This window comes from Triticum aestivum, chromosome 2A, assembly GCF_018294505.1.
Source record: "Triticum aestivum cultivar Chinese Spring chromosome 2A, IWGSC CS RefSeq v2.1, whole genome shotgun sequence".
Taxonomy (NCBI): Eukaryota; Viridiplantae; Streptophyta; class Magnoliopsida; order Poales; family Poaceae; genus Triticum; species Triticum aestivum.
This window is the reverse complement of record NC_057797.1, coordinates 635642902-635714990: the sequence shown is the minus strand read 5'-3', so window position 1 is coordinate 635714990 and position 72089 is coordinate 635642902. Positions and strand designations below refer to the sequence as shown.

Genomic DNA, 72089 nt, shown 5'->3' with positions numbered 1-72089 from the left:
AAGGTGTGGAAGTCCGGCCTTTGAGGAATGACGGAGGACATGGCTTTGTGGTAGGGCATCATTGCCTTGAGGAATTTGTGCTTGATCCAATTGTCATCCGTGTCCTTGCTTCCATGATCTCGGAGCGAGACCGCGAGTTTGGTTACCCTCCGATAGAGCTCACGAGGTTCTTCATCTTCTTTCATTGCAAACTCATCGGCTTCATCTTGCACCACTTCATAGTTGGAGTGTTGAATGGTTGCGCTTCCCCGGTAGAGGGAAACCACTTGGCGCCAAGCATCTTTGGCCAAGAAGTAAGGCCGGAGATGAGGAAGGTCTTCGGGTGGGATAGCTTCTTGAATGATGAAGAGAGCATTCTCATTGAATTGATTATCCACGACTTCTCTAGGAGTGAAGTTGCTTCGGTCATGCGGATAGAAACCTTCTTCAATGATTCTCCAAAGGTTAGTGTTCACATAATTTAAATGACGCTTAAAACGATAGACCCAGGAGTCAAATTCAACATCTTCTCAATCTTAGGGGCCACCCCGGCATGATTCAAATGAGTGGAAGGGAGAGGTCCACCATAGACAAGTGGAGGTTCCACATGGGCAAAGATGTCGGTGCCACTCTTACCACTAGTAGGAAGGGCTTTCTCGCTAGTAGCTTCCCCCTTGTCGGAGGTAGCATCCGTCACCTTGTTGGCGGGATCACCCACTTTCAACGGTGCGGTGGAAAGTTTAAGCTCTTCCAAGAAATCTTTAAACATGCTTTTGACCTCGGTCGTCATGGAGGTTTTCAATGTGTCCAACGCCACATTGAACTCCTCACGAGAGACCGCGGTTCCCCCATCACCCGTAGAAGATACCGGATTTGCACCGGAATGCCCCTCCTCGCCTTCTACGACGTTAACCATACTCTTCGGGCGGTAAAGTCCTTAATAAAGAGATAAGGCTCTAATACCAATTTAAAGGATCGATATAGTTGACTAGAGGGGGGATGAATAGGCAAATAACAATTTTTAGATTTTCTTTAAAAATTTAAACTTTGCATCAAAGTAGGTTGTCTAGAGATGCAACTAAGTGAGAAACCTATATGATGCAAAAAAGATAAGTACACAAGAAAGCAAGAGATATATCACAAATAAGCTTGCACAAGTAAAGGCAAGAGATAACCAAGAGTGGAGCCGGTGGAGACGAGGATGTGTTGCCGAAGTTCCTTCCCTTTGAGGGGAAGTACGTCTCCGTTGGAGCGGTGTGGAGGCACAATGCTCCCCAAGAAGCCACTAGGGCCACCGTATTCTCCTCACGCCCTCACACAATGCGAGATGTCGTGATTCCACTATTGGTGCCCTTGGAGGCGGCGACCGAACCTTTACAAACAAGGTTGGGGCAATCTCCACAACTCAATTGGAGGCTCCCAACGACACCACGAAGCTTCACCACAATGGACTATGGCTCCGCGGTGACATCAACCGTCTAAGGTGCTCAAACACCCAAGAGTAACAAGATCCGCAAGGGATTAGTGGGAGGAATCAAATTTCTCTTGGTGGAAGTGTAGATCGGGGCCTTCTCAACCACTCCCGAGCAAATCAACAAGTTTGATTGGCTAGGGAGTGAGATCAGGCGAAAATGGAGCTTGGAGCAACAATGGAGCTTAGGGTTGGAAGAGGCAGTCAACTAGAGGAAGAAGCCACCCCTTTTATAGCTGAGGACAAAAATCCAACCATTACCCACCTACCAGCCCGCGACCAGCGGTACTACCACCCAGACCAGCGGTACTACCACAAGGCCATGCGGTACTACCGTGAGCAACCACGGTACTACCGCAGCAGCAGCAGTAGCTAGGGCAGAGCTATAGAACAAGGGCTGAGGGTGGTACTGCCGCAGGCGTGGTACTACCGCTCCCCCTTGCGGTACTACCGCAAGGCAGGAAACCCCTAGACTAGGAAGAGCTCGGATGAAAAAAAATACATCCATGCCTACTTCTGCTGGAAAACGGACGAAGCAAAAACCCGACATAGTACTACCGCAGAGGAGCGGTACTACCGCCTGGTAGCTGAGCCAGGCCGCGCACGGTACTACCGCGCAAGGGATGCGGTACTACCGCGGTGGCACGGATGTAAAAAATTACATCCGCCCCTACTACCATGAAGGAGCGGTACTTGGCCCGGGGGCCATGGTACTACGACTCCATAGGAGCGGTACTACCGTGGGCACTTGTGGTACTACCGCGCCGTAGTATGGTACTACCGCGGGTTCCTACGGTACTACCGCTCCAGGGAGCGGTACTACTGCAAGCCCATCAACAACAGCCAAGACAAGGCAAAGAGGATAAACGGAGGATGCTCCAAAGTGCAGGGGAAAGGAGGAGACAAGGAATAAAACGTGTACGTGATGATTCCACCCTAACCTCTCCAACGCGGACCCCCTCTTAATAGTACGGCTTTCCTACGACGCAAATCCACCAAAAAGAAACGTAGAAAAACGCCATCTTCAATAGTCTTCGAGGGGCACCAAACCGTCTTGTGCCTAGCGATGAAACGTCTGGGAAACTCAAGGCACACGATTAGTCCGCAAAAGCATTGTCATCAATCACCAAAACACCTTAGGGATAAAAATGCCCTTACAAAGTGCTTCATTCTTTTTTCTTTCCATGTTGTTTCACATGATTCACTGTGTTGATCTAACTGTTTGGGTATGTCTTCTTGTTTGCAAACAGAGAATTCCTAGAGCAACGAGGGAGTCGTTCAACAATCCGGGCGACCGCAGCCAAGTTTCTCTTACCATGCGCAGCCTTGGTGTGAATGAACCTGCTCAATATACCGTAAGTACAAAGGATGGTCGCATGATGATTGATGATAAAGGATGGTCAAGGTTCAAATCTAAATCATATCTTGCGGTAGGGGATGATGTCAAAATCGAACTTTCTTGGCAAGGAGAGCTGGTCCAAATCAACTTTGAAATTCTTCAGTAGCAGCACGCAACTGCCGAACTGATCTATCCTCCGAGAGATTTTGATGTAATAATCTGGCATGGTGAAACAAGTGTCCTATGTGTATAAGTAGTACGACAGTATTATTTATCACATGGTATATCGTTGATAGAATTGCAACTCTGATTGCTGGTTAGGAACTGTCGTTCGCTTTCATTCCAACAGCTGTCGTGCTTTATTCAATTTTGTTTATTCGCCTTGCGACAACATCTAAAACCAGTGCCGTACCGATCGCTTGCAATATGAAAAGCGCTGAGGTAGAACACATGGGCCCCCAAACATGCAGGGTCGGCCTGCGGCCCAAAGTCTAGAACCGTGAGCCTATCTGACTATTATATTCTCAGTTGAACCCCCATAAAAAAGCTGGACCGCCATAATGCCCGTACGTTGCAGAGGGAGTATATTTCTCGGCAAGGTGAGCCTTTGATATAAAAGATTTGTATATTTCTTTACAAAGGGAGTATCTCTCTGTCAAAAAATATATTTATGTGTAACTAGTTACTCCTGTCTTTCTACTTCCTTTCGCTGATATGTGGGGCAACCGGCAACAGGGTCCACATGCCATATGCACAAATTAGAGTGCACAACTTCATGGTAGACACACCCCGGTCGTAGCGCTGTAGTAATGCCCAATGAGCCATCAAATCATAACCTCCCCTTTCCAGCTTTAGCAGTAAGCTAGACGGACGAAGCGGCAATATTTCACTAGGCCTGAATCCCCTTCTCCCTCGTCTGCTTGTTTAGAGAAAACCCCCTCTCGGCGATTGCATAGGGTTTTCTCATGGAGAACTAGGTACGAATTCTTCATCCATCCCTGATAAATCCAAGTCCCTTGGTAGGTAATCCTAGGATGGCAGCCGCCGCCGTTGATGCATATTTCTTCCTACTGAATCTAGTGTGTTTCATTTACAGTGCCCAAAGTGCGAGTACCCTACAGGTTTCTGCGCCCTCGGCGAGATGCCACACTTGTTCCTTCTCATCCTAACACAGCATTTGGAACGCGCACAGTATGTTCCTAGAATCCTCTTTTCTATCCGGGAGGGTGGTTTTTTTTAACATGCTGTGTTCTCATATTATTTTTCCTGCAGTGTATTATTTGCTCTGCCAGAACACATGTACTCAAGATGCTCGGCCTTGCCATAACTGAATACACTAGTTTAATGGTCACAGTGAAGACAAGCCATGGATATAAGTTCCGAGTTGGGTTCATGAACCAAGAAGATCGCTGCTTTTTTTATGGCCGAACTTGAATAAACTTTCTCAAGTGTTACGGACTGAAAATTGGCGCACGAATGTTGATGGAAATAGTAGAACCTGGTCTCATCTTCACTGCGATCTTCCACCCCGACGTCGTTCCAATTGTTCATCCATGTTAGTTTTGTATCTGGTTCTTGCTTTTTGCCTCGATTACTTCTTAATCCACCTATTATGTCCAAGTAATCACAACTTAACTTTAGAAGTAGCAACGAATCTCTCACGAAGATGCTACTTCTAACTAATATTTTCTTATAATTGGTGGCACGTGTAGGTTTTTTCAGAGCTAAGCAGTCTGCTCGTTTGTTACTCTGTAATAACTCGGCTATTACTAATGGCACTGAAGTTGACTGGATCGACATCCAGAAGTTCCTACACTTTATTGATCGTCTTGAGGTCCTTGTGGGGCGTTTCAATGGTGGAAGGCCACGTGGGATATGTGTGCCACTGTTGCACTCATTGAACATGTCCAACTGTGTCGAGAAACTTATGGTATGAGCTGTTTTCTGTTATATATGTTGTTCATAAACTATTGCTTATACACAGTTTTACAGTTGTGATCTTCTTGAAACAGGAACTGCCGAGTTCTATTGTTCCTATACAGATGCCTGACCATGGTCGGGTCAGACTTGCGCTTGGTCACAACATGATGTTTATGTCGACCTACTCAATTCCCCTTGGAGGTGAAAAGATACTTATTCATGGGTGGTCTCAAATAATGAAGGCCCGTCCATCTTGGAGAATAGGACAGAAGATTATGTTCATGCTTTTCCATGGCTCTAAAGCGAATATCCTATTTATTGACCACGTTGCGAGATGAAGCCGCTTTCAGAAGGTTGTGGATGCGCGGGGTGGCGCCTGGGCCTTGTCCTGGGGCTTGGCGGCCTCACCCTTGGTTAACTATAGGCAAAGTAGCACTGTTCGAGGTGTGCTTTGTACGGTTGAACCTGTATAAGTACTCATACTGCTTTCAGCTTTGGTTGTTAAGTGCCCCTGCTGGTTTCAGTTAAGGTTGTTAAGTACTCCTGCTGCTTTTACAGTCTGTCGTGTTTCTTCAGTCCTGTCTTCCTCCAGCCGCCAAAACCAAACCAGCGCCGGCGGGGCCGCCTGCTTCCGCCTCCCACGGCTGGCTGCGCCTCAGCGCACGCATCACCGCCCCACCGTCTCCTAAATCGTTAACACCGACGTCCTCCGCGCGCTTTGGTGTGCTCGCCGCGGCGCCGCCCTCTCGCGTTGTCAACATGGTCAACAAACAATAGGAATCGACAGAAGTACGTGGAGAGGATGACAGTAGGGGCCCACCACGTTAGCGTATGGAAAAATAAAATGCTTCCTCCTAGTGTTTTCCTGACATCTGGGACCCACGACATTGTGAGCGTATATAGTTAATTGACAAGAGAACAGCACAAGATCGGCTGACACCTGGGACGTAGCTACTCAAGCAGTATTTGTTTTTGTTTGGTATTGTTGAGACGGAGCAGGGTTTGAACTGGGCTGTGGCCCGTCTAGCCCAGGCTTATATTTTATGTTCACCATGTGACCAGCCCAGCTATTTTTTCTTTGTGAAAATGAGCCCAGTTTATTTTTCTGAAGAATACCCAATCCAGGCCTACTTATTTTTCTATGCCCTGATGGGCTGCAACTCTTTCAAGACGCCTGCAAATCTTGAAAGTAATATGAAATGGGATGTAAATATAAAAAACAGATGACAAATTGTCAATTACTTTATAATTTCAGAATTTTTTCATATTTTCAGATTCCTATTTCACTGGGCATTAACAATTTAAATATATCTTCAAAGTACTTTAAATCTGGCTCGACATTTCGGTATTAAAAATAGTTTGGAACCCACAGAAATATGCGAAATTGGCCCTGGCCAACCAAAAAACGACTGCAATAAATTGCATAAGAAGTTGCCATGAGCTATATATAAATTATTAAAAAAAGAGGGAGTGGTCTGGCTTGTGGGCTGCAACCTCTTGAGCACTGCGTTGGATTTCCCCGAAGAGGAGAGGATGATGCAGCAAAGTAGCGTAAGTATTTCCCTCAGTTTTTGAGAACCAAGGTATCAATCCAGTAGGAGGCTACACGCGAGTCCCTCGTACCTACACAAAAACAATAGCTCAACGCAACCAACACGATTAGGGGATGTCAATCCCTTCACGGTCACTTACGAGAGTGAGATCTGATAGATGATAGATAATATTTTTGGTATTTTTGGTATAGAGATGCAACGTGAAAAGTAAAAGGCAAAGTAAAAAAGCAAAGCAATAATAAAGTGATGGAGATTGATATGATGAGAATAGACCCGGGGGCCATAGGTTTCACTAGTAGCTTCTCTCAAGAGCATAAGTATTCTACGGTGGGTGAACAAATTACTGTTGAGCAATTGACAGAATTGAGCATAGTTATGAGAATATCTAGGTATGATCATGTATATAGGCATCACGTCTGAGACAAGTAGACCGACTCCTGCCTGCATCTACAACTATTACTCCACTCATCAACCGCTATCCAGCATGCATCTAGAGTATTAAGTTAAAACAGAGTAACGCCTTAAGCAAGATGACATGATGTAGATGGATAGTTTCATGCAATATGATAAAAACCCCATCTTGTTATCCTCGATGGCAACAATACAATACGTGCCTTGCTGCCCCTTCTGTCACTGGGAAAGGACACCACAAGATTGAACCCAAAGCTAACACTTCTCCCATTGCGAGAAAAACCAATCTAGTAGGCCAAACCAAACTGATAATTCGAAGAGACTTGCAAAGATAACCAATCATACATAAAAGAATTCGGAGAAGATTCAAATATTATTCATAGATAGACTTGATCATAAACCCACAATTCATCGGTCTCAACAAACACACCGCAAAAAGAAGAGTACATCAAATAGATCTCCACGAGAGAGGGGGAGATCATTGTATTGAGATCCAAAAAGAGAGAAGAAGCCATCTAGCTACTAACTATGGACCCGAAGGTCTAAGGTAAACTACTCACACTTCATCGGAGAGGCTTTGATGATGATGTAGAAGCCCTCCGTGATCGATTCCCCTTCCGACGGAGATCCGGAACAGGCCCCAAGATGGGATCTCGTGGATACAGAAAGTTGCGGCGGTGGAATTAGGTTTTTGGCTCCGTCTCTGATCGTTTGGGGTACGTAGGTATATATAGTAGGAAGGAGTACGTCGGTGGAGCTTCGAGGGGCCCACGAGGCAGGGGGCGCGCCCTCCACCCTCCTGACCGCCTCGTGGCTTTCTTGATGGAGGGTCCAAGTCTCATGGGTCTTATCTGATGATAAAATCACGTTCCCGAAGGTTTCATTCCGTTTGGACTCCGTTTGATATTCCGTTTCTTTGAAACACTGAAATAGGCAAAAACATCAATTCTGGGCTAGGCCTCCGGTTAATAGGTTAGTCCGAAAATAATATAAAAGTGGAAAATAAATCCCAATATAGTCCAAAACAGTAGATAATATAGCATGGAGCAATAAAAAATTATAGATACGTTGGAGACATATCAGGCATCCCCAAGCTTAATTCCTGCTCGTCCTCGAGTAGGTAAATGATAAAAACAAATTTTTTGATGCGGAGTGCTACTTGGCATAATTTTAATGTAATTCTTCTTAATTGTGGTATGAATATTCAGATCCGAAAGATTCAAGACAAAAGTTCATATTGACATAAAAATGATAATACTTCAAGCATACTAACTAAGCAATTGTGTCTTCTCAAAATAACATGACCAAAGAAAGTTCATCCCTACAAAATCATATGGTTTAGTCATGTTTCGTTTTTGTCACACAAGAATGCTCTCATCATGCACAACCCCGATGACAAGCCAAGCAATTGTTTCATACTTTAGTAATCTCAGACCTATAAACTTTCACGCAATATATGAGCGCAAGCCATGGACATAGCACTATGGGTGGAATAGAATATAATGAGGGGGGTTATGTGGAGAAGACAAAAAAGGAGAAAGTCTCACATCAACGAGGCTAATCAATGGGCTATGGAGATGCACATCGATTGATGTTAATGCAAGGAGTAGGGATTGCCATGCAACGGATGCACTAGAGCTATAAATGTATGAAAGCTCAACAAAAGAAACTAGTGGGTGTGCATCCAACTTGCTTGCTCACGAAGACCTAGGGCACTTGAGGAGGCCCATTGTTGGAATATACAAGCCAAGTTCTCTAATGAAAAATTCCCATTAGTATATGAAAGTGATAACATGAGGGACTCTCTACTATGAAGATCATGGAGCTACTTTGAAGCACAAGTGTGCTAAAAGGATAGTAACATTGTCCCTTCTCTCTTTTTCTCTCATTTTTTGGGGCCTTTTCTCTTCTTTTTTATGGCCTTTCTCTTTTTTTGGGCCTTCTCTTTTTTATGGCCTTTCTCCTTTTTTTATTTATTCCTCACTTGGGACAATGCTCTAATAATGATGATCATCACACTTCTATTTATTTACAACTCAATGATTACAACTCGATACTAGAACAAAGATGACTCTATATGAATGCCTCCGGCGGTGTACCGGGATATGCAATGAACCAAGAGTGACATGTATGAAAGAATTATGAACGGTGGCTTTGCCACAAATACTATGTCAACTACATGATCATGCTAAGCAATATGACAATGATGAATGTGTCATGATGAATGGAATGACGGAAAGTTGCATGGCAATATATCTCGGAATGGCTATGGAAATGCTATAATAGGTAGGTATGGTGGCTGTTTTGAGGAAGATATAAGGAGGTTTATGTGTGAAAGAGCGTATCATATCACGGGGTTTGGATGCACCGGCAAAGTTTGCGCCAACTCTCAATGTGAGAAAGGGCAATGCACGGTACCGCAGAGGCTAGCAAGGATGGAAGGGTGAGAGTGCGCATAATCCATGGACTCAACATTAGTCATAAAGAACTCACATACTTATTTAAAAAATCTACAAGTCATCAAAAACCTCATTACTACGCGCATGCTCCTAGGGGGATAGATTGGTAGGAAAAGACCATCGCTCGTCCCCGACCGCCACTCATAAGGAAGATAATCAAATAACACCTCATGTTTCAAATTTGTTGCATAACGTTTACCATGCGTGCATGCTACGAGACTTGCAAACTTCAACACAAGTATTTCTCAATTTCACAACTACTCAACTAGCACGACTTTGATATTATTACCTCCATATCTCAAAACAATCATCCAGCATCAAACTTCTCTTAGTATTCAAAACACTCTAAAGAAATTTTTACTAATCTTGAATCCCTAGCATATTAGGATTTTAAGAAAATTACCATGCTATTAAGACTCTCAAAATAATCTAAGTGAAGCATGAGAGATCAATAGTTTCTATAAAACAAATCCACCACCGTGCTCTAAAAGATATAAGTGAAGCACTAGAGCAAAACTATAAAGCTCAAAAGATATAAGTGAAGCACATAGAGCAAAACTATAGAGCTCAAAAGATATAAGTGAAGCACATAGAGTATTCTATCAAATTCCAAATTATGTATGGCTCTCTCAAAAGGTGTGTACAGCAAGGATGATTGTGGCACACTAACAAACAAAGACACAAATAACACAAGACGCTCCAAGCAAAACACATATCATGTGGTGAATAAAAATATAGATCCAAGTAAAATTACCGATGGAAGTAGACGAAAGAGGGGATGCCTTCAGGGGCATCCCCAAGCTTTGGATTTTAGGTGTCCTTAGATTATCTTGGGGGTGACATGGGCATCCCCAATCTTAGGCTCTTACCACTCCTTGTTCCATAATCCATCAAATCTTTACCCAAAACTTGAAAACTTCACAACACAAAACTTAAAGTAGAAAATCTCGTGAGCTCCGTTAGCGAAAGAAAATAAAAGACCACTTAAAGCTACTGTAATTAACTCATTCTTTATTTATATGGGTGTTATACCTACTGTATTCCAACTTCTCTATGGTTTATAAACTATTTTACTAGCCATAGATTCATCAAAATAAGCAAACAACACACGAAAAACAGAATCTATCAAAAACAGAACAGTCTGTAGTAATCTGTAGCTAGCGCAAGATCTGGAATCCCAAAAATTCTAAAATAAATTTATGGACGTGAGGAATTTATCTATTAATCATCTGAAAAAAGAATTAACTAAATATCACTTTCCAAATAAAAATGACAGCAGTTCTCGTGAGCGCTAAAGTTTCTGTTTTTTACAGCAAGTTCAACAAGACTTTCCCCAAGTCTTCCCAACGGTTCTACTTGGCACAAACACTAATTAAACACAAAAAACACAACCAAAACAGAGTATAGATAAATTATTTATTACTAACCATGAGCAAAAATCAAGGAATAAAATTAAAATTGGGTTGCCTCCCAACAAGCGCTATCGTTTAACGCCCCTAGCTAGGCATAACAAGCAAGAATAGATCTAGGTATTGCCATCTTTGGTAGGTAATCCATAAGTGGCTCTCATTATAGATTCATATGGTAATTTTATTTTCTTTCTAGGGAAGTGTTCCATGCCATTTTTAATGGAAATTGAAATCTTATATTCCCTTCCTTCATATCACTGACTGCACCAACCGTTCTAAAGAAAGGTCTACCGAGAATAATAGGGCAAGAAGGATTGCAATCTATATCAAGAACGATAAAATCTACAGGCACATAATTCCTATTTGCAACAATAAGAACATCATTAATTCTTCCCATAGGTTTCTTAATAGTGGAATCCGCAAGATGCAAGTTTAGAGAGCAATCGTCAAAATCACGGAAATCTAGCAAATCACACAAAGTTTTGGGAATAGTAGAGACACTAGCACCCAAATCGCACAAAGCATAAAACTCATAATCTTTAATTTTAATTTTAATAGTAGGTTCCCACTCATCATAAAGTTTTCTAGGGATAGAAACTTTCAACTCAAGTTTTTCTTCATAAGATTGCATCAAGGCATCAACGATATGTTCGGTAAAGGCTTTATTTTGACTATAAGCATGAGGAGAATTTAGCACGGATTGCAACAAGGAAATACAATCAGTTAAAGAGAAACTTTCATAATTAAATTCCTTGAAATCCAATATAGTGGGTTTAGCAACATCTAGGGTTTTAATTTCTTCAACCCCACTTTTATCAAATTTAGCATCAAGATCAACAAATTCTGAATTCTTGGAACGCCTTCTAGGTAAAGGTGGATCATATTCAGTCCCATCATTATCAAGATTAATATTGCAAAACAAAGATTTAATAGGGGACACATCAATAACTTTTAGATCTTCATCTTTATTTTCATAGGAATTGGAAGAACACGCTTTAATAAAGGCATCTTTCATAGCACGCGTCCTAGCGGTTCTTTCCTTGCACTCATCAATGGAAATTATCATGGCTTTGAGAGACTCATTGATATCATGCTTAGGAGGAATAGATCTAAGCTTTAAAGAATCAACCTCAAGAGAAATTCTATCAATGTTCCTAGCCAAATCATCAACTTTAAGCAATTTCTCTTCAAGCAAAGTATTAAAATTATTTTGTGAATTCATAAACTCTTTAATACTACTCTCAAATTCAGAGGGCATCTTATTAAAATTTCCATCAGAGTTGTTGTAGGAATTTCCATAATTATTAGAAGGATTACTAGGATAAGGCCTAGGATTAAAATTCCCTCTATACGCGTTGTTACCAAAATTATTCCTACCAACAAAATTCACATCCATAGATTCATTATTATTCTCAATCAAAGTAGACAAAGGCATATCATTAGGATCAGAAGAAACACTCTTAGTAGCAAATAATTTCATAAGTTCATCCATCTTTCCACTCAAAACATTAATTTCTTCTATCGCATGCACTTTTTTATTAGTGGATCTTTCAGTGTGCCATTGAGAATAATTAACCATAATATTATCTAGGACTTTAGTAGCATCTCCTAAAGTGATTTCCATAAAAGTGCCTCCCGCGGCCGAATCTAAAAGATTTCTAGAAGCAAAATTCAATCTGGCATAAAATTTTTGTATAATCATCCACAAATTCAAACCATGAGTAGGGCAATTATGTATCATTAATTTCATTCTCTCCCAAGCTTGTGCAACATGTTCATGATCAAGTTGCTTAAAATTCATAATATTGTTTCTAAGAGAGATGATCTTAGCGGGAGGAAAATACTTAGAGATAAAAGCATCTTTGCACTTGTTCCAATAATCAATACTATTTGTAGGCAAAGATGAAAACCAAGCTTTAGCACGATCTCTAAGCGAACAAGGAAATAGCTTCAATTTAACAATATAATTATCAACATCTTTCTTCTTTTGCATATCACATAAATCAACGAAGCTATTCAGATGAGTAGCGGCATCTTCACTAGGAAGGCCGGCAAATTGATCTTTCATAACAAGATTCAACAAAGCAGTATTGATTTCATAAGATTCAGTATTGGTAAGAGGAGCAATCGGAGTGCTAAGGAAATCATTATTGTTGGTATTGGTGAAGTCACACAATTTGGTATTATCTTGAGCCATCGCGACAAACAAGCAATCCAACACATGAGCAAACAAAAGGCAAATGGGCAAAAAGAGGCAAATCGAGAAAGAGAGGGAGGATAGAGAGAGAGGGGGTGAATAAAACGGCAAGGGTGAAGTGGGGGAGAGGAAAACGAGAGGCAAATGGCAAATAATGTAATGCGAGAGATAGGGATTGTGATGGGTACTTGGTATGTTGACTTTTGCGCAGACTCCCCAGCAACGGCGCCAGAAATTCTTCTTTCTACCTCTTGAGCACTGCGTTGGATTTCCCCGAAGAAGAGAGGATGATGCAGCAAAGTAGCGTAAGTATTTCCCTCAGTTTTTGAGAACCAGGGTATCAATCCAGTAGGAGGCTACGCGCGAGTCCCTCGTACCTACACAAAAACAATAGCTCAACCCAACCAACGCGATTAGGGGTTGTCAATCCCTTCACGGTCACTTACGAGAGTGAGATATGATAGATGATAGATAATATTTTTGGTATTTTTGGTATAGAGATGCAAAGTGAAAAGTAAAAGGAAAAGTAAAAAAATCAAAGCAATAATAAAGTGATGGAGATTGATATGATGAGAATAGACCCGGGGGCCATAGGTTTCACTAGTGGCTTCTCTCAAGAGCATAAGTATTCTAAAGTGGGTGAACAAATTACTGTTGAGCAATTGGCAGAATTGAGCATAGTTATGAGAATATCTAGGTATGATCATGTATATAGGCACCACGTCCGAGACAAGTAGACCGACTTCTGCCTGCATCTACTACTATTACTCCACTCATCGACCGCTATCCAGCATGCATCTAGAGTATTAAGTTAAAATAGAGTAACGCCTTAAGCAAGATGACATGATGTAGAGGGATAGTTTCATGCAATATGATAAAAAAAACCATCTTGTTATCCTTGATGGCAACAATACAATACGTGCCTTGCTGCCCCTTCTGTCACTGGGAAAGGACACCGCAAGATTGAACCCAAAGCTAACACTTCTCCCATTGCGAGAAAAACCAATCTAGTAGGCCAAACCAAACTGATAATTCGAAGAGACTTGCAAAGATAACCAATCATACATAAAAGAACTCAGGGAAGATTCAAATATTATTCATAGATAGACTTGATCATAAACCCACAATTCATCGGTCTCAACAAACACACCGCAAAAAGAAGATTACATCGAATATATCTCCACGAGAGAGGGGGAGATCATTGTATTGAGATCCAAAAAGAGAGAAGAAGCCATCTAGCTACTAACTATGGACCCGAAGGTCTAAGGTAAACTACTCACACTTCATCAAAGAGGCTTTGATGATGATGTAGAAGCCCTTCGTGATCGATTCCCCTTCCGGTGGAGCTCCGGAACAGGCCCCAAGATGGGATCTCGTGGATACAGAAAGTTGCGGTGGTGGAATTAGGTTTTTGGCTCCGTCTCTGATCGTTTGGGGGTACGTAGGTATATATAGGAGGAAGGAGTACGTCGGTGGAGCTTCGAGGGGCCCATGAGGCAAGGGGCGCACCCTCCACCCTCGTGACCGCCTTGTGGCTTTCTTGACGGAGGGTCCAAGTCTCCTAGGTCTTATCTGATGAGAAAATCACGTTCCCGAAGGTTTCATTCTGTTTGGACTCCGTTTGATATTCTGTTTCTCCGAAACACTGAAATAGGCAAAAAAAACAGGAATTCTGGGTTGGGCCTCCGGTTAATAGGTTAGTCCCAAAAATAATATAAAATTGGAAAATAAAGCCCAATATAGTCCAAAACAGTAGATAATATAGCATGGAGCAATCAAAAATTATAGATACGTTGAAGACGTATCATGGGCCTGTTTAGTTGATGCGTATACAAGATTTTTTTTATTTATTATATACGTCAACAAATGATTCTAGCAGACGTAACCGTTGGATGTCAATCCAGCGGCCGTCGTGTTTCTTCAATCTCTGATCTTCTTGCTCCAGCCGCCAAAGCAGCGCCGGCCGGACCGCCTACTCCCGCCTCCCGTGGCCGGCTGTGCTGCCGCATAGGCCTCAGCGCCCCCTACTACTCCCACCGCTGGCCAGGGCATCCCTCTACTCACCCACACCCCCTGTTATTCTGTGGCGAAGGCAGCCTCACACCGCAGCCGAACCGGTGAACCCTCGTACTCCTCTCCGCGCGGGCTTCCAGTGCCGTGTCTCCCCCGGCTCCGTGTCGTCCCCTTCCTAGGCCTCGCCATCGTCCACCTCCGTGGTGCTCTTGGAGCGGCGTGGTCAATGTGGTCAACGACCGACTTCCATTGGAAGAGTACCGTACGTGCAGAGGCTGACATCTGGGTCCACGGCAGCCGCAAGGAAGTGCCTCCTTATTATGCGTAAAATAATTATTCCTCCACCTGACAACAGGGACCCACCGGACGGGCCACCAGTATTTCGCGAAAAAAACGTTTCCCCCTGACTGCTGGGACCCACAGGACGGGCCACTGTATTTCGCGAAAAAAATGTTCCCCCCGCTGTCAGCTCAGACCCACCGGAAGTGCCTCCTTATTACGCACAAAAAAATGAATACCCCGCTGCTAGCTGGGACCCACCTTGGTGGGAGGCTGACTTGTGGGCCTACTAAGTTGACTGGGACGGAGACCTTTGTCAACTTTAGTCAATATATGAACGATTCTAGCTCCAGTGACCGTATGATGTCCATCCAATGGCCGTAGTGCTTCTTCAACCTCTGGTCTTCTTGCTCTAGCCGCCCAAAGCAGCGCCGGTCGTGCTGCCTGCTCCTGCCGCCCGTGGCCGGCTGTGATGCCGCGGAGGCCTCACCGCCCCCTACTACTCCCACCGCTGGCCAGGCCATCCCTCTACGCACCCATACCCCCTGTTATTCTGCGGTGACGGCAGCCTCACACCGCAGCCGAACGAGTGAACCCTCATACTCCTCTACGCGTGGGCATCCACTACCGCGTCTTCCCCGGCTCCGCGTTGTCCCCTTCCTAGGCCTCGTCGTCGTCCACCACCCTGGTGCTCTCGGCGCGGCGTGGTCAACATGGTCAAGGAATGGCTTCCATCGAACGTGGACTGTATGTGGAGAGGCTGACAGCTGGGTCCACGTCCGCAGCAAGGAAGTGCCTCCTTATTACGCGCAAATAATTATTCCTCCACCTCACAGCGGGGACCCACCGGACGTGCCACCGTATTTCGCGAAAAAAATGTTTCCCCTGACTGTTGGGACCCACCAGTTACATCTTCGCATGCAAGGAAGTGCGTCCGAAAAAAAACGATTCGCCCACCTGACTGCTAGGACCCACCAGCTACATCTTCGCACGCAAGGAAGTGCGTCCGAAAAAAACGATTCGCCCCCCTGACTATTGGGACCCACCAGCTACATCTTCGCACGCAAGGAAGTGCGTCCGGGCAAAAAAAACAAAACAATCCCCCCTGACTGCTGGGACCCAGCAACTACACCTTCACACGCAAGGAAGTACGTCCGGGTAAAACAAAAACAAAACGATTCGCCTCCCCTGACTGTTGGGACCCACCAGCTACATCTTCGCAGGCAAGGAAGTGCCTGGTAGTCGGGACCCACCTGGTCGAAGCGTATGTAGCGTTGCCATTCTGGTCGCGAACGTGTACGTACATATATACTGGTCGATGTAGAGGCGCGCACGTGTCGTAGTAGAGGCGCGCACGTAGCATGTACATGTACATACAGCGGACAGGGTGCAAGAAAGAAAATACAGCCACATACGTACATACGGGCAGGGTCTCGAACGCGTACTCGCGCATACGTACGGCCAGGGCTCGTGTACATGGCTGGGTCGGAACGGAGAAACAACGTCGTCGCCGTGTTCATGGGGAGGCAACGGAATGTGTCGTGTTCAGGGGGAGGCAACGGAATGCGTTGTGTTCATCGAGAGGCAACGGAACGCGTGGGAGCCAACCGGCTGGGTCGGAACGGAATGCGTGGTCGTGTTCATCGGGAGGGCTTGGACGGAACAGGCGATGGAAACGAGGCCTGGCGTACCGCAAAACAGAGGAACCGGCCTTGTGTTCGACCGGCCACGTTCGAAACGGGATCCTGTTCATCGGGAGGGGTCTGGCGTACCGCAAAACGGAGGAAACGGGCCTCCTACGGTCGAAATGGGGGTCCTGTTGATCAGGAGGGGTGTGGCGTACCGCAAAACGGGACTCCACGGGATACTGTTCATCTCCACTGTCGACCTCCTCCAGCCTCCACGGGCTACCGTCGACCTCCTCCAGCCTCCACGGGCTCCTATTCATCCAGCCTCCACCGTGCGCTACTCCACCGGCTACTATTCAACCACCCCTCCACGGGCACCCCTCCACCGTCTACTGTTCTTCCAGCCCTCCACACCACAGGGTCCTGTTCAACCACCCCTTCATGGGCACCCCTCCACCGTCTACTGTTCATCTAGCCCTCCACACCACGGGGTCCTGTTCATCTAGAGGCAACGCCACCGCTCACTGTCCATCCAAACCCCCCCGCAATGCTCACTGTTCATCCAATCGATCGGCTTCAGTTAGCAGCAGTAGCGAAGGAATCGCTCGATCGGGTTCAGTTAACAGCCATCGATCGATCGCTCGGGTTCAGTAACGCGTAGCCTGCAGTGCAATAGCTTGGGTTCAGTTAGAGCCCAACGCATCGCTCGGGTTCAGTTAGAGCCAATGCCTCGCACACACGCGCGTACGTGTATGAGAGAAACGTGCATCACTTGGCCCCCGACCTCCCACTGTAACCGGGAACTCCCCAAAATTTTCCTCGCCCTCGCTTCTACCACGGTTTTTTCCGTCATGGATGGCCCAAAGAATGTCATGCAGCTGCGTCTCCGGCCCGCCCAGGACAAAAAGCCCATTTTCTGTCATGATTTTTTGTCATAGAAGTAGGAGCCCACCACATCTATGATGGTACCAGGTTTTGTCACAATTATCGTCATAGAAGTGTCATATGTATGATAGAATTTTTTTTCGTTTGGCCCAAAATGTAACGGATGTGTCTTTTTTTTGTAGTGAGGGGGAAGGGGGGATCCTATTCCTTTTTTCCTTTCCTCCTTCCCCTTTTCTACTCCAATTTGGCCAACCCATATGGGGGGCACACCAGCCCCTTTGTGGCTGGTGTGTTTCCCCTCTTGGCCCATAAGGCCCATATCTTTTGCCGGGGGTGCCCTAAACCCCTTCCAGTGACCCGATAAGTACCCGGTGCATCCCGAAAAATTTCCGGTGTCCGAATACCATCGTCCTATATATCAAATATTTACCTCTCGACCAAGATTATTCGTCATTTATGTGATCTCATCCGGGACTCCAAACAACATTCGGTCACCAAATCACATAACTCATATAATACAAAATCGTCATCGAACGTGAAGCGTGCGGACCCTGCGGGTTCGAGAACTATGTAGACATGACCGAGACACCTCTCCGGTCAAGAACCAATAGCGGAACCTGGATGCTCATATTGGTTCATACATATTCTACGAAGATATTTAGAGGTCGAACCGTTATGACAACATACGTTATTCCCTTTGTCATCGGTATGTTACTTGCCAGAGATTCGATAGTCCGTATCTTCATACCTAGTTCAATCTCGTTACCGGCAAGTCACTTTACTCATTCCGTAATACATCATCCTGCAACTAACTCATTAGTCACATTGCTTGCAAGGCTTATTATGATGTGCATTACCGAGAGGGCCCAGAGATACCTCTCCAATACTCGGAGTGACAAATCCTAATATCAATCTATGGCAACCCAACAAACACCTTCAGAGATACCTAGAGAGCATCTTTATAATCACCCGGTTACATTGTGACGTTTGATAGCACACAAGGTATTCCTCCGGTATCCGTGAGTTGCATAATCTCATAGTCGAAGGAATATGTATTTTACATGAAGAAAGAAATAGCAATAAAACTGAATGATTAATATGCTAAGCTAACGGATGGGTCTTGTCCATCACATCATTCTCCTAATGATGTGATCCCATTCATCAAATGACAACACATGTCTATGGTTAGGAAACTTAACCATCTTTGATTAACGAGCTAGTCTAGTAGAGGCTTACTAGGGACACTGTGTTTTGTCTATGTATCCACACATGTATCAAGTTTCTGGTTAATACAATTCTAGCATGAATAATAAACAATTATCATGATATAAGGAAACATAAATAACAACTTTATTATTGCCTCTAGGGCATATTTCCTTCAGATCGAACTCCATGAAAAATCTTCCAAATAAAAAAACACGAAACAGGGCCGACCCTATAGCTAGTTCGCAGAGTAGGCGCCAAAGTCAGCTCCGGCAAGTCGGTTTTTTCGGCACAAGCTCATCCCGAATGGCTCTCTCGATAGGTGCAAGGCTCGTTGGGTCCTTCGAGGATTTGCACAACATGCCGATGTTGACTTCTTGGAGACTTTCTCTCTCGTTATCAAACCCTCCACGATCTGTGTCGTCTTACAGCTTTCCGTCTCTCGCCAATGGCCCGTACATCAGCTTGAGGATTTGCACAACATGCCGATGTTGACTTCTTGGAGACTTTCTCTCTCGTTATCAAACCCGCCACGATCTGTGTCGTCTTACAGCTTTCCGTCTCTCGCCAATGGCCCGTACATCAGCTTGACATCAACAATGCTTTCCTGTACAGTCATCTCTAGGAGCGTGTTCTTTGCCAGCATCCGATTGGTTTCCTTGACCCTCAACGTTCGGATGACGTCTGCCTACTATCACATCCTTGTATGGCCTGAAGCAGGCTCCTCACGCGTGCTATCAACGCATTGCATCGTTCCTTGCTGCTCTCGGATTTTGTAGCACTATCTCTGACACGTCTTTATTTGTGCTCCATAGAGCTGATCATGTCGCCATGCTCCTTCTGTATGTTGATGATATTATCATCACTGCATCCAGAGAGGACCGACATCATTAGTCGTATTGGCTCTGAGTTTCGGTTGAAGGACCTAGGCGCATTGCACTTCTTCCTCGGCATTAATGTGCGACGCGATGCCTTTGGGTTTTTCCTCCATCATGGGCATTATGCTCTTGACCTGTTGGACCGTGCTGGCATGACCGACTGCAAGACGGTTGCCACACCTGCGGAGGCCAAGCCAAAACTTTCTGCTATAGCTGGACAGCTGCCACCGACGCTGCTCTCTACTGCAGTTTAGTTGGTGCACTTTAGTACCTTACGCTCACTAGATCAGACATTCAGTTTGCGGTACAGCAAGTTTTCTTGCACGTGCACTCACCTCGTGATGTTCACTGGTCTCTGGTCAAGAGCATCCTACGGTACATTCACGGCACGCCAACTATGGTCTCTGTCTTCGTGCGTCCGCCTCCATCGAGCTTCTCACCTACACGGATGTTGGATTGGGATGGTTGTCCTGACACCCGACGATCCACGTCGGGATACTGTGTCTTCTTCGGCGACTCGCTTGTCTTGTGGTCCTCTAAGCGGTAGCCCACCATCTCCCGCTCGAGTGCCAAGGCCGAGTACCGCGATGTCGCCAACGCAGTCGCTGAGACCTCTTGGCTGTGTCACCTTCTTGGTGAACTTCGGGTCTCTATCCCGAGGGCTACGGTGATTTTTGTTGACAATGTTTCGGACACCTATCTGGCGGCAAATCCGATGGAACATAAACACACCAAACATATTGAACTCGATGTTCAATTCATCCATGAGAAGGTTCAGTTGGGCCAGCTTCATGTTCTTCACGTCCCGACTACCCAATAGTTTGCCAACATTATGGCTAAGGGGTTGCCAACCACCACATTCCAAGAGTTCTGATCCAGTCTTTGCATCGCCAACGTTGACGCTTCAACTGCGCGGGGGGGGGGGGGGGGGGGGGTTGAACGTGATTATTCCCAATTGATATTCCTATGATCTCTATCCTTGTATAGATTGACTTCTAGAGATATGGTAGGGTTAGCTGACTTGTCACACAAGACATCTCTTGTATATATTGTAACAGACTTCAATGGATACAATTGTTGAAAGGATCGATATGGTTGACAAGAGGGGGGGGGGTGAATAGACAACTAACAATTTTTAGCTTTTCTTGACCAAATTAAACTTAGCATCAAAATAGGTTGTCTAGATGTGCAACTAGGTGAGCAACCTATATGATACAACAACAACAAGCACACAAGCAAGCAAGGGATACAACACAATAAAAGCTTGCACAAGTAAAGGTAAGAGATAACCAAGAGTGGAGCCGGTGGAGACGAGGATGTGTTACCGAAGTTCCTTCCCTTTGAGAGGAAGTACGTCTCCATTGGAGCGGTGTGGAGGCACAATGCTCCCCAAGAAGCCACTAGGGCCACCGTATTCTCCTAACGCCCTCACACAATGCGAGATTCCCTGATTCCACTATTGGTGCCCTTGAAGGCGGCAACCGAACCTTTACAGACAAGGTTGGGGCTATCTCCATAACTTAATTGGAGGCTCCCAACGGCACCACGAAGCTTCACCACAATGGAATATGGCTCCATGGTGACCTCAACCGTCTGGGGTGCTCAAACACCCAAGAGTAACAAGATCCGCAAGGGATTAGTGGGAGAATCAAATTTCTCTTGGTGGAAGTGTAGATCGGGGCCTTCTCAACCGATCCCTAGAAAATCAACAAGTTTGATTGGCTAGAGAGAGAGAGAGAGAGAGAGAGAGAGAGAGAGAGAGAGAGAGATCAGGAGAAAATGGAGCTTTGAGCAACAATGGAGCTTGGGAGGGAAGAGGTGGTCTTCTTGGGAAGAAGACCCCCTTTATATAGTGGGGGAAAAGATCCAACCGTTATCCCCTCACTCAGCCCGCGCGGCGCGGTACTACTGCACACAGATGCGGTACTGCCGCAAAGGGTTGCGGTACTACCGCTTGCGCGGTAGTGACCAGATGAGGGCCTGTTGCATAGGGCAATGAGCGGTAGAACCGTTGGAGCGGTACTACCGCGTGCCCCTACGGTACTACCATAAGGCAGGGCTCAACTGGCGTTGGAAATGCATGGAATAAATAAATTACTTCCGTACCTACTTCTGCTGAGTTTGGAGTTGTGTAAAAATCCGGCACGGTACTACCGCTCACAGGGAGCGGTACTACCACGTAGGAGCGGAAGTAAAAAAATTACATCTGCGCCTACTTCTGCATGCGTCAGTGTCAGGACTAGAGGCAGCGGTACTACCGCTCACCAGGAGTGGTACTACCGCTGGGCCCTGCGGTACTACCGCATGCCCCTACGGTACTACTGCTCCTTGAGCGGTACTACCGCACTCCCCAGACGCTTTAGCATTTGGCAGCCTTCATATCGCAGAGACATGGATAAACAGACGGTGCTCCATCGAAGCGAAGGAAAGGTGGTGCAAAGGAACATATGTGTACGTGTTGATTCCACCCTAACCTTTTCGAAACGGCCCCCTCTTAATAGTATGGCTTTCCTATGACTCAAATCCACCGAAAAGAAACATAGAGAATCGCCATCTTCGATAGGCTCTGAGGGGCACCGAAATGTCTTGTGCGTAGACATGAGATATCTGAAATGCTCAATGCACACGATTAGTCTGCAAATGCACTGTCATCAATCACCAAAACCACTTAGGGAGAAATATGCCCTTACAATTGTGTTGCATCCAATACCTTTCTACACATGGGCTCATTTTTCTCCTAATGGGTTATTTTTGTACATGTCAAGTGGCCCACGCAGTGGAGATGATAAGTGTAATTGCAAATATATATTTTATTTTTTGGCCCCACACAAATAATTTTGATATAAGCAAATGAGCTCTCAAAAAATCTGAAGGTTTCAAATTATTTTCTGTGACAGTCAGACCTGTCGCAGAAAATGCGCATGCGTAATGCCGGCCGAATACATCGCCAAAAGTCAGCCCGGAATGTCGCCAAAGTTGCCAAGGGCGCTACGCGAGGGGGTTGGGGGGCTTGTGACAGTGGACCGTCACGAAAAATGATCTTTGGCGACGTTTCATGTTTCGTCACCAGGGTTTTTGTCATTGAATAGAGCAAATTTTGTAGTGACATATGTGGCTTAATTGCTGAGATACTTGTGTAGTCGAGCTTCCAACAAGTTCTGCCCTTATAAGTGCTTTGTGCCTTTATGGCATGACGCAACTCCAGGCCAGGGATTTGAACATCTAGGCTGAGTTTATGGATACTGCAGCGTCGGTTCCGGTCCTTGAGCGACCACTCGAGGAGGAGCTGCAGGTGCGGCGGCGAGGGCAGCGCCGGTTCACAGTCTTAGGCGACCACTTGAGGAGGAGCTCTAGGTGCACCTTGTACTCCTCATCTGTCGCCACCTCCTCCTTGAGGAGGTGCGGCTGCAGCTGTTGTGCCTCCTGCTCCTCCTCATCGCTAGAGGATAGGATGATCTCCTCCTTCCCGTAGGAGCCGGACGCTATTTAGGATGTGGTCCAGTAGAGTGACTGCAGCGGCGCCACGATCTGGATCCGAAAGTAGATCTGGAGCCACCACCTGCGGGCATGGAGAATCAAGACTTCGGCATCGTTAACGACGGTGAGTGGAGATGAAGAAGAGGGATCGGCAATGAGCGGAGAGAAGAGGATGTGTGGTGTGGTGTGGACGACGCTGAAGCCATGCTTAAATAGTCATGGTTAGGCACACACGGATGGGCAGCCGGCTTTGCGATGCACCATCTAGAGTAGGCTTCTTGACCACCTCTTCGGCACTGAAGTGGTGGTGCCCGCCCGCCTGATCGGGTCACACTGACCGACATCAATGTCATGGATTCACGTCCGCTCTAGAGCCGGCTGACCGGTATGAATGCATAACAACTGCTTCACGCGAAGAGGTTTTTTTACGAAGAGGGTATTGAGTGGGTGTGGTGGTCATACGCGTATGTGGCAGACATCCAGACTTCCACAAACCTTCTTTGGTTTGCGTCCGGTTTGCGGACGTTGGGTGGCTTGCATTGTCGGGACACATGAATCCAGATATTTGATGCGTTTTGAGGAGACGGCCTGAGTAGTCCTATTTAGAGCATCTACAGTTGGGCCCCCTAAACTGGCCTCAAACGCCCGGGCGGCCCGTCCGGTCACTGACCGTCACGAAATCTGACCCAGACGGGCGCCTCAAACGTCCGGGCTGATCGGCACCCCTCATATCCGGCCCAAATATTGGGCGGATATTGTCGCGCCCGGGCGCGCCCGCCACGTTAGACTGATGGCGGGTCCCATGCGGAATCATCATTTGGAAACCCAACGGTCCGAAACTCGTCTCCTCCGTCAGACTGATGTCGTCACATGGCGCCGCTCTGACGGGCCATGTAGTGCCTAGCCCGGCTATTTAAGTCAACCGCCGGCATCAAACCCTATCATCCACATTTTTCTTCACCTGTCCGCCATCGCCGCCACTTTCCACTCCCCATCCGCCTAGTAGCCATGCCCCCACACCACTGGGTGAGTAGCTACCCATTTCTAACGCCTGAGCGCCAGCTAGAGCTCCTTGAGCAGATCCGGGCAAGGCACGAAGCCCGGATCGCCGCGGAGCTACCTCCGGATGCAGTGGATCTGGGGGAGGGGACGAGGAGGAGGAGGAGGAGGAGGAGGATGTGGGCTCGCTGGCGATGCGGATCTACAGGCGGAGCAGCAGGCCATCCTCGATGCCCTCCACTCGGAGTCGGCTGCGGAGGCCAGATGCCGTCACCAGCAGAAGATGGAGGCGCAACAGGCCGCGGATGAGGCGAAGATGCTTGCCTACATGGATGAGGTCGAGCAGGAGGAGGATGAGCCGGAGGCCTCCTACGAGCCCACCTAGCACCCCGACACCGACGCACATCTCTGACAACGAAGATTAGCTAGGGTAGTACATGGTATGTAGTACGTAGGATTTTTTTTTGCATGTATTGTATGGATTTAGGGCTTGAAACATGAAAACTCGGATGCAGAATGATTAATTTAAGGCGTGGCCGATCACTGCTCGAGGATGCGTCCGGTCACGTCCGCGGGTGTTTGAGAGATGGATTTTGTCTAATGCTCTTAAGAGGCGCACGCCTTCCGCCAAAGACCTTTCTCTCTCTAGCCTCAAAGATGCTACGCTAGGATAGGAATGGTAGGCATGCTACAAGTTGCAGGGTAATAGGTACCCGATTGTAGGTTCTCTCTATCTACACCACTTGGCTCTGTAATCCTGTAGGCCATCATTCTTTCAATCACAGCTAGCTCCAATGGCGTCATTTTTTTCACAATAACTTGCCTACCCCTGTTTTCTTTGGTGCTAATATTATAGCGAATATTCAGGTTTTATGCGCATTGTCCTCACGCGAGAACTGGGTTGGTAGCCCTCTCGGTCACATACTACAACATATCACGACCAATTCAAGCACGGGTGGGAATCTTGGTTCTAGTAGTATAAATGCTTTGAGAAATCAACCTATATATGAACTTTTCTCGGTAGAAGTAAGTAGCAGCTAGAATGTCAGTGTGACCACAAGGTTAGATCATGTAGTTTCTACTACTACCTAGTTGCTCATGCCAGTGATGCCACCCTCTCAAAACCAACATGATTAAAGTTAAGTTGACCTAGATGCTCATGACTGCTGCTTTGCCAGAACTGTCCTGCATGCTTAACGGCGTAGTATACTGTATGCCATGCAGGGCTAGGTAGCTTGGCAACGGCTGCTGGCTCTAGCCAGCCTCCGTATACGCCTCGATCGGAGCAGCTAACTGTACGGCGGCGCAGGCGTGAAACAAAGCGGAGCTCTCAGCTGGCCAGGCCAGGCCAGCCACCGAGCTCCGTTTCCTCCGCAGCCCATTTCCGCTGTCACGTTGAGTCTCCCCATGCAAGAAAAGGGCGCCGGCGACGGCGAGGTAAAGGCGTTGGACAGACACGCCACTATAAGCAGTGTCATGCAGAGGCACCTTTGTGCTGGACCGACCGGACTTGCCTGCGCACATTTGCGAGATGCCGACACGCACCTGAGCTAAAGTGCACGCGGGTCCGCCGCTGCAAATCGCTACTATAGGAGTATAAGTAGTGTGTGCTTAAGGAGTAAAGGCCAGCTCTCTAGCCGGCCGGCAGCGCCACACCTAGTACATGCATGCCCGCCGCGCGAGAAGACGACACGGGGACGCGTTCGGTTGGGCCGGGCGTTCGGATCAACCGGTCCCCAACGAACGAATCCTCCCTTTGGCTCCCGCCCGTTCTGCCTTGTACGTGCTTCTTTTCTCTGGGCACCGGCCGGGCTACGGCGGGCGCGGCAGCGGCAGCGGGCTAGCCACCGCCACCGGCCGGCCGGGGACCATGCGTCCGTCCATTTGGTCTCATTCGCGCGCGCGAGAGAGAGACACCGGCCCCGTACGCACGGCCAGGCGGCGGGGGGCACGCATTGACGTCGACGCAGGGAGCGAAACCCCATGCATGGCGCGCAGGCCCCCAAGCTGCTGGCTAGCTAGCCGCTCAGGCAAGGGGACGAGGGTTTACGTACGTACTTAGTAGGCATCTGCATCACGCCGGCCGGAGGGGAATCAATTCGCCAGGTAGTAGCCCATGTAGCCTGCGGGTGTCTGTGCATGCGATGCCATGATCGACGCTGCGATTTCACTGCTAGCCCCGCCCAGGCCCAGGCTTGGCACCGGCGGGCAGCCGCTAATCAATCAACGGCGGCAAACAAAACAAAAACCGAAGCTAGATAATCGGAGAAGCCAGTCAATAAATCAAAAAAAAAATGCATGGCCTCTGCGAGGGCGGACCGGACAGACGCGCTCCGGCTAGAATCGCTGTCCGCTTTGACCGCGGGAGGCCCGCCAGATCACCAAGATTCACACAGTGATGGACAAGCGATCATCGGCCGATTCGAGCGCGGAACAGGACTGTGGGCACTGTGGTGCCGAACGCGCCGAGCGAGCTGCCACCAGAGCAAAGCAGGCCAGAGACGACGTCCCGGAGCGGGCGGTCAGGTGGGCCGGCCCACTGCGGCGGGCGGGCGATGGATCCCCACCACGCATTCCGGCCCTGCCCGCTTTTCAGAGGGAACAGTCCCAAGATGCTAGCTACCGGGCACTGTTGCAGCCACTGTTCCCTGTCCATGGAGAGGAGAGAGCGGGACTGGACGCTTTGGCTTTATTGCCCCCCTCGGCTTTCCCAATCTGCCCCTCACTCACTCGCCCTGCTACCTCCCTCCATTCCCATTCCTTGCCTCTCTCGCCCGCTCTGGCTCTCGCGCGGGCGAGCAGGAGCAGGTGGGGATCCCGGCTTTCAAATCACCAGAGGCAACGACGACGACGACGACGACGACAGACGACAGATCCGAGGCTTTCTCGAATCGGGCAGGTCAATCAAATCCACCAGGAGTGCCCATCAAATCAAATCGCCTCACCTCAACTCATCACGTCTCGTCGACAAGACTAGAGTATATGCGCATCCATTCATCCATCCATCCCCACTGCCGTTTCCCCCACTATATAAACCCCCTCCCATCCCCACCACTGCTCACCCCTCTCCTCTCCTCTCCTCTCCTCTCCTCCGGCGTCTTCCTCCCCCCACCCCCTCTCCTGATCAAAGCGCACGCCGAGCAAGCTAGCTAGCAGGTGGTGGTGGGCGCATACACATACGCTTACTGTACGCGACGCGGCTTTGCTTGTGGCCACCACCATGATGTCGTCGCCCGCGGAGTCCGAGACCAGCTTCTTCCCGGACCACCTCGCGGAGCAGCAGCAGCAGCAGCCCCCCTTCGCCGAGCAGGAGCAGCTGTGCTACGTCCACTGCAACTTCTGCGACACCATCCTCGCGGTACGCCTCCGTTAGATTAGCTCCTGAGTTCGCTCGTTTCCACCCTCTCTCGTCTCACAATCTTGTTCGTCGTCCGTGTGGCGTGTGCATGCAGGTGGGCGTGCCGTGCAGCAGCCTCTTCAAGACGGTCGCCGTGCGATGCGGCCACTGCGCCAACCTGCTCTCCGTCAACCTCCGGAACCTCCTGCTCCCGGCCACCGCCAACCAGCTCCCCTTCAGCCCGTCGCTCCTCTCCCCGACCTCGCCGGCGTCGCCGCACGGGCTCCTGGTATGAATATATACCTACCTATCATTATGCGTTGGATTCTTAACTTGTACAGCGTCTTTGAACTGATGGCAGATATTTGCTAACTTAACTCGACTCCTGCAGGATGAAATGTCGTCGTTCCAAGCGCCGTCGAGCCTACTGACTGATCAGGCCAGCCCCAACGTGAGCAGCATCACCAGCAGCAGCAACAGCTGCGCCATCAACACGCCGGCCATGTCCATGATGCCGCCGCCGGAGAAACCCGCGCAGAGGGAGACCCCGCAGAGGAAGAGCGCTGCGTCTGGGACTAAGCGTAAGTGCCGAGCTCAGTTCTGCTACCGGTCGTACGTACTAGCTACTAGTCAAAGCACCTTCATGCCCTGGGACTGGGAGAAGAGAGCTCCGGGCGCCGGAGCATGCATGTGCAGCTGCACTGTTCTTGGTAGCACGCCACGCATAGCATACAGCTCCTCTTTATGCATTCTGTCTCTCTTTTAAGGATTCTTTCTGGGCGGTCAAAGGAGTTTTTGAGTGGAAGAGGCCGGATGAATAGTTTGCTCACCCGCTCAATAGTACCTTTTGTCCGTGGAGGTTTTTTACCCCAAACTCCAACGTTAACATATGCACAGTGTGTGATACTATATGCATATAGGAGAACTAAACTAAATAAATGCAGTGAGCATTAGGAATCAGAAACATAATCAGCTCTCTAAGTTAGGTATACGACTCTAGGGGTACCAAATGGGCCACCAGGATGCATTTGTCTGATCCTTCTCCTTGATCCGTGCTGTTCCTGAAGCTACCAAGTGTTTCTCCTTATTTAATTTTAATGCTGCTTGCCGTGATTCTGCAGATCCAGAGAAGCGGCAGAGAGTTCCCTCGGCATACAACCGATTCATCAAGTGAGTGATCACTGATCAGTGCATGGTTCATTCTAGTTCCCCGTCTTAGCTTGCATCTTCTCTCTGGCAAAATGCATATGCATGATGCATGGGTTCCTATGTATGTATATGCAGAGACGAGATTCAGCGTATCAAGGCCAACAATCCGGACATCACCCACAGGGAGGCTTTCAGCGCAGCTGCCAAGAATGTAATGCACTTCATCTTCTCTATTTCTCAATACACATTTTGATCGGATCCGGTTCGATCTTTGATTTGTTCAATGCTTTGTGTATTTCTCATCGATCGTCTGTATGCATCAGTGGGCTCATTTTCCACACATCCATTTCGGTCTGATGCCGGACCAAGGCCTGATGAGGAAGACCAGCATCCAAAGCCAGCTGGTAAGTAAAGGAGGCCCTAAAACCTAATCCTATATATAGTATCTATGTCCGTGCAGAATCAGATTGAGCTAACGAGCATAGGCCCTGAGCAGCTAGCACTTATGTTCCCCTTTGTGCTGTGTACGTAGGACGGAGCTGGGGATTGCATGCTCTTCAAGGACAAGTCTCTACGCAGCGGCGGCGGCCGCAGCAGCCACAGCGGCATCTAGCATGGGCGCCACTCCGTTTTAGCGTCTTCCCATAGAATATATTGCCTTAATTTCGCTGCATTCTAGCTAGGGTGCTGGGGGGATCATATGAGATCTTGAGATGTATCGTATCGTATCTACGAGTACTCCTCTAGTTTTCGTTGTTTCTTCCTGTCCTTTGCCCTTTCCCTAGTCCTATATGTTCGCCTATCAGCTAATGAGGTTGCTGTGTTTGCCACCTCTTATCTTATGGACATAAAATAGATCGATCTAGTTGCCTCACATTATCGTTTTAAATTAGTTCATAATCCTAACTCCTTACTTCGGCTTTCTACTAATTACATGTCTGCTGAATAATTGAACATGTGCGGGTTTTTTATCCTTCGAATTCCTCAAATTACTAGTGACATGTATGTTACTATAGGATTTTGGATCTTTCAACATGACACTAGTAATAAAGAGCTCAAATCATACTCACTCCATTTTTTTAAGTCAAACTACACAAAGTTTGACCAAATTTATATCAAAAAAATATAAACATCTACAAAACTAAAACTACGTAGTATGAAAATATATTTCACAATGCATCCGATAATATTGACTTCATATTGTTAACATCGATATTTTTTAATATGAAGTTAGTCAGAGTTTACGAAACTTGACTTTGACTAAATTTATATGCAAACCAAAAAGAAACGAGGGAGTATTACCTCCGTCCTGAAAAAGTTGTCTTAGATATGGATGTATCTAGACAATAGACCGAGGGAGTATGAAATTTGAGGAACCAATAGAATTGTATAATGAAGAGCGAAAATCATATAGGAGTAATAGTTATGTCCGAGAATTTCTATTGCTAACTAGAAATTGTTGTAAATAAGTTATTCAAAATACAAAAGTTGTTGTATTGTACATAAGTGGTTGCCAAGGAGCTAAGTCACGTGTTTTCGAAATTCAGGGTTGGAGGCACACTTATCACACGGTTGGGTAAATTAATCCTCTAAAGACCTCCTAAAATGCATTAAAGCACTATATATACTTATCACAGGATTGGATGTTTCTCAAGCAGCTTCGAACTGTGTACAACAACCTACCCAAACAAGACAATCATACCCGACCTCTCTCCTACCGGGTTCGCTAACTGCCAGCAGGAACCGCTCCAAGGCGATCCGCGAGGCGATTTTTGCCTGCCTCTCTCCGCCGGTGTTGCTGAGGGTCCTCGTCCCTCCCGTCCGCCGCTCCGATCATGGGATTGGACGAGGACCCCGGCGATTCCCTCCGGCAAGGAGATAGGTGATGCTCTAACCAGCGGCGCCCGGGAGTAGATGGCTCGGTGTTCTTGCCGGTCTTCGGATCGGATGAGATTTGTGTCTAGTGGTCGGCGCTTGGCACTCTTCTGGGTGGCATTGGCGTTGGCTGTTGTAGTTGTGTTTGGTGTCTTGCAATGGATACGTGGATGGCGGCAGGAGGCGACGTTTCGCTTCTTCAGCCGTGTTGGATGAAGTTGATGGCGTCGGGATTTATTAGACACGGGGAAGAACCCCGGCCGACATGCCACAAAGCCTCGGTCTCGTCGCTTGCGGCGGTCCGCACTAGTGCAGAACCGGGCAATAGCACAGGTTCGTAAGGCCCTTTAGTGCCGATTCGGTAACCGGCACTAAAGTATGGGCACTAAAGGCCCCCCTTCCTTTAGTACCGGTTCAGCACGAACCGGTGATAAAGGGCAACCACGTGGCACGAGGCGCGCCGTGGTCTGGAGGACCTTTAGTCCCGGTTGGTAAGGATTTTTTTATTTTTGAAATAAAGTAAAAACAGCCCGCCTACTGGGCCGGCACGGCCTGCGTACGACTAGAAACCCAATCTCTAGCTGGGCCAGGATGCAAGCCCGTACGGCCCAGTAGGCCCCACAGGGCAGAAGACTTGCAATAGGCCCACAAAGGCCTGCTTAGAGAGGAGCTCGACACGGTAGCCGCGGCGGGGCTTATAAACCGGTGCGAACTCCTCTCAACTAGCGAGATGGGACTAAACATTATGCACTGCGGGTGGCAGTGCACCACCTTTAGTACCGGTTGGTGGCTCCAACCGGTACTAAAGGGGGGGGGGGTCTTTAGTACCGGTTGGAGCCATCAACCCGTACTAAAGGCCACCACCTTTAGTACCGGTTGGTGGCTCCAACCGGTACTAAAGACCCCCCTTTAGTACCGGTTGAAGTCACCAACCCGTACTAAAGGCCACAACCTCTTTAATACCGGTTCGTGGCACGAACCGGTACTAAAGGTTCGCCACGAACCGGTACTAATGAGCGCCGCCCGCCTAGCCGTTGGAACCGGTACTAATGGTCACATTAGTGCCGGTTCAATTACAAACCGGGACTAATGAGTTTCACATTAGACCCTTTTTCTACTAGTGCGGGTTCATCGCCTCGAAAAGCATCCTTGTATGCGAAGGTGCTCCCTCAGACACTAGTAGAAAAATGACCTAATGTGAGACACATTAGTCCCAGTTCGATTTTGGCCCGGTACTAATGGTATCATTAGTGCCGGCTCGAATGGCTATGCATTAATTTCGGTTCGTGTTGAACCTTTAGTAACCGGTACTAAAGGGGTGGTGGCAGGCTGGCGTCAGGCCGGGGCCCCACGATCACCTTTAGTACCGGTTCGTGGCACAAGCCGGTACTAAAGGGCTATCCTTTAGTACCGGTCCGTGCCACGAACCGGGACTAAAGGGGTCTGACCTATAGTCCCGGTTGGAGACACAAACCGGGACTATAGGGCAATTTTCGAACTCTACCCCCGTGTATCGCCATTTCAGTTTAGAAAAAATCAAAAGAAAATGATAAAAACTTCAAAAAATAAAATCCTTCAAGAGGTAGTTATATTACTACATCTACTAGTTAGGAAAATTTGAAAACTTAAATTTGGACATGTTTTGCAAAAAGTGTAGCGAAAATGTAAAACGGCTATAACTTTTGCATACGATGTCGGAAAAAAAACGTATGATATATCAAAAAATTCAGCACGAAAATCCGCATTCGATGGAGACGGCCTATGGCCTGTTTGCAATTTTTTGGAATCCTCAAATTCCAAAAGGAAAAAAAGATATGGTCAAATTTTAGTTTTTTTAAAAAAAATTGGTTAAATCTGGTCAAACTACTTATTCAAGAAGTATTAATGTTACTACATAATTATTCAAGAATATTAGTGTTACTAAATAATTATTTCAATTTTTTGAATTTTGGTCAAATCTGGTCAAACTATGGTCAAAGTGTGGAAACTATGGTCAAACTTATTCAAGAAATATTAGTGTTACTAAATAATTACTGTTTTTTAGAATAATAGTTTCATACTCAAACGGTGAAACATGTGACCTAATGCTCAAGCTAAACTGCTGAGGGTTAATATGATTGACAGCTTACATTTGTCAGGAAAATAACAAGTGCAGACTTGGAATGTAGGGGGAATAGAACTCCGAAGTTAAGCATGCTCAGGATGGGTGACCGGCCGGGAAGTTAGGCGATTTGGAATGAGTGATCCACACTTGAGCAGTTAAGAGAGGTGATTAAAGACTAAATCATCAAATAATTCAGAAAAATTAAAAATCAAAAAAATCAAAAAAATTCCAAAATTTTCAAATTTTTTTAGAAAAAACCTTTAGTACCGGTTGGTAACACCAACCGGTACTAAAGGTCCCCCATACTAGAGCGCGAGCTCACGCCACGTGGTGGCACTTTAGCGCCGATTCGTGCCGAACCGGTACTAAAGGGGGGGCCTTTAGTGCCCACCTTTTAGTGCCGGTTATAGAACCGACATTAAAGGCCCTTACGAACCGGTTTTAAAGCTCCATTTTCTACTAGTGAGATCTTCGTATGGTGGTTGTTCTCCTTTTTCTCCGGCGTTGCCTTGGTGATGGTGGAGGACAATGGTGGACAACGATTCAGCGAGGCACAAAGTTCTCCACTCGTGAAATTCTAATTTTACCGGTAGGAGGATGCTTAGTGAAAAAAATGTAAGACACCTATGTATGTCTCACGTGGTGACCCCATATGTACTCTCTATAATAAGTTTGTCCACTAATGGAATATATACGTGGTTATTTCAAAAAAACAAGACAATCATATTGCACAGGAATATCAAGTGTACGTAACCAAATAGAAGTAACAGACTAAAGCTAATCTCGTATAACAAAAAAAGCAAATATGTAGTTAATCTAATCGTAAGACCCTAAGACATCTAGTTGTGATATCATTGCTCAAGCATTTCAACGGGGCCAAAACCCCCCAAACTTGATTTAGTCAATATTTTTAAGGTTTTAGTCATTTAGGGAGGATAACCACCGGCCTCGGCATCGAGCCATGGAAACAACCATTTTAATAAATTATACAACAAAGCCTGACAAAAACAAATACATGGATCAACCCAAAGCCACCTTCCAGGCGATCTATGTCGCCACACCATTTTTTTTAGTTGTAGTGTAATTTTCTACAGAATGGCAGTTAATATAAAAGAAACGATACATTGAAATATCATTGTTTTTTATTGATCCATTTTATAAAAAAAATATAAATTAATATTAATTAATGATATTTTGAAATTTTGTAGAATCGTGTAACAAGCACATCATCCATGTCAAATGGGGCTACACAATAAAAAAATCGAACCATGATGCTAGTTTTTAAACTAAAGCAGACATGAAAATGAATTTACAAAGTGTACATTTTTATCTTGTTCGGCAAACCCAAATATGCATAACCTTGGTTGTAGGCTCTAATTGTCCTATGATATTTCATCTTATTTGTGTAGGACACTAGATATTATATCAGTTTGAATCATGATCCGATTGCACGAATAAGCAAGCTACCAAACACCCAATTACAGAAAAGCGGCAAACTCGGTTGATCAATTAAGTTGTCATGATCCATCTCATTGTCTGGTGAAACATGACCTTGTCTGGTCGATACAGCGTATCTTTGTCATGCAGAACTTCTCTTTACTTGGAGAAAAAGATCACTCAATTGGTAATTGGCAACAAAGTTATGGTCAACAAATAGATGAAACTATATCAATAGATGTTTGACCAATATTCAGATTGCATATATACCAAATATAGTTGTTATTTATGACATGTGCATCTGTCGTGAAATTAGCTGCTACTTTTGTATCAAAAGTAAGCCGTTTTAGACATTAAACGGTCTATATTTGATAGTTCATTTTGTACAAATATATATGTTTCCTAAAAAAATGTACACCATGAAATTATATGCGCTTATAAGAGAGAGTAAAATAGGGGTATTGTTGTTTGGTGGGTGAGGAGGGGGGGGGAGGGTTGTTGGAGAGGCTCTCTTCATAAATACTCCCTCCGTTTCGAATTACTTGTCGCAGATATGGATGTATCTAGATGTATTTTAGTTCTAAATACATCCATTTCTGCGATGAGTAATTTGGAACGGAGGGAGTAGATGTCTGGTAGAATGGGTGCAGTCAGATTTCTCTAACTCCAACCCATGGTATGCTAAAAAAATATTTAGTTTTGATGATGCTAAACTATTACTGCCTGATTTCTCATGATCATTTTAATAATAACACACAATTATAATTTCCACTAGCTCATATTTGTGATTTTTTTTCTTCAAATTTGTCCATTTGAGAACGTGCCCCAGAACCAAAATGTCATATGTTTACTACCGAAGTGAATATACTAGAAAACATAACAGAAGAATCACAAATAAAGATCCTACAATGTTAGAATAATAGTGTGTAATAATACCTAGAGATCGGGAGTGCATATTATTGAACACATTTTTACCCGATTAGTTATTGGAATGGATTTACAAAATATAATGAATGCGCCGGTGTGAGGGAGCAAATTTTGAAACATAATGCATTGCCTATCACTGAAAGAATAACATAAAAATCTTAGAATAAATCCAGAAAATGAGCAATTGTATCAAGTCTAATACTTCAACTTGGTTGGATGTATTCTAGCGCAAGGAAGCTAATGGTAGATAATATTTTAGGGCATATAGATTTTTTTAAAATGTCAAACTTCATCAACAGTTAGCAAACGTGTAGCGAAAAATACCAACATATAATAATGTGAAATCAATATCACTAGATACATTGTTAGAAATATTTTGATACTCCCTCGGCTCCAAATTAATTGTACTAGAGTTGCGTCAACTTGGATCGGAGGGAGTATTATTGTTGTCTTGACGGACCTAGCCCGGTCCACCCCTAATTAGTACAGCCGTCGAATGATCCAATCCATTGCACAGTAGTAGGTCGACTGGTAAAGTCTAATCATCAGAATCCGTTCATGATCAGTGCCGTCCAACACATATGCTCGACAAAATTGCTGATGCGTTCTTCTACCTTGATCATCTGCAAGGCTTGTTGCTACAAACTTCTATGGCAGCGCGCGCGAGAGGGGCGAAAGCACGCCCGGCCGGGGGGGCGTAGGCGTCCGTTCCCAACTCCCTTCCCCGTTCGTTCGATCGCTCGAGAAACTAGTAGCTGCTTTCATGGCTTCATCCACATCCGGTGGGAAACCGAACCGGCGTGACGAGTCCCTATCTGTAGGAAAGTACGTGCGCCCCATACCATACCCCACGGCGACAAGCAGAAGGGCGCTACACGCATGGCTACAACGCCGCGGTACGTACCCGCGCGCATCGTTCGGCGTGCGCGTCAGGCGTGCGCAGTGCAGCGTGCCGCTTAGACGCCGCGCTAGGCGACGATCAGAACTGAGGCCACGCAGGCAGGCAGCAGGCCAGCGGCAGCCCTGCGAAAGCCTGCACTGCCGCGGCGCAGGACGGGGGTCAAGGCTGCCCGGGGTCGGCCACAGTAGGGAGGGGCCTCGACCGGCGTATAGGCAGCGCCGCGTCCGCAATCCCGCATGCACGAGGGGCGGTTTCGTAATACAGTCTTAGTCGAGTTGCTAGCACCAGCAGCTACCTCTGCCGGCCGGATGGCGCGTAGTACCGGAGGCGGCAGCAGCATCATGGGCCCCCGCCCGCTGCCACGAAATTATGAGGGGCCGGGCCGGGCCGGGCCATTGGCCGATGTGATGGATCCCTGCGCGCCACCGTCTACTACAGGGATATTAACGGTGCAAGCATTTCCATATGTCTAGTGCGCTAGCCTGTCCTGCCTGCCTCCGCTGCTTACCGTAGTGCCTACACTCTATACGTCGGCACCTACCTCTTCGGCGCTCCCCGCCTCCCTCGCTTCCTCTGCTCTCGATCCTCTGCCCGCCCTGAGCTTTCCATCTCATCTGTCCACTCCCACCGTCTCTTGCACACAACGGGCCGGCCGGCCGGCCGGCCGTGTCCATCATGCGGCTAGCTGCTTGTTTTTTCCTCCCAGAGGGGTCAAATGATTGATGTTTTCCGCTTGCGCTGCGACGTGCAAGCACCCCCAGCGCACGCGCCACCTCGGCGTGCTCGTCCTCCGGCCACAGGCTCGGCTGTTTCGGTGCAAGGAGGAGGCGCGGCCGCGGCCACTTGCACTGTTTGGTGCTACCTCGCTTCCCATCCGATGCGGGCGTGGCGCCGGCCGGCCACCTGCTCCTGCTCCTGCTCCTGATGGGCCGTATCAGGCGATGAATTGCGCGCACCCGCTGATACGTCGCTCGCTCTTGCCGCACGCGTGATCGCAAATGTAAGCAAAAAATTTGTACGCTAGATAGGCGCTGCACCAGTAGCCACCTATAGCTTCTAGCGTCGTTTCGTTGATACGACAGTTTATGTTTGGTCGGCGAGAGGCATGTCAAGTTATCCACACCTCCATCAACTGTGTGCCCGGGCTGCCCGGGAAAGCATATCGTCCGTTTCTGTAACCAGGCAACGCGTTTGGAGCTTCACCTGTCCGTTTCTGCGCCACATACTTAGATTTCAAGAATTAATACATTATAACACCTTGATCCTAACGAGTACTCCCTCCCCTTCGTTCCAAATTACTCGTCGCAGAAATAGATGTATTTAGAACTAAAATATATCTAGATACATTCATACCTGCGACAAGTAATTCGGAACAGAGGGAGTATATAACACAATCACAAATATTCTATTTTGTTTCATCTTGATCCTTTTTACGAACGAGTAATTTCTTTTATGGATTTCCAAAATTACTCTGTCTCAATCAAGCCATCAGTTGTTGAATCAAAGCGCTCGCTTAGTGCGAGCCCTATGCTAATCTTGCATAAAGGGTTTTTTCCCCTCGCATCGCTTTTTCTCTTTTTGGCTAGCAAACCAGAAGACGTTCATTCCCTGGCTGTAGTTGTTCGTTGGTTCTTCTTCTTCTTCTTCTTTGTTACCTACCGGTAGGACTGGTACAGTTTTCACCAGCCTTTTTCTTTCCTTCTTTTCTGTGTTTTTCGTAGCGGGTTTCTTTGGTTTTTAAAGGTTTTTTTCTTTTCTTTCCTTTATTCTGTGTTTTCTTTATGGTTTTCTGTGGATTTCATTGCTTTTTCTTTCTTTCTTTCTTTCCTGTTCTTTACGGTGATGTCATTGCTTTTTCTTTCTTTCTTTCCTTTTCTTTACAGTTTTCAATGGTTATTTATTTTCATTATGTCTCTGATTTCTTTATGATTTCCACCGGTCTTCCTTTCTTTTCTTTTCTTTTTATCTTCAGGGAACTATTTGGTTTCATTGTTTTTTTGTGCTTTCGTTGTGATATTTTTGGTTTCCATCAGTTTGCAATGTTTTTTTCATTTCTTAATTCGCTGTGTTTACAGCTTTCACCCATTTTCTTCAGTACTTGTTGGTTTCTCTTTCTTACTTTTTATGTGTTTGACTTTGCGGCTTCTTTGGGTTTCATTTGTTTTTTCTTTTTCTCCCAATTCATATATACTTTTTTCATACATCTTGTACATTTTTCTTATACAAGAAGAATATTTTTATGCATGTTTAACAACTTTCATATACATAATTAACATTTGAAAATATGTTTGGATGTCTATACTTTTTCATACACATTTTATATTTATCGTGTACATAAGGAACGTTTGTTTTATACACATTTATCATTTTACAAATACAAGGTTATCAATTTTTCAAACATATTTTTTGTAGTCTACAGTTTATCATACATTGTACATTTTCTGTATACATATGACATAGTTTTTACGGATGTTTAACATTTTTTAAATATATAATTAACCATTTTTCAAAATATGTTTTGATGGATATTTCTTTCTCCATATGCATTGTACATTCTTTTCTGTATACATTTGAAAAACAGTGTAAATGTTTGAAATTTTTTAAACAAATAATGAACATTTTTTAAAACACATGCTTTGAATATATTTTCAAATATGTGGTAATTATTTTTTCAAACACATTGTTGAAAGAAATTTAATGATACAAAACTTGTTTTATAAACTACATGAACATATTTTCTACATTTTTAATCATTTTTAAAAAAATTACGAACATTCTTATATGAGCAATATTTGTTTTTAATGTAAATTTCATTTTTTGAATGGTAAATATTTTTAAAAATGAAACATATTTTTCGAAAAAGCATGAACAATTTTTAGGTGTCACAAATTTTTTTTTTGGAACACTATCCACATTTTACTAAAAGTGCGCTAACAAATTTTTGCACTGCATTAGCATTTTTCAAATTCATGGTCATTGATTTTGTTTGAAATAGCTAAGTTTTGGAATGTATATGTTTTAAAAATATACAAAAGTAGAAAAAACAAAACATAAACTAGAAAGAACTAACTAGGAAGATTTGTCGGCCAATACTAGCCGACTGGGAAGGCACTCCTTGACGTGAGACCTTATTTCAATCTCCGATGAAGCGATACATACCCGCGGCAATTCCTAAACGGCGCCCGCTGCGCCTGTTATAGGCTTAGCGGTACAGGGCGCACACCCCTTGTCTGTGCTGGACCAGCCCACGTTCCATTTTTTCTGTTTTAAAGAACAACAAAACTACACATGTACGTGCCGTTGTTCAAACAGGGGATCGCCAGGTTAAACAATGGCTATCATGACCAACCAGCTACCAGCCTTTGACGTATAGCTTTTTACTTCTTTTGTTCTCTGTTTTTTTCTGGAACGGTTTTGTTCCTTTTTCCATTTTTATTCATTTCCATTTTTCTTTATTTTTGCTACACGTCTTTTTATAATACATAATTTTGCGTTTCAAATTCGTGAACTTTTTTTGAAATTTGATGAATCTTTTTCCAAATTCGACAAACTTTTTCTCAAATCTGATAAACTTTTTTCAGATGCGATGAACTTTTTTCAAATGCGATGAAATTTTACAAATCCCATGAACTTTTTTTGTCAAATCCGATGAACCTTTTTTCAAATTTGATGAACTCTTTTCAAATTTTTGAACTTTTTTCAATTCATGCCCTTTTATAATTCATGATTTTTTTCTGATTTTTTGAAAGTCAATGGCTGGTCAACCACGATCAATCATCTTCCGGTCACCGCGATCGGCCGAACCAAGAAACTCGATCGATAGAAACCAGGGAAATCAGTGGTTAGCGATTTTTGTCTAGTTGTTGGGCCGGCCCATGAGCTGAGGCGCATGTGCGCCAAGATGCAGAACTGGTGCTTAAAGCGCCCGTTAGGAGCTCCCCAGATTCATGGCGACATTCTTTGCTCGAGTGCACGACGTCGAGCTATGTCTGGGCTTTGGTTGATGGCGACCTAGCTGAGCACTTAATTGCTACGACGGATCCAAACGCAAAACATTGGCTATTAGGGATGATGGATACTTTATCACATGACAAGGTTTTCACCCTCACGGTGACTCTCCGGGCTATATGGACAGCAAGGCAGAAGGCCATCCATGAGTTTATTTTCCAAAGTCCCGTGGCCACACGTATGTTCATTCAATGCTTCATTGCTAAATTGGAGAGCATCAAGAATGCCCCTAGACCGATGAGACCTACTCCCTTTGCAAATGTTTGGCTGCACTAGGTTTGGACGCCTCCTCCAACAGGGATGTTTAAGATCAATGTGGACGGAGAGATCTCCCGAGATGGCTGCATGGGCGCATCCTTTGTTGTATGCCGTGATGACAAGGGCCTTCTCTTAGGGTCCTCGGCGATGGCTTTTCCGGGCATTAATGACCCATAGCCTGTCATGAAACACTAGCATGTAGAGAAGCGCATGCACTTGCCCAAGATTTGAATCTAGGAAAAATCATCTTCTCATGTGATAGTGAGAGTGTTGTCAATGATATAAAGCATGGCTCACGAGGGACGAACGGCGCAACAGTTCAAGATATCAATGCGAATTAGCAGCTTTTTGAAAGCATGTGATATCATCTTCGAACGTAAGGACGCAAACAAAGAAGCTCATAGCTTGGCTAAATTTTCGATTTCTCTTAACCAGGGTCGCCACTTGTGGCTGGGCTATCCACATGACCCTTTTTGTATTCATTTGAACTTCCCAATTAATCAATAAAGTGTCCTTCACCCTAAAAAAAGGAGCTCCCCAGACCTGCGCCCATATCAAAGTGCGACACCCGATTGTCTGTTAACATTGCTCTCGGCCTGTCGTGGCCTTCTCTAGCTAGTACTACCTCCGTCCGGGTTTATTAGGCCTCTCAGCATTACAAGCATGTCCCCTTTTATAAGGCCCCGCTTTGAAAAGGTGCATGCATGCAACCATTTCATTGGTTGTATTAAAAGTCATTGTTGTTGGTGCCATGGCTGGAAAATTAATACACTTCATGCCTGCTTTTTCATTGGCTGCATGCATGTGAGAGAGTGCATTGGGAGTGGAATTGAAGAATTAATGTGAGCAAATTACTATGTATCTTGGTCTAAGAGAAGTTGTATTTAGGCCTAATAAACCCGGACGGAGGCACACCACATCCGTAGAGCTCCTAACAAGTGCCTATATAGCACCAGATAGATCTACCGGCGCCCCCGCGCGCGTGCTGGGCTGACCCGGCAATGCCTGGTGCGTTGACATGTGGACATTCGCTGGATTGCTAGTTGAAGTTGACACGTGGACAACATGACCGTTGAGCAGTTGACTACTGACAATTGACCGTTAACTATAAAAAATAAACATTTGGAAACAAATCATAAAATTGAAAATAGACCAAATTTGAAGAGGGAAAAAACTGGGGTAGAAAACAGTTCATAAATTCCAAAAAAGTTCACGCATGTGATTTTTTTTCAAAAAACAGAAAATTCTCATGGACTTTGAAGAAATGGTTCACGGATTTCAAAAAACAGATTTTGAAAAATAAAAGCAATATTTCAAAAAGTTCACGCATTTGAAAATCATGCATTTGAAAAAAATTGGACTTTGAAAAAAACTAGGTTCTGAAAAACTCATAATTTCAAAAAAGTTCATGAAAACTTTGAAAGAAGTACACAAAAAATTGTAAAAAGTTCACAAAATTGAAAAAATTCATGCATTTGAAAAATGAGTATAAAGAAACCAGAAAAAAACTATGAAAAAATCTGTAAATTTGTAAATGTTTATGCATTTGAAAAATATCTTAAATTTAAGAAAAGATCAGGAATTTTGAAAAAGAAAAATAAAATGGGAAAGAAAAACAATACAAACTCGTCTTGGAACAAACCAGAAAAAAAGCGCTTCTGGAAAACCTGATGGAACCTTGTAGAGTGTTCCTAAAACCGGACAGAAAAAACTGATTGGACCAGTCGAACAGGAACTGGCGCGCGCGACAAATGTTTGCGAACCAAAAAAAAGTGTTAAATGGGTCGATCCCAAGGAAGAGGGGGAGTGGGCAAGTTTGTGCAAACACCTGTAACCGGCGCGTAAGGCGCTGAATGGGGTGGGGGCCAGATCCAGGCCTAGTAGCATCGGATCCCCGCCCTGGACGCTAGCAAAACCACATATGTGCGCACCACCGGGCTTCGCCAAAGTTCATGTCGATGTCGGGATCTCCAACGCCTATGCAAGAGGCGTAGCGGCGGCAGCGCACCAAGATGAGCTAGGAAATTTTCTAGGCAGATCAGCCTAGTGATCTTGGGGATCATCGATGTAGCGACGTTGGACGCAATAGCTTGCAGAGAGGGTTTAGCACTTGCAGAAGATTTGGCGCACCACAACTTCATCATAGCGTCTGATTCGAAGCAGGTAATCAACGATATTCACAAAGGCAGTCGAGGAGGGTACAATGCTATCATTAGCGAGATTATGATTAGAGCTTCTTCTCACACTTTTAATTTTACTTTTGAAGGTAGAGCTACGAACACCCATGCAGATGGGTTAGCCAAGTTCTCACATTTTTGGATCAGGGGCGGCACGTTTGGTTGTCTGAACCAATGACCCTTTTTTGTATCCCACATCATGTGGCACCACCGCTTTGGGCAGAACATCTTGAAACATGTTCTTGTATTCATCATGCTCTCATTTTTACATTCCCAAAATCCTTTATCATTTGCACTTTTTTACTTCATTTTGTATAGCCCCTGAGTTATTTAGTCACACTATTCAGACACAGAAAACCACTTATTTTGTGGCAAAGAATACACCTGTAGTCCACCAACAGCATTACTTCCCGTTATAATATATTCACAAAAATGAAGAAAGTAAAGAAAACAAAAGAGCCGCTGCCCTACATTGTATACAATCAAACTATCGAGGCAAACATTGCTTGCCGGCCTACTTATGATGAATATGGATATGGACGGATGTAGGCCGAATTCAGCTCCCAGATCTTGATCGATTTTGCGGTGACGTTAACATTTGTAGCGTTGTTGAAGAAGAAAACTCTGGCAGAGTCGTAGATTGCCTTCGTAGGGTACACGCGCGATGTGATGCATGTCCTCCCGCCCTGAGCAAAGCTCTCCACGATGGAATGATCGACCTATGGCAAAAATCCACGGACAAAATCAGTATGTAACCGATGAGTCAAGACCAACTAATCATGATATATCGAATCCTTTAAGAAACGTACCAGTATTCTCACCGACAGATCTTCTCCGTCGAGCACAGGGACGGAGCTGCCGTAAACGGCCTTGACAAGATCGTTCGCCTTCGATGACCTGACGATCAAGATCGTGCAGATTAAGGTCGATGTAATTAGGAGCGCGTGCAGATTAAGATGGATGCGTGCATACCTGAAGGCGTCTTGGCAGAAGTGGGTGCTGAGCTTCCCGTCCGCGCCCCTGACCAGGTAGAAGTAGACGGCGGTCTGCTCCGACAGGCCGTCGTCGGCCAGCACGAGCAGCCCGAACGGGCCGAGCAAGCCCCGCCCCGCCGCGCCGGCGCTCGCGCTGCAGTTGTACGGCGCCTCCGCCCCCGCCGCCGCGCCCGCCTGCACCTGGAAGACCGCCTCGATGTCCAACTGCACCAGGGCCGACTGTCAACGTTGGTGCTCTGAAGACGATCTAGAACGAAGAGATGCAGTACAGAGGGCCTGCAACTCACCTGTGTTGCTCTGCCGACGTCCAGGGGCACGACGGAGCCGGGCTGCAGGTCGAGGCCGTCGAAGCGCTTGCCGCGCATGCGCAGGTTCTCCACCTCCACCACCGGCCACTGCAGCAAGTTGCTGCCCGTCTTGGTGTCCAGGAGAACCGTCCTCGGGAATGACTGCATGTTGGTAAGGAATGTGGTTAATTACCGGGCTTTACGTGCTGCCTATACTGCGGTACGACTTAAGAAAGGCAAAACTAATGCGATTGTGAGTTTGTGACCGAAGAGGACTGAATGAACATTCTGCGGAGAGACCGTAAAACGAGGATATAGCAAACTGAACTTGGTTTACTGCATCAATCGTTAAAACGAAGAGAGTACATGTGGAGTATGTGTCACGGTCCTTGATGCCAGTATGCAACGTATCGATCAACTAAGCAAGACAGTACCTATATATAGTTGGTTGAATCTGAACAAAGGCAAACCAACAGTTTTGTTTCCTTCCCTCGAGAAAAAACATGTCTTAAGATCTTTATGCTGCCACAGTGCCACACGTGCTTGCGACGACAGCGTTTCGCTAGAATACCATGGCCATTGCTTGGAAGATCTTGAACGAAAGAAAGGCGTGTACGTTTATAAGGCAAACATTAAATCCAAGGCGGAAACTGTGTCATTGCGGGTGACAGTAGTGGTATTTTCCCCTCCCTTTTGAACCCTCGATACATATGAACTTTCATTAGCTTCATTAATAAATGAAAAGAGGCTAGATCACCAAAAGAGGGTAGCTCGTTGTCCTGCAAATTATGCACGGACTGCTCGAAGAAGCGACGCTTGTTGGTTGCATAGAGCTTCAGATTTTCTTCAAGAACTTGTAATGGCAGATTGTAAACCCTATTGTCTTGGAATAAAAACGCCTTGATTCCCCGCACAAAAATATATGAAAAAAGGCGAGTCTTTTGCCAAAGAAAGGAATATAGTTGGTGGAATACGCAAGTTATTTGTATAGAAACATTATCCGCCTGGAAATGGACAAGTAAAAGGAAATGAAGCAGCAGAAAGTTTTTTTAAGAGATCTTTTGGTTAGTGCATCAGAAGGAGTTCCCGTTGACTAATCTGGATCACTATGAACACGCCTTCTTCATCAGAAGGAAACCTTGAACATTTCCATTCGAATTTTAAACTCAAAATCCTTCGGCGTCAAGTAAAACCCAACTCAAGTACCCAGCCAAGGCACGTTACACGTACGAATTGGAGCCTTTGACTCCTCAGGCAACAAGTTGCTTCAAACAATCGGAGAGAAGTCGCGGTCATCACCAGGAAACCATTGCAGACAAATTGCATTTCGCGCCAGTCCATTGGACGCTTGCAGATCTGCCTGGGCCCTCTCGACAGTTGGTTTGTTTTAATAATTTTATACTAATTATTAAGCAGGCAAGAGAGACGTGCAGCTCGTCGTTTTGGATAAATGGATGTGGGCCCGAGGGCCCACGCACGGATTTGATTTGTTTTATATACTCCTATATACGTATATGCATGCCCGCATGCACCTCGTGGCCGGTGAAAGTCAATGGGTTTATGGCGTACAGTAGCAGGGAGGAGCCCTGGTCGCATGTGCATGGACAAGGCCAGAGACTGATGCACAGACAGTGCGGCTCTAGCATTTCAATAGTTCAGACAGAACAACGTGCGTACTACGTTGCACAGACTGCCATGGCCACGTTTCGAGCTCTGGTTCACAAGTTCAGAGCTCTGACGATCCATCGGACATCGGTGGCTCCTCGTTCAGTTCCTTGTCAGAAAACAATCTCAAGAGCTTTTGTGTACCTGACGTACCGTAACACCACCGGGTCGATTGCCAGGAACGAAATGAGACCAATGTTGAGTGGGTTGGTTGCTAACCTGGAGGGACGCCCAGCCCTTGAGCACGTCGGCGCGCTCGCTGTCGGACTCGCCGATCCACCCCCACAGCACGCGCCGCCGCCCCACGGGGTCGTAGAACGTCTTGGACGCGTAGAACTTGCCGTAGTCGTACCGGAGCCCGATCCCGACGTCGATCGCCGCGTCGTCCGGCGCCCACCGGTCGGTCGCGGGGTCGTAGGTGCCGATGCCGTAGTAGTCGTTCCGGTCGTCGTCGAGGCTGGTCTTGAGCACGTGCTTCACCCCGGGCCCCGGCGCGGCGGAGGTGTCGAGCCCCACGCCGGCGGCCGGGTCGGCGGACACCGGGTAGAAGTCCACGCACTCCCACATCCCGGTGCCCTGCACGACGTGCAGCAGCGTGGGCAGCAGGTCGTAGTGCACGAAGTCCTCCGTCCTGTACACCAGCGCCAGCCCGGCGTGCTCCTGGTTCTTGGACCCGATGGTGATCCGCCAGGCCTTGTCGGCCGGGTTGAGCCACGCCGTCGTCGGGTCGCGGAAGTCCGTCAGCCCGACGCCCGGCGGCGGCACCACCACGGGGTTCGCCTCCGACTTGGCCCAGCGCCGCAGCAGCGGGTCGGACGGGTCCGCCGGCTCGGCCAGGAGCTGCACCTGCACGCCGTCCTCCGTGGAGCCGGTGTAGAGCATGACGATCCGGCCGTCGGGGAGCTGCGTCGCCGAGCCGGTCCAGACGCCATTGATGTCGTACCAGTGGTCGGGCACCATGGCCAGCGGCAGGTGGAGCCAGTGGACGAGGTCGCGCGACACGGCGTGGCCCCACGTGATGTTCCCCCACACCGCCCCGTCCGGGTTCCACTGGTAGAAGAGGTGATACCATCCCTTGTAATACAGTGGACCTGCGAGACCAGTCGGTGCGCGTGAATTTCACAACTCGCAACAGTTAAGACATGAAAGCTAGTACGTAGATCGCACGATCATTGGGTCGTGCATTGATAGGACCGTCTAGCCAGAAACGTTGGAACCATAAAGCATTTTTTCACAGCATGCATGTGCATGTCTGGATTGATCGGCCGGCGGCAACAACTTACCGTTGGGATCTGGAGACGTCGATGAGAAGAGATCGATCGGAACCCACAAGACGTCCGTGACAAAAACGCAAGACCGAGTTAGCAAAGTGGAAATGTTTGTATCAGAGACGTACGTATCCAAGTTTCAGCGTATTGAATTGGACGGAAGAAGAGCGATGGCGACGTATCTACCGTTCATCCAATTCTTCTGGGGCTGGAAATGGAACGCCGTGCGCTGCCACGCCAGCATCGCGTTGGTCCAGTCGTAGGCGCCGCCGCCGAGGAGCGCCGGGGCGGTGGACTTCTCCGACACGCCCTGCACGACGCCGCGGGAGGCGGCCACCTCCACGGCGCGGCCCGCTGCCGCGACCTGGTCTCCCGGCGCGGCGGCCTGGCCGTCGCCATGCCGTTGTCTGTAGACAACGAGCCCGGCGAGCGCGAGAAGGAGCACGGTCCACGCGATGGCCGGGAGAACGGTCGACGGGCGCTTCTGCCGTGCCGGAGGACGGCCACCCTTGAGGTTGGTCTCCGGAAGCAGCGGCGCTTTCGCGCTCTGGGCGGCGTGGAAGCCGCCGTCCACGATCGCCGGGACGGCCGGGATCATCGCCGCGCGCTAGCTAGCTAGGCTTGATGGAGCTAATGGTAGAGGAGACGCATGTATCCGGCGATCGAGCTGTTTATGCTTTGTGTTTCACGGGAAAAGTATGAACTGCTGGATCGGTCGAGAGAGCAGAAGGAGCGCCGGAGCCGGGCGATATTTATAGACAGCGGAGCCTTGTATGGAAGAGACAGGTGGTGCAGTGTGGCGATCGACGATCTTTCTGAGCCCTTTGTTTGGGAAGGAAACATCGCTGCCGGAGGAGGCGGGAAAGAAAAGGAAGGAAACGGCTGCCTCTTGTGTCTGAGACGTACGCTGGGTGAACGGGGTCTATGGGGCCGGTCATCATGCACCGGCTATCCGAGGGGATAGGAGGAGGACGGGTCAGAGACCAGGACCCGATTCGTGTGGCTCATGGAATCCACATAGTGCCTTTGCATGTAAGAGAGGAGCTAAGGATCATGCTCTTTCTGTACACTCGTTTTGTTTCTTTTTAGTTTGCGTATAAGATTTGATCAAAGTCAAACTTTATAAAATTTAACTAACTTTGTACGAAAAGATATCAACATTCACACTATGAAATCAATATTATTAGATGCATGATCAAATTAGTTTTCATAGCATATAACTTTGGTATTGTAGATGTTGAATTTTCTTATAAAGTTACTCAAACTTTGTAAAGTATGACTTTGATCAAATCTTATATGCAGACTAAAAAAAACGAAGGGAGTACATGTAAATATAACATATAAAGATGAATCTTCTCCATTACGTGTGTCTAGAGTCCACTCTTAAGGATGATATATTATTTGACCATCCTATCTGTTGCATCTTAATGTTTGAGCCAAACAAAATAAGCAAGAGGGAGGATGTCAAAGGTGTGAGATCAACCAAGCCATCGTCGAGAAAAATAAGGAAGAACACGTTCCTTCATTACAAGAGATAAGCAAAGGAAGAAGCACGCGAGGTCGAGGACTCCAATGCCAAGGTCCAGGACGCAGAGCTATTGGACAACTTGAAGCTTTGGACTTTACTTTTATACTCGTCTGTCATGCCCTGGACATCCTATTGTTCAACCTGGAACTCGAGGTTGTATCTCTGGTTTCACTTGTCGACACCTCGGAGATAAGTCCAGAGATGGTCTGAAACTCTAGTTGAAAGGATCGGTATAGTTGACTACAAGGGGGGGGGGGGTGAATAGGCAACTAACAATTTTTAGCTTTTCTTTACCAATTTAAACTTTGCAACAAAGTAGGTTATCTAGATATGCAACGAGGTGAGCAACCTATATGATGCAACAACAAAAAGTACACAAGCAAGCTAAGGATACAACACGAAAAGCTTGCACAAGTAAAGGCACGAGATAACCAAGAGTGGAGCCGGTGAAGACGAGGATGTGTTACCGAAGTTCCTTCCTTTTGAGGGGAAGTACGTCTCCATTGGAGCGGTGTGGAGGCGCAATGCTCCCCAAGAAGCCACTAGGGCCACCGTATTCTCCTCACGCCCTCACACAATGCGAGATGCCGTGATTCCACTATTGGTGCTCTTGGAGGCGGCGGCCGGACCTTTACAATCAAGGTTGGGGCTCTCTCCACAACCGAATTGGAGGCTTCCAACGAAACCACGGAGCTTCACCACAATGGAATATGGCTCCGAGGTGACCTCAACCGTCTAGGGTGCTCAAACACCCAAGAGTAACAAGAACCGCAAGGGATGAGTGGGGGAATCAAATTTCTCTTGGTGGAAGTGTAGATCTGGGCCTTCTCAACCAATCCCTAGACAATCAACAAGTTTGATTGGCTAGGGAGAGAGATCGGACGAAAATGAGCTTTGGAGTAACAATGGAGCTTGGGGGAAACGAGGTGAGTCAACTTGGAGAAGAAGACCTCCATTTATAAGGGGGAGACAATCCAACCGTTACCCCCGCTGAGCCCCGCACAGGGCGGTACTACCGCTGGGGGGTACTACCGCTGTCCAGGGTCCACCTCGTGGTACTGCCGCGCAGTGAGAGGAACGGGAGCAGAGGGACCTGGAACCAGGGCGGTACTACCGTGGTGGTAGGAACGGTACTACCGCCTAGGAGCGGTACTACCGCCCCTATTGCCGCAGCAAGTGCCGCAAAACCCGACACGAAAGGAGAGACCTCGAGTCGAGGCGGTAGGAGCACGGAGCCGCAGCGGTACTACGACTGAGAGCTCCAAGCGGTACTGCCGCGCTGGGGAGCGGTACTGCCGCTTCTAGCTCTCGAGCGCTACTACCGCTGGGGTTCGCGGTACTACCGCTGGGACCAGACCACAGGGAGAAGGCAGAAAGGGAGCCTTCAACGAAACGTAAAAGCTCAGAGGGTGCACAAGGGATGTGTACGTGCTGATTCCGCCCTAGCCTCACCAATGCGGACCCCTCTTAATAGTACGGCTTTCCTACGACTCAAATCCACCGGAAAAAAACATAGATAAACGCCGTCTTCAATAGTCTTCAAGGGGGACAAAAACCGTCTTGTGCCTAGTGATGAAACGTCTGAAATACTCAAGGCACACGATTAGTCCGCAAAAGCATTGTCATCAATCACCAAAATATCTTAGGGATAAATATGCCCTTATAATCTTTTTGGTGGATTGATGACAATACGGGATTTACACAAAGGGGAAAATATAGGACATAAGCAAACCCCACATCTCTAAAATATAGACGGGCTCCCCCTAGATGTGCGCTATCTAGATAAGTGCTTTGGACTGCACGGCGCACATACTAGGATCAACATTCCCCCTATATTTTATAGAACAATGCATATCTTGCACAATAAGGATAATACTAAAGCAGATAGTAATATGAGCATAACATAAATAGCACAAGATACATAAGCTAATAAGATGCGATAGGGTGCATATGTCTTACACCATATGATAGATAAGTCTCACGAGCACAACCAAACCAACACAAGCAAGCATCAACACGAGAAAAGAGTTTGCGAGAAAGACATGCAAGGCAAACACACACAAGCACACGCTCGCAACTCGACAACGACAATTCCCTAAGCTCTCTCCCCCTTTGGAATCGAGACACCAAAAAGGCAAAGAGCGCTGCTAAGGCTCCAGGTGATAGTAAACTGAGGGGCTCTATCATCACATCCTGGCGGGATCGTCTGCACTGCCATCCTCAGTTGGAAACTGCTCGGTGTCTGAATCGGTCCACGGACAGTGCTGCTGAATCCACTCCTCCTCATCAGTGATCTTGCCCTCAGAACCGCTGGCAACGATCGCACCCAACTGACGCATGAGCTCCTTGTGACGACTCCTGGCCTGCTTCTCAGCCACATGAGTCATATACTGACCGTGAGACTCCATGCAGAAGAGTTTCTTCATCTTGCGCTTGAGCTTCTTTTCCCAAGAGGGCTCTGCTCCAGATGGCTCATAGTCATCGTCATCATCAGCATCAGCCTCGGTCTCCATGTCAGCAGCTCCAGGCGGAACGCCAGAACACGGAGCTGCGGTGCCCCAGTTCTCCTTCTTCCTCAGACTCTTGATCTCATGAGAAACTAGATCCCCAGTCTCCAGTACCACCTTAGGATACACACGCTCCCAGGCCTTCTCAATGAGCAACATGATAAACGGTCCATAGATAGGGCACTTACGCTCAGAGATGGCGGAAACCAACTCAGACCACATGACATGAGAGATATCCAAAGAGTCTCCAGTGTTTTCTTCCTTCTCATGTTGACAGAAAAGAAGCATGTCCACAAGATAAGAGTGTACCATATCCAAGTTGCCAATGCGAGGGAAGAGGGTCTCCCTGAAGATGCGATGGAGAATATCCAGAAATGTTGGCAGCTCATAGGTCTCCTTCTGAGTCACTGGGTTAATCTTCAAGGTACAGTATGGCCAGAGAGATTGCTTGTGAGTGGAAGTTGCATTGCGGTGAGGGCGAAAGCCAACTGGGTTCTCAAGACCTTGATCCTCAACTTCCAGAAGCTCCATGAAGGCCCTCCACTTGACAGTAAGCAGCCTGCCATTTGTCATCCAAGTGAGAGTCCTGTCCTCATCTGTTCCAAGATGGATGGTGGCATAAAACTGAGCCACCAATCTGCATCAAAATCCTTGTTGAACTGCATGATCCTGAGGATATTCAACTGAGAGCACATCTGAAGAGCCTCCCCAAAGTAGTCAGGATCCTTCTCCATAAAGGCAACGTCGATGGAGCGAACATCAACAAAAAGATTCTTCTTGGCTTTGATCACATCAAAGTAGATGGCATACTGAAAACGATTCCAGAATGGGAGGTTGACCAAGGCAGGTTCTTGAGCGACCTCATAGGGGTTGCGTCGACGCTTCTCCCAGAATTCCTTGGCAGACATCTCTGTCACAGACTTGGCCCTTGGCTTGGGCTTGGATGCACTCATCTTCTTCATTTGAGGCGGAACACTTGGTGGAACACTTGATGAGGCCGCCATTGTCTCAGAGGTGCGGTAGCGCTTGGAAGTGGCACGCCCGGGGTTGACACAGCGCGCATGCTGCTCAGAAGGACCATCGCCTGGAACCAAACACACGGACACACAGAACAACCAGAAAGAACGAGCATAAGCCACAAAACACAGTAAAAGAGATCAAAAAATGGCAGGAACATGGTGGAATTAGGCAAACATCGGTAGTACCAAGATCCATAAGCGGCAGTACCGCCCAAGCGGTAGTACCTCTTCACAGGGAGCTGTAGTACCGCTCAATACGGGGAAACGGTGGTTCCCTACTGCCGTGGTCAAATCTGGCACTACCGGACTGCCAAATTCAAAAATACTCCTACCAATTATCAATCCAACTAGTCTAGTTGCCATCTCCAACCTACTCAAGCCTAGATTTAGCCAAAAATCAAGAGATGCAACCACTATTGCCCCTAACACACTAGATCTGAAATCTAGACAAAAGGAGAGGAGGAATGGGGGCAATACCGGCATCCATGGCAAGAGGACGGGGTGGGGATCGACTCCACCGAAGGAAAAGGAGAGGGATGGCCCGGAGACGGCGGCCCGCCGGAGCCCTCCCGCGGCGAGGCGACGCTGGAGAGACGAAGAGGAACGAGGGGGCGGTGCGAATGGGTATGGGGGAGACGAAACCTCCCCTGCCCCGACATAACCCCCTAGTCCCGCCCCTCAACGGTAGTACCGCTCGGGTGGGCGGTGGTACCGCTTGTCAACATAAGCAGTAGTACCGCGCACCACCAGCGGCAGTACCGCCCAGCAAGACCCAAAGACTAGACACTAAACGGTTAGCTCAAAAAGAAGGGAAAAACAAAAGGCAAGAAGAGGGAAGCAAAACACAGCAACGAGAACACTAGAGAAAGGACAAGAACCACACACCTCTTCAAGAGAGGGCGGTGGCCGAGGCCACCTATGTATGAGTCAAGAGGTATGGTGCCGCGAAGATTTTAACCTTGGGCCCATGACCACAACTCGTCTTTGAAGCACAAGTGCCATCAAAATGGCTAATGTGGCAGACTTGATTAATTTATGCATAATGGGGGGGAGGGAGAGTTCATTGAGAGAACAACACTCCCCCTATGTCCATGCCTACACCTAAACAGGACAGCAAATTGAGTATGGTGGGGTGTGCAAGGGTTCAAGTCACATTGCTCAAATCAATGATATTTAGCTCAGCCTTAACTCGCGAAATCTTGCTTCATCCAAAGGCTTCGTGAAAATATCTGCAAGGTTATCATGAGTGTTGACATAGTTGAGTTCGATCTCCCCTCGCCTAATGTGATCCTGATGAAGTGATACCGAATCTCAATATGCTTCGTCTTGAAATGTTGAACCTGGTTGAGAGAAATCTTGATGGCACTTTCATTGTCACACCAAAGAGGCACTTTGTCACAAATGACACTGTAATCCTTTAAAGTTTGCCTCATCCAAAGAAGTTGTGCACAGCAACTACTGGCGGCCACGTACTCTGCCTCGATGGACGAGAGAGACACACAACTTTGCTTCTTGGAGGACCAACTCACCAAAGAGCAACCAAGAAATTGGCACCCTCCGGAAGTGGACTTCCTATCCACTTTGTCTCCCGCCCAATCGGAGTCCGAATAACCTACAAGCTTGAAGTTTGCTCCTCTTGGGTACCATAAGCCAAAATTTTGGGTATGAGCCAAATATCGAAAGATTCTCTTGACCGCCACAAAGTGGCTTTCCTTAGGTGCGTCTTGAAACGGTGCACAAATTCCCACACTCAACATGATATCCGGTCTAGATGCACAAAGGTAAAGCAAGGAGCCAATCATGGAGCGATATACCTTTTGATCCACTGCTTTACCATTGGGATCTAAGTCAAGTTGGCATTTGACGGGCATTGGAGTGGAAGCCGGCTTGACATCATTGAGCTTGAATCTCTTGAGCATGTATTGAGTGTATTTGGATTGGTTGATGAAGGTTCCTTCTCTCCGTTGCTTGACTTCGAACCCGAGAAAGAACATCAATTCTCCCATCATGGACATCTTAAACTTGGAGGTCATCAGTGCGGCAAATTCCTCACTGAAAGATTTGTTAGGGGAACCAAAGATAATATCATCAACATATAGTTGGCACACAAACAACTCCCCTTTGACCTTCTGTGGGGTCAATTTTCCCAATTTCAAAACTGCGATCTTACAACAACTCGGTAAGGTGGTCATACCACGCACGTGGGGCTTGTTTAAGGCCATAGAGTGCCTTATCGAGTTGGTACACATGATCGAGAAAATAGGGATCCTCAAACCCGGGGGGTTGCTTGACATACACCAACTCATTAATGGGACCATTAAGAAATGCACTCTTCACATACATTTGTTGCAACTTAAAGTTATGATGAGAAGCATAAGCAATCAACATGCGAATGGAATCAAGGCGAGCAACGGGAGCAAAGGTTTCACCGTAGTCGATACCCTCGACTTGGGAGTAGCCTTGTGCTACCAACCGGGCCTTGTTGCGAATGATAATTCCATGAGCATCTTGCTTGTTCTTGAATATCTACTTGGTTCCAATGACATCGTGGTTCCCCGTTGGCCTTGGCACAAATCTCCACACCTTGTTGTACTCGAAGTTGTTGAGTTCTTCATGAATGGCATTGAGCCAATCCGGATCTTTGAGCTCCTCATAGACCTTTTGGGGTTTAACACAAGAGATAAATGCGTGATGTTCACAATAGTTTGCCAATTATCTACGAGTGCTTACCCCCTTTCGGATGCTTCCAAGCACATTTGTCATGAGATGGCCCTTGGTTGTGAGCTTGGGAGTGATCTTGGTGGCACGACGCTCCAATTCCTCCTCAGGGGTGATTTGAGGAGCGGTGAATTGATCATCTTGAGTGCCGTCTTGAGCTTGTTCTTGATCTTGAGCTTGCTCTTGATCTTGAACTTGCTCGGAGGAGAGAACTTGGCCTTGGGCATCTCTTTCCGCCCTTGGTCTTGTTCATGATGTTGAGGGCCTTCACTTTGTTCTTCGTAAGTGTGTGGGCCTTGGGTTGGTGATGGCTCCACTTGTGTGGAGCATTGTCCTTCTCCTTCGGCCACAAGGGGTTCCTCAATGGGTAGGATAAAGCCAACTCCCATTCTTCTTATGGCTTGGGGAGGAATTTCATCACCTACATTACAAGTGCCACTTTGCTCCACTTGGGAGCCATTATTCTCATAAAACTCCATGTTACACGTCTCCTCAATGAGTCCCGTGGACTTATTGAGGACACGGTAAGCATGAGAGTTGGTAGCATAACCAACAAATATGCCCATATAAGCTCTAGCCTCAAATTTAGACAAACAAACACCTTTCTTGAGAATGACACACTTACACCCGAACATCCTGAAGTACTTGAGGTTGGGCTTGTTACCGGTGAGTATCTCATAAGGAGTCTTGTTCAAGCCCTTGCGGAGGTAGAGCCGATTGGATGCATGACAAGCGGTCTTGATGGCTTCGGCCCAGAAGTTATATGGAGACTTGAACTCCGCCATCATGGTCCTTGCCGCATCCATCAACGTCCGGTTCTTCCTCTTCGCTACACCATTTTGTTGAGGGGTGTATGGTGCGGAATATTGATGCTTGATCCCCTCATCACTAAGGAACTCATCCAAGGTGTAGTTCTTGAACTCGGTGCCATTATCGCTTCTTATTGTCAAGATCTTTGTATTGTGTTGTCGTTCGGCTTCATTTGCAAAGTCAATGACACTTTGTTGGGTCTCGCTCTTCCTCTTGAAGAAGTATACCCAAGTGTATCTTGAATAGTCATCCACAATCACCAAGCAATACTTTCTACCCCCAAGACTATCAAAGGATGGAGGCCCAAATAGATCCAAGTGAAGGAGCTCCCAAGGCCTCTTCGAGTAGATGATAGTCGTGCGAGGGTGAGCCTTTTCATGAAGCTTTCCTTCGATACAAGCACTGCAAGCACGATCTTTAGCAAAACTAACATTTGGTAGTCCACGGACATGGTCCCCCTTGAGAAGACTTTGCAAAGATCTCATATTGACATGGGCTAAACGGCGATGCCAAAGCCATCCCACGTCAACTTTAGCCATTAGGCATGTCGCGGTCTTAGTGGGTCGCTTTGAAAAGTTAATCACGTAGAGACCGTTCTCGACATGCCCAACAAAGGCTACTTTAAGAGTCTTGCTCCACAAGAGGGCCACGGTATCAACATCAAAGAAAGTGTAAAACCCCATGAGTGCAAGTTGACAAACGGAAAGTAAATTGTATGCAAGGGACTCAACAAGCATGACCTTCTCGATCGTGAGATCATGATAAATGACAACCTTGCCAAGCCCCAATACCTTGGAGGACGAGGCATAACCCCACTCGACATTGGTGGGCATAGATGGAATCTTGTGAACATCCACCACCAAGTCCTTGCTTCCGGTCATATGATTAGTAGCTCCACTATCGAGCAACCATGATCCCCCACCGGAAGCAAACACCTACAAGAGATCAATGCTTGGTTTTAGGTACCCATTTAGTAATGGGTCCTTTGATGTTAGTAACAAGGGTCTTAGGAACCCAAATAGGCCATTCAATATACTCATAAGGAGAGCCAACAAATTTGGCATAAACATGTCCATCACTATCACGACACAACACATAAGAAGGGTTAAAGTCGCCGGCTTGGTTGGGAAGGGAAGTGTTGCCCTTCTTGGCATCATCACCCTTCATGGTGTGTTCTTCTTCTTCTCCTTAGTAGCACCCTCTCCCTCCTTCACAAAGGTTTGCTTGAGAGGGGGAGGTCGTTTGGCCTTGTCATTCTTCTTCTTGTTCTTTTACTTGGGTGCGTACCCAATCCCTTCCTTGGCCACAACTCCCTTTTGATTTCTCAAAAGGTCGTTGAGGTTTTTCTCACCTTGTATGCAAGAAACAAGGCATTTCTCAAGTCACTCCTTCAACTTAGCATTCTCCTCAACAAGATGCACATGCTCACAATATGTGTTAGTAGCATTTGCATTATCAATTAACACCATATGAGGAAATGTGGCTTTCTCCTTGGTTAGCTTTACTTGAAGTTGATCATGAGACTCTTTGAGGCTAGCATGAGTACCCTTCAAGACCTTGTGAGCCTTGTCAAGTGATACGTCTCCAAAGTATCTATAATTTTTTATTGCTCCATGCTATTATATTATCTATTTTGGATGTTAATGGGCTTTATTTTACACTTTTATAACATTTTTGGGACTAACCTACTAACTGGAGGCCCAACCCAAATTGCTGTTTTTTGCCTATTTTAGGGTTTCGAAGAAAAGGAATATCAAACGGAGTCCAAACGAAATGAAACCTTCGGGAACGTGATTTTCTCAACAAACGTGATCCAGGAAACTTGGAGTGGCCGTCAAGAAACAAGGGAGGAAGGCACGATGCAGGGGCGTGCCTACCCCCCTAGGCACGCCCTCCACCCTCGTGGGCCCTCCGTTGCTCCACCGACATACTTCTTCCTCCTATATATATCCACGTACCCCCCCAAACATCCAGGAGCACCACGAAAACCTAATTCCACCGCCGCAACCTTCTGTACTCGAGAGATCCCATCTCAGGGCCTTTTCCGGAGCTCCGCCGGATGGGGCATTGATCACGGAGGGCCTCTACATCAACTCCATGGCCTCTCCGGTGATGTGTGAGTAGTTTACTTCAGACCTACGGGTCCATAGTTATTAGCTAGATGGCTTCTTCTCTCTCTTTGGATCTCAATACAAAGTTCTCCTTGATTCTCTTGGAGATCTATTCGATGTAATCTTCTTTTGCGGTGTGTTTGTCAAGATCCGATGAATTGTGGGTTTATGATCCAGATTATCTATGAACAATATTTGATTCTCCTCTGAATTCTTTTATGTATGATTGGTTTATCTTTGCAAGTGTCTTCGAATTATCAGTTTGGTTTGGACTACTAGATTGATCTTTCTTGCAATGGGAGAAGTGCTTAGCTTTGGGTTCAATCTTGCAGTGTTCGATCCCAGTGACAGAAAGGGAACCGATACGTATTGTATTGTTGCCATCGAGGATAAAAATATGGGGTTTATATCATATTGCATGAGTTTATCCCTCTACATCATGTCATCTTCCTTAAAGCATTACTCTGTTCTTATGAACTTAATACTTTAGATGCATGCTGGATAGCGGTCGATGTGTGGAGTAATAGTAGTAGATGCAGAATCGTTTCGGTCTACTTGTCTCGGACGTGATGCCTATATACATGATCATACCTAGATATTCTCATAACTATGCTCAATTCTATCAATTGCTCGACAGTAATTCGTTTACCCACCGTAATACTTATGCTCTTGAGAGAAGCCACTAGTGAAACCTATGGCCCCCGGGTCTATCTTTCATCATAGTAGTCTTCGAATATTTAGTTATTTCCTTTGCCATTTATTTTACTTTGCATATTTATCATAAAAATACCAAAAATATTATCTTACCATATCTATCAGATCTCACTCTCGTAAGTGACTGAGAAGGGCTTGACAACCCCTTTATCGTGTTGGTTGCGAGGTTCTTATTTGTTTGTGTAGGTGCGTGGGACTTGAGCGTGATCTCCTACTGGATTGATACCTTGGTTCTCAAAAACTAAGGGAAATACTTACGCTACTTTGCTGCATCACCCTTTCCTCTTCAAGGGAAAACCAATGTAGTGCTCAAGAGGTAGCAAGAAGGATTTCTGGCGCCATTGTCGGGGAGATCTAAGCCAAGTCAAGACATACCAAGTACCCATCACAAACTCTTTGTTGGGGATCGTAGCAGAAATTTAAAATTTTCTACGCATCACCAAGATCAATCTATGGAGTCATCTAGCAACGAGAGGGAGAGGAGTGCATCTACATACCCTTGTAGATCGTGAGCGGAAGCGTTCAAGAGAGTGGTGTTGATGGAGTCGTACTCGACGTGATCCAAATCACCGATGATCCTAGCGCCGGACGGACGGTACCTCCGCGTTCAACACAAGTACGGAGCGGAGACGTCTCCCGCGCCTCGATCCAGCAAGGAGGAGGGAGAGGTTGAGGAAGAGAGCTCCAACAGCAGCACAACGACATGGTGGTGGTGGAGCGGCAGTACTCCGGCAGGGCTTCGCCAAGCTCTTAACGGAGGAGGAGAGGTGTTGGGGAGGGGAGGGACTGCGCCTATGATGTGGTGTGCAGCCCTCCCCTTGCCCCTCTATTTATAGGGGAAGGAGGAACGGGGCCGGGCCCCTCTAGATGAGATCTAGAGGGGGGACGGCGGCCAAGGGGGTGGCTTTCCCCCTAAGCAAGGGGGCGGCGGCCAAGGGGGGTGGCTTGCCCCCCAAGCAAGGGGGGCGGCGCCCCCTCTAGGGTTCCCCCCCAACCCTAGGCGCATGGGCCCAAGGGGGGTGCGCCCAGCCCACTGGGGCTGGTTCCCTTTTCTCTACGGCCCATGAGGCCCTCCAAGAGAGGTGGCCCCTCCCGGTGGACCCCCGGAACCCCTCCGGTGGCCCCGGTACAATACCGATATGCCCCCGAACCTTTCCGATGACCGTATGACAACTTCCTATATATAAATCTTCACCTCCGGACCATTCCGGAACTCCTCGTGACGTTCGGGATCTCATTAGGGACTCCGAACAACATTTGGTAATCACATACAAGTCTTCCTAATAACCCTAGCATCATCGAACCTTAAGTGTGTAGACCCTACGGGTTTGGGAAATATGCAGACATGACCAAGACAACTCTTCGGCCAATAACCAACAGCAGGATCTGGATACCCATGTTAGCTCCCACATGTTCCACGATGATCTCATCGGATGAACCACGATGTCGAGGATTCAAGCAATCCCGTATACAATTCCCTTTGTCAATCGGTACGTTACTTGCCCGAGATTCGATCGTCGGTATCCCAATACCTCGTTCAATCTCGTTACCGGCAAGTCACTTTACTCGTTCCGTACCACATCATCCCGTGATCAACTCCTTGATCACATTGTGCACATTATGACGATGTCCTACCGAGTGGGCCCAGAGATACCTCTCCGTTTACACGGAGTGACAAATCCCAGTCTCGATTCGTGCCAACCCAACAGACACTTTCGGAGATACCCGTAGTGCACCTTTATAGTCACCCAGTTACGTTGTGACGTTTGGCACACCCAAAGTATTCCTACAGTATCCGGGAGTTGCACAATCTCATGGTCTAAGGAAAAGATACTTGACATTATAAAAGCTTTAGCAGACGAACTACATGATCTTGCGCCATGCTTAGGATTGGGTCTTGTCCATCACATCATTCTCCTAATGATGTGATCCCGTTATCAATGACATCCAATGTCCATGGTTAGGAAACCGTAACCATCTATTGATCAATGATACGTCTCCATCATATCTATAATTTTTGATTGTTCCATGCCAATATTATTCAACTTTCATATACTTTTTGGCAACTTTTTATACTATTTTTGGGACTAACATATTGATCCAGTGCCCAGTGCCAGTTCCTATTTGTTGCATGTTTTTTGTTTCGCAGAATATCCATATCAAACGGAGTCCAAACGGAATAAAAACTGACGGAGATTTTTTTTGGAATATATATGATTTTTCGGAAGAAGAATCCACGCAAGACGATGCTCGAGGGGCCCACGAGCTAGGGGCGTGCCCCTGACCCTCGTGGCCACCCCGTAAGGCGGTTGGTGCCCTTCTTTCGCCGCAAGAAAGCTAATTTCCGGATAGAGATCGTGTCAAAATTTCAGCCCAATCGGAGTTACGGATCTCCGTGAATATAAGAAACGGTGGAAGGGAAGAATCTGGGAGCGCAGAAATAGAGAGAGACAGAGAGACATATCCAATCTCAGAGGGGCTCTCGCCCCTCCCGTGCCATGGAGGCCATGTACGAGAGGGGAAACCCTTCTCCCATCTAGGGAGAAGGTCAAGGAGGAAGAAGAAGGAGGGGGGCTCTCTCCCCCTCGCTTCCGGTGGCACTGGAGTGCTACCTGGGGCCATCATCATCACCGCGATCTACACCAACACCTCCGCCATCTTCACCAACATCTCCATCACCTTCCCCCCTCTATATACAGCGGTCCACTCTCCCACAACCCGCTGTACCCTCTACTTGAACATGGTGCTTTATGCTTCATATTATTATCCAATGATGTGTTGCCATCCTATGATGTCTGAGTATATTTTCGTTGTCCTATCGGTGGTTGATGAATTGCTATGATTGATTTAATTTGCTTGTGGTTATGTTGCTGTCTTTTGGTGCCCATCATATGAGCGCGCGCGTGGATCACACCATAGGGTTAGTTATATGTTGATAGGACTATGTATTGGAGGGCAAGAGTGACAGAAGCTTCAACCTAGCATAGAAATTGATGCATACGAGATTGAAGGGGGACCAATATATCTTAATGCTATGGTTGGGTTTTACCTTAATGAACATTAGTAGTTGCGGATGCTTGCTAATAGTTCTAATCATAAGTGCATAGAATTCCAAGTAAGGGATGACATGCTAGCAGTGGCCTCTCCCACATAATACTTGCTATCGGTCTAGTAAAGTAGTCAATTGCTTAAGGACAATTTTGCAACTCCTACCACCACTTTTCCACACTCACTATATTTACTTTAGTTGCTTCTTTACCTTAACAGTCCCTAGTTTTATTTTCGTGCTCTTTACTTTCTTGCAAGCCTTTCCGAAAACACCTACAAAGTACTTCTAGTTTCATACTTGTTCTAGGTAAAGCGAACGTCAAGCGTGCGTAGAGTTGTATCGGTGATCGATAGAACTTGAGGGAATATTTGTTCTACCTTTAGCTCCTCGTTGGGTTCGACACTCTTACTTATCGAAAACTATTGCAATCCCCTATACTTGTGGGTTATCAAGACCTTTTTCTGGCGCCGTTGCCGGGGAGCAATAGCGTGGGGTGAATATTCTCGTGTGTGCTTGTTTGCTTTATCACTAAGTAATTTTTATTTGTTGTTCTTAGTTGTTCTTTATCTTTAGTTATGGATATGGAACACGAAATACCAAAAAAATTAGGTGTACTTTCTGCTCATGGAGATGGGGAACCTCCTAAAACCCTCGATGCTGGTTATGTGAAAGATATTATGTACTACTTTAATAATCCTGAGAAACCCCCATTTAATTATGTAATGGGAGTAACGTTGGATCAATGTGAATACTTTAGGGATTATCGCTTGACACAAAAAGGGAAACTATTATGGGATCAAATTTATATATTGAAGTGGTATGCTAGACAACTATGCTCGGAATATGATTATACTTGTTGCTCTAGGATGAATTCTCCACACCTCCCCTTTTCATGCAAATTTAATGATAATTAAACCTTGGCTTCTTATGCTAGAGGTATATATGATTACTATGATGTGGAACAAATAGAAGAATTTGTTGCTTTTATGGGTGCTTATGAAATTGAATCTATGTTTAAAGAGTTTGATGATATTGATGATGCTTGTTATAGATCTGAAAATTTAGCTATCCTCAAATATTGCTATGAGACTTATGAATACAATTATGAAATTAATGCACTTATTAAGAAAGTCTCCGCTGTCCAAGAAGAGACTAATATTTTGCAGGAGTCTATGGAAGAAGAAATTGATGAAACTGTGAGCTCATTGGATGAAAAAGATGAGGAGGAGAGCGAAGAACAAAAGGAGGAAGAGCGGATTGATAACCCGTGCCCACCTTCTAATGAGAGTAACTCTTCAACTCATACATTGTTTAATTCCCCTTCGTGCTTACCGAAGGATGATTGCTATGATGACTGTAATGATCCCTATGATTCTTTTGAAATATCCCTTTTTGATGATGCTTGCTATGCTTGTGGCCAAGATGCCAATATGAATTATGCTTATGGAGATGAACTTGCTATAGTTCCTTATGTTAAACATGAAATTGTTGCTATTGCACCCACACATGATAGTCCTATTATCTTTTTGAATTCTCCCGACTACACTATATCGGAGAAGTTTGCACTTATTAAGGATTATATTGATGGGTTGCCTTTTACCATTGCACATGATGATTTTGATGAATGTAATATTCATGTGCTTGCTACTCCTACTTGCAATTATTATGAGAGAGGAACTATATCTCCACCTCTCTATGTTTCCAACATGATAAAATCGCAAGAAACTGTTTATACTATGCATTGGCCTTTACTAGGTGTGCATGAATTGTTCTTTTATGACATGCCGATGCATAGGAAGAGAGTTAGACTTCGTCATTGCATGATATATGTTTCTTTGTGATCACTACTAAATTACAAATCATTGTTGATTCAAATTGGCTTTGATATACCTTGGGATCCGGGTGGATCCATTACTTGAGCACTTTATGCCTAGCTTAATGGCTTTAAAGAAAGCGCTGCCAGGGAGACAACCCGGAAGTTTTAGAGAGTCGTTTATTTCTGTTGAGTGCTTTCATATAGTTTAAAAATAACAAAAATAAAGAGGGGAACCCAAAACTTTTTCAAAAAGAAAAGCGAAAGTGAGAAAGACGAGCATTGTTGAAGTGGGAGCTAGCCTTGAACTTTGTTCATGCTCACAGAAACTTTGTGAATCTTGATTACAGAAACTTTTCAACAAAAATCATTATCCCCTTGTACAATTCCATTGTATTATAAAAATAATGTGACAAGGTTTGCCTTTAGGATGTTTACATTTGCTTGATGGTTTGTACGGTGCAGGACAGAAACTTTGGCTGTAGTGCACGATTTTACATTTTTAGCTGGAACGTCAAATGGTTCTGATTATTTTTGCACTGTCTTCCTATACAAATTGTTTATTTTTACTAATTTTGGTAGAAATTTTCAAGTATCATAAGTATGGTGTGTTTTAGACATATTCTGTTTTTGATGCATAGTTTGCTTGTTTTGATGAAACTATCAATTTATATCAGTGGATTAAGCCTTGAAAAGTTATATTACAGTAGACACAATGCAAAAACAAAATATGAATTGTTTTGCAACAGTACTTATAGTAGTTATTTGCTTTATTATACTAACAGATCTTACCGAGTTTTCTGTTGAAGTTTTGTGTAGATGAAGTGTTCGATGATCGAGAAGGTTTCGATGTGAGAAGAAGGAAGAGAGGCAAGAGCTCAAGCTTGGGGATGCCTGAGGCACCCCAAGTAAATATTCAAGGAGACTCAAGCGTCTAAGCTTGGGGATGCTGGGAAGGCATCCCCTCTTTCTTCAACAAGTATCGATATGTTTTCGGATTCGTTTCGTTCATGCGATATGTGCAAATCTTGGAGCGTCTTTTGCATTTAGGTTTTTATTTTTTCTTTTTATGCACCATGCTGGCATGAGATAGTCCTTGGTTTATTTATAGAATGCTCATTGCACTTCACTTATATCTTTTGAGTATGGCTTTATAGAATGCTTCATGAGCTTCACTTATATCATTTGAAGTTTGGATTGCCTGTTTCTCTTAACTTAGACAACCGCCATTTGTAGAATGCTCTTTTTCTTCACTTATATTTGTTAGAGCACGGGCATATCTTTGATAGAAAGAATTAAACTCTCTTGCTTCACTTATATCTATTTAGAGAGATGACAGGAATTGGTCATTCACATGGTTAGTCATAAAATCCTACATAAAACTTGTAGATCACTAAATATGATATGTTTGATTCCTTGCAATAGTTTTGCGATATCAAGATGGTAATATTAGAGTCATGCTAGTGGGTAGTTGTAGATTGTAGAAATACTTATGTTGAGGTTTGTGATTCCCGTAGCATGCACGTATGGTGAACCGTTATGTAACGAAGTCGGAGCATGATTTATTTATTGATTGTCTTCCTTATGAGTGGCGGTCAGGGACGAGCGATGGTCTTCTCCTACCAATCTATCCCCCTAGGAGCATGCGCGTAGTACTTTGTTTCGATAGCCAATAGACTTTTGCAATAAGTATGTGAGTTCTTTATGACTAATGTTGAGTCCATGGATTATACGCACTCTCACCCTTCCACCATTGCTAGCCTCTCTAGTACTGCGCAACTTTCGCCGGTACCATAAACCCACCATATACCTTCCTCAAAACAGCCACCATACCTACCTATCATGGCATTTCCATAGCCATTCCGAGATATATTTCCATGCAACTTTCATCATCATCGTATACATGACTTGAGCATTCATTGTCATATTGCTTTGCATGATCGTAAGATAGCTAGCATGATGTTTTCATGGCTTGTCCATTTTTTGATGTCATTGCTATGCTAGATCATTTCACATTCCGGTACACCGCCAGAGGCATTCATATAGAGTCATATCTTTGTTCTAGATATCGAGTTGTAAGTAAATAAAAGTGTGATGATCATCATTATTAGAGCATTGCCCCAGTGAGGAAAGGATGATGGAGACTATGATTCCCCCACAAGTCGGGATGAGACTCCGGACGAAAAAAAAGAAAGGCCAAAAAAAGAGAAGGCCCAAAAAAAGAGAAAGAAAAGAAAAGAAAACAAAAAAATGAGAGAAAAAGAGAGAAGGGGCAATGCTACTATCCTTTTTCCACACTTGTGCTTCAAAGTAGCACCATGTTCTTCATATAGAGAGTCTCTTGAGTTATCACTTTCATATACTAGTGGGAATTTTCATTATAGAACTTGGCTTGTATATTCCGATGATGGGCTTCCTCAAATGCCCGAGGTCTTCATGAGCAAGCAAGTTGGATGCACACCCACTTAGTTTCAATTAGAGCTTTCATACACTTATAGCTCTAGTGCATCCGTTGCATGGTAATCCCTACTCACTCACATTGATATCTATTAATGGGCATCTCCATAGCCCATTGATACGCCTAGTTGATGTGAGACTATCTTCTCCTTTTTGTCTCCTCCACCATCATATTCTATCCCACCTATAGTGCTATGTCCATGGCTCACGCTGATGTATTGCGTGAAAGTTGAAAAGGTTTGAGAATGTCAAAAGTATGAAACAATTGCTTGGCTTGTCATCGGGGTTGTGCATGATTTGAATATTTTGTGTGGTGAAGATGGAGCATAGCCAGACTATATGATTTTGTAGGGATAACTTTCTTTGGCCATGTTATTTTGAAAATACATGATTGCTTTATTAGTATGCTTGAAGTATTATTGTCTTAATGTCAAAGGATAGACTATTGCTTTGAATCACTCGTGTCTTAATATTCGTGCCATGATTAGACATATGATCAAGATTATGCTAGGTAGCATTCCACATCAAAAATTATCTTTTTTATCATTTACCTACTCGAGGACGAGCGGGAATTATGCTTGGGGATGCTGATACGTCTCCGTCGTATCTATAGTTTTTGATTGTTCCATGCCAATATTATTCAACTTTCATATACTATTTGGCAACTTTTTATACTATTTTTGGGACTAACATATTGATCCAGTGCCCAGTGCCAGTTCCTCTTTGTTGCATGTTTTTTGTTTCGCAGAATATCCATATCAAACGGAGTCCAAACGGAATAAAAACTGACGGAGATTTTTTTGGAATATATATGACTTTTGGGAAGAAGATTCCACGCGAGACGATGCTCGAGGGGCCCACGAGGTAGGGGGCATGCCCCTGACCCTCGTGGACACCCCGTAAGGCGGTTGGTGCCCTTCTTTCACCGCAAGTAAGCTAATTTTCGGATAGAGATTGTGTCAAAATTTCAGCCCAATCGGAGTTACGGATCTAAGGGAATATAAGAAACGGTGAAAGGGAGGAATCTGGGAGCGCAGAAACAGAGAGAGACAGAGAGACAGATCCAATCTCGAAGGGGCTCTCGTCCCTCCCGTGCCATGAAGGCCATGGACGAGAGGGGAAACCCTTCTCCCATCTAGGGAGGAGGTCAAGGAAGAAGAAGAAGGAGGGGGGCTCTCTCCCCCTCGCTTCCAGTGGCACTTGAGTGCCACCGGGGGCCATCATCATCACCGCGATCTACACCAACACCTCCGCCATCTTCACCAACATCTCCATCACCTTCCCCCCCTCTATCTACAGCGGTCCACTCTCCCGCAACCAGCTGTACCCCCTACTTGAACATGGTGCTTTATGCTTCATATTATTATCCAATGATGTGTTGCCATCCTATGATGTCTGAGTAGATTTTCGTTGTCCTATCAGTGGTTGATGAATTGCTATGATTGATTTAATTTGCTTGTGGTTATGTTGCTGTCCTTTGGTTCCCATCATATGAGCACGCGCATGGATCACACCATAGGGTTAGTTGTATGTTGATAGGACTATGTATTGGAGGGCAAGAGTGACAGAAGCTTCAACCTAGCATAGAAATTGATGCATACGGGATTGAAGGGGGACCAATATATATTAATGCTATGGTTGGGTTTTACCTTAATGAACATTAGTAGTTGCGGATGCTTGCTAATAGTTCCAATCATAAGTTCATAGAATTCCAAGTAAGGGATGACTTGCTATCGGTCTAGTAAAGTAGTCAATTGCTTAGGGACAATTTCGCAACTCCTACCACCACTTTTCCACACTCGCTATATTTACTTTAGTTGCTTCTTTACCTTAACAGCCCCTAGTTTTATTTTCGTGCTCTTTACTTTCTTCCAAGCCTTTCCGAAAACACCTACAAAGTACTTCTAGTTTCATACTTGTTCTAGGTAAAGCGAACGTCAAGCGTGCGTAGAGTTGTATCGGTGGTCGATAGAACTTGAGGGAATATTTGTTCTACCTTTAGCTCCTCGTTGGGTTCGACACTCTTACTTATCAAAAACTGTTGCGATCCCCTATACTTGTGGGTTATCAATCAATGAGCTAGTCAACTAGAGGCTCACTAGGGACATGTTGTGGTCTATGTATTCACACATGTATTACGATTTCCGGATAACACAATTATAGCATGAACAATAGACAATTATCATGAACAAGGAAATATAATAATAACCATTTTATTATTGCCTCTAGGGCATATTTCCAACAGTCTCCCACTTGCACTAGAGTCAATAATCTAGTTACATTGTGATGAATCGAACACCCATAGATTTCTGGTGTTGATCATGTTTTGCTCGAGGAAGAGGTTTAGTCAACGGATCTGCGACATTCAGGTCTGTATGCACTTTACAAATATCTATGTCTCCATTTTGAACATTTTCACGAATGGAGTTGAAGCGACGCTTGATATGCCTGGTCTTCCTGTGAAACCTGGGCTCCTTGGCAAGGGCAATAGCTCCAGTGTTGTCACAGAATAGAGTCATCGGGCCCGACGCATTGGGAATAACTCCTAGGTCAGTAATGAACTCCTTTATCCAGATTGCTTCTTGTGCTGCCTCCGAGGCTGCCATGTACTCCGCTTCACATGTAGATCCCACCACGATGCTTTGCTTGCAACTACACCAGCTGACTGCCCCACCATTCAAAATATACCCGTATCCGGTTTGTGACTTAGAGTCATCTAGATCTGTGTCGAAGCTAGCATCGACATAACCCTTTACGACGAGCTCTTCGTCACCTCCATAAACGAGAAACATATCCTTAGTCCTCTTCAGGTACTTCAGGATATTCTTGACCGCTGTCGGGTGTTCCATGCCGGGATCACTTTGGTACCTTCCTACCAAACTTACAGCAAGGTTTACATCAGGTCTGGTACACAACATGGCATACATGATAGACCCTATGGCCGAGGCATAGGGGACGACACTCATCTTTTCTCTATCTTCTGCAGTGGTCGGGCATTGAGCCGTGCTCAATCTCATACCTTGCAATACAGGCAAGAACCCCTTCTTGGACTGATCCATATTGAACTTCTTCAATATCTTGTCAAGGTACGTACTTTGTGAAAGACCAATGAGGCGTCTCGATCTATCTCTCTAGATCTTGATGCCTAATATATAAGCAGCTTCTCCAAGGTCCTTCATTGAAAAACACTTGTTCAAGTAGGCCTTTATGCTTTCCAAGAATTCTATATCATTTCCCATCAATAGTATGTCATCCACATATAATATGAGAAATGCTACAGAGCTCCCACTCGCTTTCTTGTAAACACAGGCTTCTCCATAAGTCTGCGTAAACCCAAACGCTTTGATCATCTCATCAAATCGAAAGTTCCAACTCCGAGATGCTTGCACCAGCCCATAGATTAAGCGTTGGAGCTTGCACACCTTGTCAGCAATCTTAGGATCGACAAAACCTTCCGGCTGCATCATATACAATTCTTCCTTAAGGAAACCATTAAGGAATGCCGTTTTCGTTGGGGAACATAGCAATAATTCAAAATTTTCCTACGTGTCACCAAGATCAATCTATGGAGCCATCTAGCAACGAGGGAGGAGTGGATCTACATACCCTTGTAGATCGCGCGCGGAAGCGTTCAAGAGAACGGGGTTGATGGTGTCGTACTCGTCGTGATCCAAATCACCGATGATCCTAGCGCCGAACGGACGGCACCTCCGCGTTCAACACATGTACGGAGCAGCGACGTCTCCTCCTTCTTGATCCAGCAAGGGGGGAGGAGAGGTTGATGGAGATCCAGCAGCACGACGGCGTGGTGGTGGAAGTAGCGGGATTCCAACAGGGCTTCGCCAAGCGCTGCGGGAGGAGGGAGATGTGTCATGGGAGGGAGAGGGAGGCGCCAGGGCTTAGGTGTGGTTGCCCTCCCTTCCCCCCACTATATATAGGGCCAAGGGAGAGGGGGGGCGCAGCCTTGGCCCTTCCTCCAAGGAAGGGTGCGGCCAGGGAGGAGTCCATCCTCCCCAAGGCACCTCGGAGGTGCCTTCCCCCTTTAGGACTCTTCCTTTCCTTATCTCTTGGCGCATGGGCCTCTTGGGGCTGGTGCCCTTGGCCCATACAGGCCAAGGTGCACACCCCTACAGCCCATGTGGCCCCTCGGGGCAGGTGGCCCCACGCGGTGGACCCCCGGGACCCTTCCGGTGGTCCCGGTACAATACCGGTGACCCCGAAACTTGTCCCGATAGCCGAAATAGCACTTCCTATATATAATTCTTTACCTCCGGACCATTCTGGAACTCCTCGTGACGTTCGGGATCTCATACGGGACTCCGAACAACTTTCAGGTTACCACATACTAATATCTCTATAACCCTAGCGTCACCGAACCTTAAGTGTGTAGACCCTACGGGTTCGGGAGACACGTAGACATGACCGAGACGACTCTTCGGCCAATAACCAACATCGGGATCTGGATACCCATGTTGGCTCCCACATGCTCCTAGATGATCTCATCGGATGAACCACGATGTCAAGGACTTAATCAATCCCGTATACAATTCCCTTTGTCTATCGGTACGATACTTGCCCGAGATTCGATGGTCGGTATCCCGATACCTTGTTCAATCTCGTTACCGGAAAGTCTCTTTTACTCGTTCCGTAACACATCATCCCGTGATCAACTCCTTGATCACATTGTGCACATTATGACGATGTCCTACCGAGTGAGCCCAGAGATACCTCTCCGTTTACACGGAGTGACAAATCCCAGTCTCGATTCGTGCCAACCCAACAGACACTTTCGGAGATACCTGTAGTGTACCTTTATAGCCACCCATTTACGTTGTGACGTTTGGCACACCCAAAGTATTCCTGCGGTATCCGGGAGTTGCACAATCTCATGGTCTAAGGAAATGATACTTGACATTAGAAAAGCTTTAGCATATGAACTACATGATCTTGTGCTAGGCTTAGGATTGGGTCTTTGTCCATCACATCATTCTCCTAATGATATGATCCCGTTATCAATGACATCCAATGTCCATGGTCAGGAAACCGTAACCATCTATTGATCAACGAGCTAGTCAACTAGAGGCTTACTAGGGACATGGTGTTGTCTATGTATCGACACATGTATCTGAGTTTCCTATCAATACAATTCTAGCATGGATAATAAACGATTATCATGAACAAGGAAATATAATAATAACTAATTTATTATTGCCTCTAGGGCATATTTCCAACAGTCTCCCACTTGCACTAGAGTCAATAATCCAGTTCACATCGATATGTGATTAGCACTCAAGGTCACATCCCCATGTGACTAACACCCAAAGAGTTTACTAGAGTCAATAATCTAGTTCACATTACCATGTGATTAACACTCGATGAGTTATGGGTTTGATCATGTTATGCTTGTGAGAGATGTTATAGTCAACGGGTCTGAATCTTTCAGATCCGTATGTACTTCACAAATTTCTATGTCATCTTGTAGACGCAACTACTACGCTACATTTGGAGCTATTCCAAATAACTGTTCTACTATACGAATCTAGTTTACTACTCAGAATAATCTGGATTAGTGTCAAAGTTTGCATCGGCGTAACCCTTTACGACGAACTCTTTTACCACCTCCATCATCGAGAAAATTCCTTAGTCCACTAGTTACTAAGGATAACTTTGACCGTTGTCCTGTGATCCATTCTTAGATCACTCTTGTACCCCTTGACTGACTCATGGCAAGGCACATTTCAGGTGCGATACACAGCATAGCATACTGTAGAGCCTATGTCTTAAGCATAGGGGACGACCTTCGTCCTTTCTCTCTATTCTGCCGTGGTCGAGCTTTAAGTCTTAACTTCATACCTTAGAACTCAGGCAAGAACTCCTTCTTTGACTGATCCATCTTGAACACCTTCAAGATCATGTCAAGGTATGTGCTCATTTGAAAGTACCATTAAGCGTTTTGATCTATCCTTATAGATCTTGATGCTCAATGTTCAAGTAGCTTAATCCAGGCTTTCCATTGAAAAACACTTTCCAAATAACCCTATATGCTTTCCAGAAATTCTACATCATTTCTGATCAACAATATGTCAACAACATATATTCATCAGAAATTCTATAGTGCTCCCACTCACTTCTTTGGAAATACAAGTTTCTCATAAACTTTGTATAAACCCAAAACCTTTGATCATCTCATCAAAGCGTACATTCCAACTCCGAGATGCTTACTCCAGTCCTTAGAAGGATTGCTGGAGCTTTGCATACTTATTAGCATCTTTCAGGATTGACAAAACCTTCCGGTTGTATCACATACAACCTTTCCTCAAGAAAATCGTCGAGGAAACAATGTTTTGACATCCTATCTGCAAGATTTCATAAATAATGCAGTAATCGCTAATATAATTCCAACAGACTCTTAGCATCGCTACGAGTGAGAAAGTCTCATCGTAGTCAACTCCTTGAACTTGTCGAAAAACATCTTAACGACAAGTCGAGCTTTCTTAATGGTGACATTTACCATCATTGTCCGTCTTCCTTTTAAAATCCATATGTACCTAACAGCCTTACGACCATCAAGTAGTTCTTCCAAAGTCTACACTTTGTTTTCATATATGGATCCTCTCTCGGATTATATGGCCTCGAGCCATTTATCGGAATCCGGGCCCACCATCGCTTCTCCATAGCTCGTAGGTTCATTGTTCTCTAGCAACATGACTTCCAAGACAGGATCACGTACCATTCTGAAGTAGTACGCATCCTTGTCATCCCACGAGGTTTGGTAGTGACTTGATCTGAAGTTTCATGATCACTATCATAAGCTTCCACTTCAATTGGTGTAGGTGCCACAGGAACAACTTCATGTGCCCTGCCACACACTAGTT

General features: G+C 46.0%; 2 protein-coding genes across 2 annotated transcripts; one reads left to right on the top strand and one right to left on the bottom strand.

Moving 5' to 3' along the window:
• Positions 1-26839: 26839 nt before the first annotated feature.
• Positions 26840-29462, top strand: LOC123189917 (protein YABBY 5). Its single transcript, XM_044602435.1, has 7 exons — positions 26840-27458; positions 27553-27726; positions 27829-28018; positions 28559-28607; positions 28722-28797; positions 28910-28990; positions 29119-29462. The coding sequence occupies exons 1-7, from the start codon at positions 27321-27323 to the stop codon at positions 29197-29199; spliced, it is 789 nt and encodes a 262-aa protein (XP_044458370.1). The 5' UTR covers positions 26840-27320; the 3' UTR covers positions 29200-29462.
• A 13137-nt stretch (positions 29463-42599) lies between these two features.
• On the bottom strand, positions 42600-47316 carry LOC123189916 (beta-fructofuranosidase 1). Its single transcript, XM_044602434.1, has 7 exons — positions 46675-47316; positions 46504-46512; positions 45440-46311; positions 43556-43717; positions 43246-43472; positions 43083-43170; positions 42600-42992 (listed from the first exon to the last, which is right to left on the bottom strand). The coding sequence occupies exons 1-7, from the start codon at positions 47084-47086 to the stop codon at positions 42792-42794; spliced, it is 1971 nt and encodes a 656-aa protein (XP_044458369.1). The 5' UTR covers positions 47087-47316; the 3' UTR covers positions 42600-42791.
• Between the last annotated feature and the right edge of the window lie 24773 nt (positions 47317-72089).

Excerpts from the sequence above, each read along its gene's own strand:
- LOC123189917 (XM_044602435.1), top strand. The coding sequence starts at position 27,321 with ATGATGTCGTCGCCCGCGGAGTCCGAGACCAGCTTCTTCCCGGACCAC. Across the intron at positions 28,608-28,721 it reads GCATACAACCGATTCATCAA|AGACGAGATTCAGCGTATCA; the intron begins GTGAGTGATCAC and ends ATGTATATGCAG. Across the intron at positions 28,798-28,909 it reads TCAGCGCAGCTGCCAAGAAT|TGGGCTCATTTTCCACACAT; the intron begins GTAATGCACTTC and ends TGTATGCATCAG.
- LOC123189916 (XM_044602434.1), bottom strand. The coding sequence starts at position 47,086 with ATGATCCCGGCCGTCCCGGCGATCGTGGACGGCGGCTTCCACGCCGCC. Across the intron at positions 43,473-43,555 it reads ACGTCGGCAGAGCAACACAG|TTGGACATCGAGGCGGTCTT; the intron begins GTGAGTTGCAGG and ends GCCCTGGTGCAG. Across the intron at positions 43,171-43,245 it reads TTCTGCCAAGACGCCTTCAG|GTCATCGAAGGCGAACGATC; the intron begins GTATGCACGCAT and ends CTTGATCGTCAG.